This window comes from Camponotus floridanus, unplaced genomic scaffold, assembly GCF_003227725.1.
Source record: "Camponotus floridanus strain SB8 unplaced genomic scaffold, Cflo_v7.5 scaffold22, whole genome shotgun sequence".
Lineage (NCBI taxonomy): Eukaryota > Metazoa > Arthropoda > Insecta > Hymenoptera > Formicidae > Camponotus > Camponotus floridanus.
The window spans coordinates 287,349-351,071 of record NW_020229348.1 but is presented as its reverse complement, the minus strand read 5'-3'; the positions used below and the strand labels follow the sequence as shown (position 1 = coordinate 351,071).

Genomic DNA, 63,723 nt, shown 5'->3' with positions numbered 1-63,723 from the left:
GGCGAGATGCGCGGGGAGGACGGGGAGGAAGCAGGGCTCTCCGGCTGGATGGGCGGGTAATGGTCGGATGGGTGGTCGGTCTGTAGGCTAAAGTCAGATCTCCAAGGTTTCATAGGTGTGTTGGGCACAAACAGTTGCCAGGTAACCAGCCAGGGAGGCGACCGGTCAATACCTCGGCTCTCGCCGCTCGGGCTCACCTCTGCATGAGCTAAAACGTCACCGGCGGCGGAGAGAGAGTTGCTCTCTCCACCTGTCCCACCCTTCTACCCGCGCGCGCCATCAACCTACCCTCCGGGTCGCCCCCGGACGTGCACAGGGAGGCGCGCCACAGCAGCAGCAGCAGCACCAACGTCGCCGCGTCCCCCTCCTCCCCCTCCCGCTATCGACCATCGCGCCGCCACCGTCTGATACTCGATAACGACGGCGGTTTCGTCCGCCGTTTCCACGTTTCCCGATAACTACCGGACCTTAACTATTAACGTAGGGGAAGTTATTCTCTCCCTTCCGTTGTGACCGATAACGTTCGTAGAAACTAATGTAACAAGCCAGCTGACGTTCCGCGAACGTATCATCTGTCTTAAAATTATAATCTTTTTTTAAGAAGATCAACTATATGGAACAGAGCTATTCTCAAAAATTCCCCTTTATCTCATCGGATATAATTCGTTTATAATTTATATGATTCATCTGACTAATGGAGCCAACACATGTATGAAATATTTTGTAAAATATTATATTGTGCAAGAAAAAAAATCAAGTAAATATATGTATATGTCATGTGAAAACATCTGATAGTTTGATAAATGATATTTCAACATGCAAAAAACAACGTTATTATTTTTTCTTCTAAGGGAGAAAGTTTCCGATTGATAGCGCGATGTTTTTCAACATATGGTAGCGTGTTATTAAGAAGATTCGAATATTTAGTTAAATTCAACGTCAATAGAATAATATCAAGGCCATACACAGCATAGATTTTTCATAACATGTAGACGTGGGACTATAAGCGGATTTAGCCACGTGGTGAACATTTGACTAAGGATTCGTAAATATATACAGCGTGTATGCAAATACACATGCCGACGAACATAGATAATTCTATATTAAACTAATGGGGATATTCATGATAATTGATAACCGATGATGCAATGTAAATATCAAATATATATCTCTCTTAAATATATTTCTCTTTAGAGAGGAAAAAGTAATTCACATTTCAAGAAGGAAAATTTATACAAATACATATATTTCCTTCTCGGAAAAAATATGAATCAGCGCAGGACTTGCATAGAATTATTAGGACCTGCATAATTTTATCGAGTTTCAATTTTAAATCAAGCTTTAGTGGATTTCAATGTGTGTCAATTAATAATAAATCGTGTGAAGAAGATTCTATGTTTATGCAAAGTGACAGATTAATAAAAAAGATAAAATAAAAGATAAAATATTTTTCGAAATTAATAACTCAACAGATTCAATATTTTTTAGGTATGACTAAGAGATCGAACAATCAGCGACGATTATTTACTACAATGTGACAGTTTTTGAATATAAAATTCACTGTATACATGTAGAGACGTTCCTATTTATATATGCATTGTGCCTATATATATATCGCATGCATACATAAATTCTTGTCGTAACTTCGGCCGTAAACCTACATGATGACCTACTTCCAAATTTTACGGTTGCCAAACCTTCATTCCATAGCAGACTCATTTTTTTTATCAAAGTATTTTGAAAAATATATTTCCCACGCTAAGTATCTTATATTTAAGTCTCGAAATTTATTTAACAATTCCAGATACAAAGTTATTACGCTACTATTTCAACAGAAAAGTCTCTTTTACTTCATAAAAAGCTTGAAATATATTTATAGGTTTGATCTCAGAGATAAATATATCATGAACGTCAAAAATAGATATCTAATAACGTGTTTGTATCGTACTTCAGTTATCAGCATAAATTTTATTAACGTTCATTTATCGTCATTCGTTGTTTTTCATTGTTCGCTCTAGTCTTTGAATATACTATATATTTTTCACATACGTCAATACATTGCGTGTCCAGCCACCGAGCTAACTCGTTACTTGTCCATTCGCTTCTCGGAATCACAACCACAAGATACCCTGCACATGGAAGCCCTTGGGACATTCAAAGGGGTGTTTTCATTCTCCTCGTGCTTGATATCAAGCGCTAATGATACTTTTATCTGTATTTTTTTTGTTTTTACCTCGGTTTTTACAAATTATATTTGTGTAAGATGGAACAGGATACTGGCTTTACAGAATAAATGTGATAAACTATAGAATAAATGTGATAAACTATAGATATACATAACTCTGTGTAAAATTTTCCCTAAAATAAAAAAATAATATGTACGTACGAATAGTATATCATTTTTTTCTTAAAACATGAAATAATTAAAGCTGCAAAATTAAATTTAGATTTATTTGTATTATTTTCTCTACTTTATTCTATTCTTTATTATCTATAATTATATTCTATTCTGGAGCTTTAAGAATCTCTCGAGAACTTTTGAAATATTAATAGATAAACGAGGATATAGAAGATCCAGAAATAATATACCCGAAAATTTAATAATAAATCCGTTAAAAATAGTTTTAATAAGAAATTTTAATTGCAATCTAATGAGCTGTTCAAATCCTTGTCTGTAATATATTTATAGCGTGCTGCTGTGATACTATCAGTAGAAATTATCTAGGTGATTAAGATAAATTCTTGGAATTTTTAGTATTATATAGAGTTTATAGAGTTTATAGACAGCATTTTATTAAAGATATTTCCAGAAAACGTACCGGAAATCAAAGAAAATGCCTTAGTAAATATTTTCTAAAGGTTTCTAAAATAGCTGCAACTATTTGCTTGCTATGCAGCAGCTATGCTGCTTTCTAAAAAATGAAAGAGTTTCTTCCTTTTTTCTTTAAATGATCTTTTGTGTTTCTTTCAACAATTTCCTTTTGAATAATTCTTTTTATTCCGGATCAATAATCATACCAAAGATTGTTCTTTTTCTTTTCTTCGAATATTATTATTATTATTATTTGTTAATTATAAATATAAAATTCACATGACTTCAATCTAAAATATTTATATATTATAATTTGTAGAAAGACTAATTCTAGAATTAACAAAGCTTTGGACGTTACATGTAAATCTTCGTTGTCTTTGCATATGCACAATCGTAGATAATCGTTTACGACAATCTTTTGTACGAGTGCTAGAGAATTGACATTTACATGCAAATTTATTTGTCAGAGACATTTAAATAATATGGCAGTTAGGCATAAAGAACATCCAAGAAAAAAATTACATTATGATCACTAAAATTTTTTTAGTTATACCAGATTTTTTTTTAAAATCTCCGAAGATTTGTTAATTTTCTACAGCCGATTATACAATATGAAATCACACAATGCTTTATGTTACATAATTTAAATTATGCACTAGAAACGTATTGCCTATTTTGCAAACAAAACAATTAATATGTCCACATAATAATAATGGATTACAAGTGACTTATTAGATAATTATGTACTCGGACGCTGAATACACCTTTCTAATCTCATTGACTATCTTTTAATGGTAAGAGATCGCGGTCGACTGTTGTTACGCGAAGGTAAGGTGATTGTTAAGATGTGGAAAACGCGTCCATCGGAGTAGAAATAATGACAATTTTCTCTGTGACATAATCGAGGAGCCAGCAATTTTGAAAGCGACACTTCTCCCTCAAGCGACACTTCCTCATAGTGAAGACCATTGCAACAGTTGCAGAAAAAGATCAATGTGCTTTAAAATATTTTATAAATAAAATATTTCTTAAAAAATCGCATAAAATCACTCATCTTAAAAACATCTGTTGATATATGTATAATAGTGCATAATTTAATCTTCATATAAAATTTATTAATTGTGTATAAAAATTTAATAACGCATTAATGTAACATGTTAAATATTTATCTTATTAAAATGTGGAAATTTACATTGCTAGTATTAAAGATTTTTGAATTTCGATAACAAGATGAAATGACATGAATTGTATTGTACTTTGCTTTCCATGCCAGAATGTGAATAATAATGTAATTTGAAAAAAAAACAGTACTTAAAACGGAAATAAGAAATTGACTTAATGGGCTAAAGCCAATATGCAAACCTTTTCCGCGATCGTTAGACGCCTTCCGATTCAAAGGACTGATATTTTTGTTAAAGATTGTAATAATTTGCTCTAACGAGCTGATTTTATTGCTCAATCGACTCAAAGATTCTCTTATACAATTATTTAATCCAAGAATTTTTTTATTAAACGATATATTACATATATATATATTTTATTTAAAATAAATATATTATAAATATATTTTATTCAAATAATATGTTTTATTTTTTTAACAGTATATAAATTATGGAAATTGATTTAAAATAAAAAATTTTGTTTTATAAAATCATATAACATGTCAGTTTTATCTTTTGGTGAAATAACAAATATAAACGCACCAATAATGCATTACAGATGCAAGTGCTTTACTTGTCAGAAACTTTATTACTTTACGCGAATCCCCTCGACCACTTTACAACAGTGACTTATGTACCCGCGGGCGAGTCGATTCTTCTCTTTCTGCTCTGTGTACATCCGCACCTCGAGTTCGTTCCTCACCTGCACTCACCTGTCTTCCGCTCACTTTCCTTACCCTACGTGGACAGCGCTCTACTTTTGTTGCGTTTAAACGATGCGACTCGCGCAGTGCCATATATACGCGAGTTTCCATGTCGTTTTCGGTCAGAAATATCGCTCAGATACAGTCCCGTTAAAAGATTCTTTCTAATCAATTCTCCGCGTTCCATACCTTGTATTTCCAATATTTGAATTAAAAGAAAGATACGAGATTTTTGTTTATCAAGATGAAATTATAACAGTGTTGCATAGATGTATATGATATTTCGAGCCTCGGATGCAAAGATTTTTATTGAGAAAATATAATATTGAGAAAATATATCAAAGATCGTATCTAATCTCTTTTCACTCTTTTTCTCTTATTATTCAAACTAAATTTTAATATCGGTTTAATGAATGCACACGTGACTTCGTCGTGGAGATCGTTGAACCCAAGGAGCCGCTGACAGGACAGAGAATCCCCTCCCCCTACGTCACAAAAGAGTGCCGAATATATACAGGGTGCCCAAACAAAGCTATACATGTATCAATAGCGAAGCTGCATTCTTGAAAAAATTTCGCAAACGCGTGAATTCCTTAATGATAATATCAGGACATTTTAAAATCTAAAATATATATATTTTAAATTGTGTCTTAATGAAAAAAATTGTAAAGCATTATGAGAATTTTTGGTGAAATTTTAACGCGGATTTTCACAAAGCCAAAATTTCTTTTAGCTCTTTAAAAATATATATCCACATAATCATCTATATCAAGAATATTTTTAATTTAAATACTCTAAGAGCAGCGTGGAATACATTCTACAGTCCTTGTATTTCCAAGTTTTCATGCCGCTAATGAGGAAAATTGATCAAGATGAAGTTTCTCACGCATCCGGGAGCTTTTCTTGTAAATCTTCCCCCCGCTTCATATTTCTCATTACATCCAACGGCAGTGTGTTAGGCTTGTCGGCATCGCACGCACATAAGTACCTAATATATTCTTTCACGATACCTGTATTCTTGTACGGGTGCCGATATGCGCGATATTCTTATCACACCGAAACTTTTCACTGACAGATACAAAGAGAATAACAAAATAACGGAAACGAAAAATGATTGTTAATCTCCAATATTATATATAATAATTTCAACAACTTTTATATATAATTTGTAATTAAAAATATAATCATCAAAGAGTGAAATATGTAAAAAAAAATAAATAGATAAATAATATAAATAAATTTTAATAATAAAAATAAATAGATAAATAATATAAATAAATTTTAGTTCTTTAAAAGGATCCAAAAATTTTGAAGAATTTCTTAATTATTAAATTAAAGACATTTTCAAAAATTTAGAGTCATCCTGCACCTGAAGCATTAATGCATAGCGATGCTCTTGATCTTGCAAACGTTTCGAGTCGTTTATCTGATACGTCGAATGTCACGTTCGCTTACGAATGAAGTAGCAAAGATTTGACGATTCTGATTTGTCAACTAAATTTCGCGCAATGTGATCTGCTACATTTGCCTTACGGCATTATAATTATAATCCGAGAAGGCTTCCTCGAATTCGTATAGAATGCCACTTGCTTCTTGAGAAATGAATCTCGCGGATAAAATGCTAGCAAAACACAACAACTGAATTTCTTTTGTATTTGTCACATATTTACGTTTTGTTAATCTATTAATGTATAAAACAATTATATTGATATATTTATCAATATAAAAATAAAACTATTCGCGAGAGAGATATTTTTAATAATTGATCGGTAATGCAATTGACTGACTTTCAAATCAAGTGCCCTTTGAAAATAACATAAAATTTTTAATTTAATGCTCCCTTTTATAATTAAAAAAATGAGAATATTAAAAAGAAAAAAAGAAACGTGCATCTATGTATTTACGAGATACATTATATAAAATATTTCTGGGTTTTTGATTACACATTGTACAAGCGATTCTTGTGATATTTATAACTTCATAAAAAATGCTTAGCTTGCCAACACCTGCAATTTCATAACGAGGTTAAAAACAGACTACATAGAAGATGCTACGCATTTTCTTCTGAAACCGGATCCGGATTGTTTGAGCCAACAATGACTGATTTATAATATACATGTTTAAACATTGACAAAGAAATATTCATGAAATGTGTATATAATTTGATTATTTTAATTTAAGAAAAATATATGAAAAAGAGAAAAATGTAATAACAATATAGTAAAAATGTTTAATATTTGTCAATTTCTATCTCTGAATAATATTGTCGAAATAATCTTTAGCTAAATTTTTAAATTATATAAATTAAGCTTAATACATATAACTTCAAAAGAAAGATGGGAAGAGTCCGTTAAATACAAGCTTAATCGCATGGCTGGCTCGGACATAAACCAACGACACTAGTCATGAAATTAACATGCATATATATTCGATCGTTTAGAAGCCCGATGGAAGATCAAGCGAATGCATAATGTGGAGAATGACCCTTGATTTACTGATCTTTCACCTATCCCAGCCAGGTGTAAATTATTCATTAGATTCGTCCGAAATTAATCGATGGATTTAACGTTGACTCTTCCTTTTCTTTGTCGTTCAAGGGATACAAGTTAAAACATAAGTTGTGTGTGTATGCGATAGTGTTATAAGACGCAGGAAGATTTGCATCCCGTGTCACACGTTTTATCGCACAATCGAGGTTACAGCGGATCCTAGAATCCCGACCGACAATTTTTGACAGCGACTTTTGCCGAGGAGACATAGCGTATGCGAATAGTACGCAGATGCGTACGTCGCGTCCAGATGTATCCGTGTGCGTCGTGATACGCGCGCATTACGTGCATACACGCGCACGCCGTGTGTGGGTCCACCTGAGTGAGCAGACGAGTGAGTGAGCACGGAGGAGAAGGTGTCTCACATGGGTGCCTCTGTTCCCTGCAACACGAGTCCCACAGATGGGGGAGACATCCGGGCAGCTGACGTTCAAATGAAACTGACTGACTGACTTCGGCTTAACCGACTCCACATCCTCCTTCGATTAAGGAGAACTACGTCCGGAGAGCCTGGAGAACGCCCAGGACGGGGGGATTTGCGCGCCATCAAATTATTTCGTCGATATATGCTCGAAGCTAGAGCCGCTCTCCGTCTTAAGTATCCTCTAATGTTCGCCGTGGTTGCGTATCGTGGGAAGAAGTATGTCTCGTGATTTTTATTCGCTTCTTTCGTATTCCAAGATTTCTACACTTCGTTCATTTATCAAAGATATATCTCATCTGTGTACTACGAATCGAGATAATGAAATCTTGCTCGCGTCCTAGATGCAAAACCTTATTAATCTTTTCAAGCTTTTGATGATTACGACAATATCAAATCGCATTTTTAATCTGCTCTGAATTTCTTGATTATTTTATTTTACATAATAAGCACGTGTAAAAAAGAGTTGGCTTCTTTATATTGTACCTTTTATCATAAATATTGATAAGTATCAATTATAGAGATTGATATAAATTTTATTTTCATATATATTTGTCTATTTTTTACATGCATATATACTTTTGTAGCAGAGATATTTAATTTTATTTTTCGAGCCAAGCATCTCACATATTTCTTCAAGATCAAGACTCAATCGCCTTCGTGAGCATATGACAATCGAGTTGCTGAGTAATGAAAGATCATCTTGCATCTATATTTTCCCTGACGCTGGAAATCCGAGAGAATGTTTGTAATATGAACGACGCAGCTCCACAGGTTGGCACTTGTGCGCTTGATATCGTTTGCTTAATTAGAGACAAAATATATATCGAATCTAAAATTTGTTTGAGAGATTCCGGGAGTATCAATGCGATTCATTAGGATGGATTTATAATTTAGATTTAGATGGATGGAATTATAATTGAAAATGAATTGTCATTATTAATTTATACATGAGATTTATAGCATCCCTTTGCTATAGCTTTTGCCGTATTGTTTTAAATTTTGTATACCTTTATCTGAACAAAACTTTTATATATATTCAGATATAGAAGCAAAAAGTACATATGTATAATTTCCTCGACGTAAATTAATTGTAAAACTTTATCGAGGAAATCAATAATTTTCTACGATTATATCTCGATCTACCTGGCTACTAAGCTTGTAATCAAAACGTCTTATCGTAATAACACCCTTGTTAAGTGAAGTTTTATTGCCATGTAATAAGTTGCAATTAGTAATACGGCCGGCACGAAAAATTACTCGGGTTGAGCTTTCTCGCGTCGTGAAAACGCGTTAGTATAGGCTTTATCCGCTAAAATTGCGTGGCATATACAGCCGCATGCGAGCACGCAATATCGCGCTTTCAGGAAACCTATTTACCAGAAGGAAGATATCAATGAGACACACACGAGTCGCATTGTGTACCGTCTTAATATCGCGCGCATAATCGTGTAATTCGTGTAAACTGATACGGACGAGTTGAACGACTTGTAACCCAAAGCGCCGATCGAAAGCCGTTCGTCTCATTACGCATCACATTTTGCTTATACAGTATGCCATGAATCGCATTCGCATTCGCGAATAATTGCGTCTCGATTGAATGATGATAAGAACACGAGAATGTCACGTCGCGGAGAATCTGCACGCGAAGTATGCACTCTGTGGAAAGAGCTCCTTCATCTTTTTATCATTATTTGTCTTTTGTATAATTTATATGTAGATCTCTCCTTTTTTTGCTTTTTATTAAATTTTATTTAATTAAATATCTGTCACATATGTATATAAAGCGAAGAATTGCCAATATTGTACCATTTAAGAATATTTCATATTATTTCTATTGACATTAATTTGTATTCAAGTTAATATTGAATATTTTAATTTGATATTTAAGACACACAACTGTTTAATAAAGATTTAATTTTTTAAGAACAAATTAATTTGGCATAAATTTTTTATGATATAGTGTAAAAAGTAATTAAAAAACCGGTCTCCAAATTGTACCTATCGATTTTCAGAATCGTACTTTCCTTAAAAATAATAAATTTACGAATAAAAATAATAAAAAAAATATGAGCGAGAGAGAGAAAGAGAGAGAGAGAAAATCATTTACTACATATATAATATATATTTATACGTCTATTAAGAATAAATAAAGAAATACCCAATATATAAAAATTATGAAATAACATATTTATATTAATATTCATATAATAATCATATCTCATATTTTTTAAACCATATTTTATCAATAATAAATAAAAAGAAAATCTATAAGTAATAATTATTAAATAATATTTTTATAATTAACAATTGGAAAATAATAAATTTTTGTTTTTTTTTTAATACTCGACACAAAAATCTTGTGGTGGTACAATTTAAAAAATATGATTAATTTATTTATAAATGTATATTGATTTTTAATTTTTATAAGATAAATATATACACAAAAAGAATAATAAATATTCTACAATAAACCTACTTTTAGAAAAATACAAAAATATAAAACAAAACTGCATCATTGGAGATTATTATCAGCTAAAATAAATTGACAACAAGTTACATCAATCGTATGATTTTTTAAATATTTACAGCACGCACAAGATAAGATATAATCTGGAAACTTTTATATTTCTCATTACTCATTTATTTAATATTTTTATCATTAGATTTATACTCATTAATTATAAAGAAATTAATAAAATATCAGGATTTAAAACACCAGGAATATCTCTTCAATTTGGAAAGAAATATATAAAAATAAAATCCTAATAGTAATCTTACTTATTCTTATCAACGTTTATCTTCATTTCTAGAAAATGAGCAATCGCAAGTAATTTTGAAAGGTTCTCTCTCGTCCCTATCGAAAGGAACACTCGTCGCTCGAGCAGGATACCGTAGGGCATGACACGGCCAGAGATGGTGAGCGCCATTTGTACGAGGGGAGGACAGAGGAAGTAGAGAAAAAAGAGAGATAGTGTACTCTAGGGACGGGGAGTAGTCCGCCGAAAGAGCGAGAAAGAGAGAGAGAGAGGGCGAGTGAGAGAGATATAGAGCAAGAAGGAAAAGGAGATAGCGAGGGGCCAGGTAGACAGAGGAAGAGCTCTGTGAGACTCGCGTGAGGACGAGCGGGATCGAGAGAGCGAGCGAGAGACAAAAGGGAGGGAACGGATAAGAGGAAGCGTGGGCACTCAGGTGTGACTCTCCCGCGGGTTCTCCTGCGCCTCTCCTTGCCAGCAGCAACAGATACGCGGACCTTGGTCTCTCCCCGCGCGCGCGTCCGGAAGTGCTCTTTATCTCTGTCGGTCTGTCCCCTTCGTACGCCCGTACATATGTGCGTACACGCACGCGCGCACATTCGCTACTCACGTACATCGCAAGCACACGCGCGCGCAGGCACACGTGTAACATGTAACGTAACTCACGAAAAAATCGCCGAACCATTCTTACTCCTTTTATTCTCTCGTGAGATCTTTAACGATCTCTCTCGTTTTAATATCTTCGTAATTATCGATCATCGTTTCAATTTGCTTAATATTTTAATTCACGAGAGAAATCGTTTTTTAAAATTTATAGACAGAAAAACATTAATTTTTACAAATGTTATAATTATTAATTTAGACTTTGGGTATTTAATCGCGAAACGTTGGTCGCATTTTTTTCTGCAGCGTTTTCTTAGCAATATGTTTGGCTTCTTCGTTCTGATTTTTGTTTGTTAGACTAATTGTAAAAGAAAGTAGCATACATATAACAAATCTTTTTATATATTTATTATGAACTTTGTATCTTGGCAATTGGATTTTGATGGAATTAAATATAATTCGCGCGATGTAACAATTTCTATGAATTTGCAAATATAATAAAGATATACATGACTACACCTGCAATGATTTCAAAATATAACAAAGTATTAATTCACTTCTTTGTGTAGTATATGTTTAATTGTTAAATATTAATATTAAATTACTGAATTTATTAGATAATTAGAATATTTTAGTAGAAATTAAAATATTTTATTATATATATATATATATAATTTATTATATATATATATATATATATATATATATATATTAACAATATGACATGAACATTTTTCTATCAGATTTCCACTAATATATTTTAATTAAGCAATTAAAAGAAATGTATGTTATAAAGTTTTTAAATTTCCGTGCTTATATGATTCAGCGTATGTTCCTACTCTATGTTCTATATCCAAAAAATTATGAGTGTACTTTGCGTCTCCTAGTGATATCAGATAAACAACATGCCACCCTTCACTTCGTATCCCGGACTCAACGAAATTTCCTGGTGTATGTACGCGGACAATCGACGCGACGGTTAACAGCGGGTGTGCGTAGCAGGTGGTGCATATATACCAATATATCGAGATATTATGCGATATGCGTAATATATGTCTATATCTAATCGCAAGTGATTTTGTAATATTTAATAAAAGAAATAATAGAAAATATCAATTAATAAACTAATAAAATCAATTAATAAATTAATAAAAAATTTTTTATTTTTATTGAAATTTTAGAATATTAAATTCGCATATTCTTTTGAAAATAAATATTCAGAAAGATTATATTTAATGGATCGTTGAAAAATTATATTTAATATTAATTATATTTAATATTTTTGAATATTCTTTTTGAAAATGTAAATGTAAGCTGACAGATTAAAAAAACATTTTAAGATAAATAATGTATATTTATGCATACATATATATATATATATATATATATATATATATATATAATGTTTAGATATAGAGAGATAATTATGAACAATAAAAAAATTTTGATATTTATAAAAATTCTCGTCGAGTTGTAAAGTTGGAATAAGAAAAGAAAGACAAAGTTGAAGATCTAATGATCATAGGTAAATGTAGGAAAAGTAGGGATAGTATAATCATGATCCAACGAGAGGGAACGTAACGATAATATTTATGCAGTTTTGAGAAACTTCCGCTCGTTTCGTTTCATGTGCAAACAATAAAGTGCGTACATTGAGATTGTATCAATTTTGTTTATGGATCTCCTTTGCAAAGCATATGACGAAAAAAAAAAAACGTATCACGAGAGCGAAATAAATGGTACGGTGAAATAGTCGCTTCTCCGGTCGGTCTTAATCGGATGAAAAGATCAACATGCTGGGGACAAGCTTCTCGGCTTTGCTAGCCTCTAATCATACAATAAGAGTCTAATTTAATTGTTTACAACCATAATTACTGGCGCGTGGAAGAAGTTGAGCATTAATAAAAAAATCTAGCATAGGATCAAATCTAGGCAAGCTTATTCTTTGACTCTTTAACTCTCTTTACGATGTGATATAATTTATGATATACAACTCCGCATATTTATTTTCTCAAATAATTAAAATTATAAAGAATAATATAAAATTCACAAGTTACATTTTTGAAGTATTCATAATCTAGTAGAAATAAAAGAAATAACAGAGGATGTGATTATTACGTTGCTCATCTTCCAATAACGCCGGGCTAACATTTAATTTGACGGAAATTTTCTATAGAATAATGAGACATACGTCAGTTATTCATTCTCCAGTAATCGAGCTTCTAAAAAAAGTCGACATGGGAATCGACGCGCAAAATATCGCGATATATATGTCCATAAGATGAAGATCTCCCTCCCCCCTCTTTCTCTCTCTCTTTCTCTCTCTTCATATATAATATTAAAATAAAGTAAACTGTTAAATCGTTACATTGCTTCTCAGTAAGCCACGATTACATCTCCAGCGTTACCATGACCGGGGAAGCATGAGGGGCGGATCGCGCGCGCAAGAGACGAGGGGACTAAAATAATTACGGGAAACCGAGGTTTAGAGAGCACCGAAGAGGAAAGGAGGAGAGAAGAGACGCGCAAGAAGAACAGAGGAGGGACAGAGGAGAGACGAGAAGAGATGTCGGAGAGAAGCAATGCTAATTCCCGACTCGGAGAGCGAGTCGGGAGCCTCCGAGAGGTTTCTCACCTTCTACGGTTTCCCTCCTCCAGCCGAGGCCGAGGGCCACTCGCCCGTCGTTCGTCGGGGATGACTCTACTTTGCACAACGTCGACTAATCCGTTGAGTTCCACTCAGACGCGATCAATTAATTTTTTAACGTAATTTCATGTATATTAATCGTTTATTTAAAAAATATAACATGCTTAACATTAAATTTGATTTAATAATATCATATTTCTTCATTTTTGTGAAAAAAAGAGAAGAATTATATTTAATTTAAAAACAATATTATAAATAAAAAATGTATGAGATATATAAAATATGAATATATATATATATATATATATATATATATATATATATATTCATCTCTCTTGAATGTGCACGTCAAATCGCGTCAAAATGACTACTTTTGCTATCTGGGAATCTATAAATCTATACAAGTATATTATCGATTAATTACGTATTTAATTTAATATAAATAGAAGCTCGCAAATTTAATATCACTTGTTTTCAAAATTCGCTTAATCAAAAAAATGATTTATATCATTGATTGATTATATAGTTAATATAAGTATTCAAGTGTCACTAACGAATACACATGTATATACACGTGCGTCTATCCATCAAGTGCGTGAATATTCATCAAGATTGCAGAAATCATGTGACACCTAGCGGATATCACATAAAACGTACAAAATACTTAGTTGATAACTAAAAAATATTATCAAAATTTTCCAAATAAATTTTTGCATAATTTCTAAAAATTGATTTTTAAAAAATCTTTCCTTGCTATGCCTACATTATTCATTTTAATTAAAACTTTACACATATGCATATAAAGACATTCTTTAATTTATTTACGATGATATATACATAAACCGACAATAAATAATCTTATCAATAAATTACTTAAAAAAAAGAGAGAGAAAGAGAAAAACATATTTATGATTTAAAAAAATTTTTCTCTCTATATCTAATATAAATCAGTTATGATATAATAAATATCTTTAGTCAAAAAAGAAATTTATATATTATTGATCTCGATAAGTTTATTCCTTTCCGTAAATATTAAAATTTATTATTTTTGAATACTTTCTTCGTTTCAATATGATAAAGCAACTAAATTAATATAAAAGAAAAAGAAGGTTAGAAAAAATGAATAATTAATATATATAAAAGTATGATTATTATCTTTCAGATTGTAGTTTTAATTTTTGTTATATATATACGATAAAAATTTTTAAATTGCAATCTGAGAAGACAATAATCGAGAATCTTTTAATATAATAATCATATAAGAATGTATTTTTTTTCAGATTTGTCATTTAACGAATAGTTACGATCGCAATGCGAGAAATGCTACATTCATCTACCCTGACGAAGCAGAACGACCGTTACATCGTAAAGCTCATCGCACACAGATTTATGTAAGTGCATAAACACTCGGCATACATAAGCGCCTCGCGATTAATGAAACAATCAAAATAAATTCGGCGCAATAATGTATCGAGAGCTTACGTTGAGGGTTTCATAGGACTTGAAGGCGCTTTTATGCTACCTTTTATGCATCCTGTTACATCAATTTGTGACAGTCTTAAATTCTATCGGTCAACTTCTCTTCTGCATCGACGATCAAAGAGAGAAAACCACGCTTGAGCGTCTCTAATATGCCCCATGTTCGCGATCGTTCGGAAAGTTGTTGCGTATTTCTCGATAAAAGCACTTCCCGAACGCTCGAGTGAAATGTACTCATTTAGAACGGATTGCACCAGTCGTCAATTAGCGTTAATCGCGGTTAATTTTCTCTATATGCATGTAATGCGTATAACTAGGTCCATGATCCAGCTTGAGATTAAGAAATAATTAAGTCAGAGAATGATTGAAGTTTGAAAGATAGCAAATTTTAAATCTCTAGATTTTTAATCTTAATTTCAATCTCTTAATTCACTTATTTCTTTCATGCTGCATCTTTATAACATTTTCACATTGTATTTTCGTAAAAAATAAATATTTCGAGATGAAATAAAATTATAATATCTAATGACGTACATAAATAGTTATAATTAATATAATAATTCATCATTGAGAGTGGATAATATAATGATATAATATGATATGATAACACATTATCTGTATATATTTTACAAGATAAAAAGATATCGATATCGAGAGAAAGAGAAAGAAATTTACCTCGAAATAATTATTACTTATTGAAGAGAAATTTATCTCGAAATAATTATTACTTATAATTATTCAAAGACTTCTCGAAATCTCTCGTAATTGCAGCAGATGATTTGACAGATCATAGTTTACAGATGCTGTAAACTATGTTCCATCTGTGATTGACGGAAATTATCGATACCGTAATGTTCGGGTACTAGCCGGAAGTAAGATCCACGTGTATCATGCATCGCAAAATCATCGAAGAGAAGGGGAAAGGAGACAAGGGACAGCTTTATACTTTCCTAGCAAGCGACTCAATAAATTGATCACGTAAAAGAAACGTATATACGCAACGGTTTTTTTTGCATATTCATGCACAGGCATTAGTTTAAACGAATGCATTGACAATCTTTAAGTTGACCTAATTTACGTCAGCATCATATTAAAAAACAAACGATACAATTTTTCCCGATCATTATGAAAAATCTCCATTTATCAAAACTGTAAATTTTATTAAAATAAATATTTTCCTCTCATCTAATTAAAACAATTTAATTAATTTAATTAATTTAAACAATTTAAACAATTTAATTAAATTTAAGAGAAACAGATATTGAGGATATTTTCGAATTATATATCGTAATTTGTAAATTTAATTAAGTCGATTATCGCAGAAAGAATATGAATCATCTTTTCTATGAAAATAAAAATGAGTCAATGAATGACCTCTATTTCATGAATGGTACAGTACAATTGGGCTAACGCCATAAATCCATGTAAAAAATTTTTTAATTAGACTAAAGCAAAATTTATGTAATATAATTTCGATAAAAATCATAATGGAACCTAAGTGTAAAATTTTGTTTTCTGTCTGAAGAAATATCTCTCTCTTTCTTTCTTTTTCTAATTAGCATAAGAGTAATTCTGGACCTATTACACGAAGCATTTTCTTCACTACCGTCGCAATCTCCCTTTCCCTCTGTAAATGAGAAAGCTCAATAAAGTACCGGGTGACGATCACGATCTCACCGCATCTAAAATCACCCGGCGGTCCTCGTGATTGTATTAATTCACTTGACAGAATACAGAATACGGGACGCAGGGTGTATACAGATGCCCGGTGGGTTCGCGCGTGGATGTATTGTCTTCTCGGCTCCTTTCTCGCATTAGCATAAGAATTCAGCGTGTGCCTGATGCGCCTATCAATCGGCCCCCCTCAGTGAATCAAGACTTAAATCTTGCACCATGATCAACCGGCAGTCCGAATGTCGAAACGTCGTCATCATCGATCGAGAAATCTGAAACGCGTTGGCCCAAAAAAACCGACGCTTTAGGCCTAAATAATCCGAATATTTTGGAAGAGAAAACAGCATTGTGTGATACAAAGATGAACTGTCACAGTTTCAAGAGCGCCTATCGATTGATGAAAATATCAATACTGTCGCGATAGGAATTTCTACCAATCACATTAAACGACGTAGAATTTAATATCAGTAAAGAGAATTATAAATAGATCAGAAGAATTTAATTTAATTAAGAATAATAAATTATTATAATATATACTATAGTATAACAAGCATACAAATCAGCTAGAAAACCTATAATTTTACGTATCTTATAAGAGCGTAAATTAAGATACGATTTAACTGAAGATAAAATCTTTCGAAACACAATATGATAATTCAATCCTTTTAAAACGCCCATACAAACCCGTGTATGTGTGCGTAGCATGCTTTTATCTAAATTTGTACGTGCTTAAGAGTCGAGAAGACCGAATCGTTTCGGCGCGAATGCGCGGCGCAAAGTCGAAGTGAGGAACGAAAGGATCGACGATCCAGTGATGGCTCCAGTCCCAAGAACAGAAATTGTTACGTGCTCGCTCCGGCAGCGTGATCCGAATGCTCATGCGAGCGGCGATCGGCCGCGGTCATCCAGAGCCGAGAGGAGAGACTCACGAGAGTCCCGTAGCGTTACTCAAGCGCGGAGAAGCTTTCTTCGATGGACGACACACACACACGCGTACATGTGTGTATAGTACCGTAGCTGCGCGATGGATAAACGGAGAAAAATCCCGATAAAACAATATTATTTTTTATCACAAGCTTATTACAAATTAAATTAATAATAATAAGTGTAAATTAATAATAGAAAAATGATAGACACTTATAAATATATAAAAATAATAGAGGACAAAATAATAGAAAAAAATATACATATATATATATATAAAATAAATAGTAAAAAAAATATCAGAGAAGAAATTAATAATTTATCCTATTCTCATTTTCATATCTTATTTGAACATTTCGTGAAATTATCATGGTACTATTTTTAAAAATATTACTTTCATCGAAACTTATTTCGAAAAAAAAGAAGTGGGCGCAAAAGTGACTAGCCACATGGCTGCGAATGTCAAAAGGCGATTGTCCGTCCATGCGGAAGCAGAGAGCTCACGGCTCTGCATCTATCCCTCGATCGTCTCTCACTCGCAGGACACGTACTCGTCGTGTCCCCGTACACGTCCTCGTGTGTCGTAGGCTGTGCGTGTACGCGGCGCGGTATGTATCACCGTGCGTATAGGTATACGTATTGTCCGCTTAGGCTCGCGATGCCGAAACGGCCGACCGGGATGTCAGACGGGAATCTGCGCGACGGTGGTATCGAGGGCAGCTCTCGCGAGGAATTTAAAGAGCAGATCGATCGTAATCTTCTAGGCACGCCCTAGGTCTTCCCGAAGGCGTCCGCTTTTGGTCGCGATTTCTCAGAATTTTTCCTTGAATTATTTGGAGAAAGCGAAAGAGAGAGTAATAAATAAAATAATATTATGAGATAAAATAAAATTATACATATCATAATCGATAAGATTGGAATGCGATTAAAAAGATTAAAATTGTAATTGATCGTCTTTCAAGAGAGATTCCAATTCAATAAATAATAAATATATTTTATTCGATCATTTTACTCTTTCTAATATATTTATAGAAAGAAGTATTAATATATTCTCTAGAATCAAAATAGATGAAAAGAGATTTCTCAGAAAGATTTCAAGAGATAAATTATTTATTGAAAAATATTATTGATATTCATTATTATATTTTCATTGGATATTTATATATAATTTTTATGGAGCGATATTGATATATAATTTTTTTTTATCATTATTTATATATTTATATATTTAGAGAAATATAATAATACAAGAGCAGAATTTATTATCCCAAAGATAAATCTTCAGTTTTATAATTTTTCTATAATTTTTTAAAGTTTTTCCAAGTCTCTCTATATATCTACTATACAAAACGAAAAAAAAGTTTCAGCAAAAATATTCTTTCGCATATCATAAAATAAAAAATTAAATAAATTATATATCAATCATCAATCATCGCTTTATTCTATTTTCGATTTAATGCTAAAAAAGTTTTTAGTTGACGTAGCAATCATGTGAACAAGATTGAATCTTTCTAATGCGAGTTCGACAAACTATATTTTGATAATAGTTTCGATAAACAATATTTTGATAAATGAATATTTTTCATACGAATGATAAAGCTATCTATCGTAGATGTTATGCGCGCTAAAATTCGGTGTCTCTTGCTTAATGTCAGGTATTTAATGCGTTCTACTCACCAAACAGGTAGATGCTTTTATGAATGCGACTGGCATTGTCTGTGGATGAGACCGCCGAATATGGATGGTAGCCGAAGATGATCGGGAGGGATGAGACTGCTTAGCAAATAAGGACGTGACGTAGCAGTGACTTGACCTATAAGGCAAACGGATTTGCTGTTAATAGTCAATATGCATTAGACAAACAATGAGCGGATCTTCGGGCCGCACACGATGCCATCGCCTCTTCTCTGCAATGACGTTTCAGAGATTTTGTGAGAGAGATGTCACATTTATAATTATAAGAATATTATTAGAAACTATACATACATACATAAAGAATAGTTATATATTTTACTTCGTAAATATTATATATCAAATATATTATATATTAAATATAAATCATATATTGAATCAAAATTATCGACAAATATCGACAAAATATTATTTAAAAAAAAGCGCAATAGATATGATCGAAATATGAAAATGAAGAAAAATATGAAATTTATACATAATTTATATGTAAAAATATGCATATGATTATAAATTTTATTTATTTGATATACAGTTTCCTTTACGTAAACTAAAAAAAAGATAGTATAAAAACTAATAAAAAGATATAATATATTAGATAATCGCATAATATAATAAATAAATTAAGAAGAAAAATATATTTATCTAGAAAGTATAAAAAATAAAAGTATTTAAATCACTCTCTGAAGTTGAATAATCATTGCTCTTGCTCCGTCTTTTATTCGCGCCATTAAGTTTTCAGATAAATTATGGATGACACATGTATATATAATAATATATAACCAATTTTAGCCGATGTTAAGCAGTCAATGAAATAATAATTAAGACAATTTTTGGAAGATTTAACGGAGAAAATTTTAATTGATCATGATTCTCGACTCGGAAGCCTCGAGTTCAGACACAAAAATGAAGGATAGCGATCATAACATAAAAAATTCCAAGGTATATATTAATTTTTCTATTGATTTTCGATTTTAATTAAAGCAAAATCTCTTAATCAGTCTCCTTAATTGAAGTGCGTAAGCCGTTCTTTTTTTCCGAGGCTCTTTATATTTCTATAATTACTCTCTGTTCCTTTCTTCTGGGCTAGAATATATTTTAATTTTTATTATTACTACAAAATATAAAAATTAATTTATGCATCTTTGAAACTTGAACAATTAATTAATTGATCTTGATTATTTTGATGCATCTATATTTTTGTATTTATTCCAGACCAAGACATTATACTTAGGTATAATGTGTTTTGCAACTAACTGTTTAAGCTCGATCGCTTTGGAAGTTGGTTCATACGGCTCATTCCGTTCTTTTTCGAGACCCGCTGTTTTTAATAATTTATTACGTCGAAATTACAGTAACTAAAACTCTCGTTCCATATGATTAAACGACAGAGGGGGAGGGAGATACGATAACGTAGAAAATGACTTTCTATTTAACATAGATTTAAGAATTAAGATAATAGTGACAGACATGCTTGCGGCATTGGTGTCAACAATAATGCTAACGATTGGAGACATATATGGAATCCCGTATCTTTACTTGCCATGGCTTATCAATACTATCGAAGGAATAGCTTTTTATGAAGGACCAGCTCTTTTCGGATTAGCGTATAACGTGTTACCTAATGCAAGCATACCGGCAGGACTGTTTATATTTATAACATTGTTTTTATACGGTAAAAATACTAAAATACATGCACTTTAGATCAAAAAGTTTTATTATAGATATGGCAAAGAATTATTTAATTTAAATAAAATTTAATTCAAATTACAGCAATAATAATTTATAATGTTGAAGTCTTTTTTAAAAGTTGTTGAAGTCTTCTTTAATATCAATACTTTTATTTTTCTGAAAATATAAATTTTACTATACGGGGTGTTTCATAAGTGGGCAAAATTTCAGGAATGGATTCCTCATGCTTAGAGAAGAAAAAAAAGTTAATCAACATAGGTCCGGAAATGATTAGTTTTTGAGTTATTAAGATTTTTGTGATACAAAATTTTGTCTCATTTCTCGTCTTAGAAGTCCTTTTACAAACATCAACAATGTTTTTCAGGTCGCCGAACTTGAAAAATAATGTTGATGCCTGTAAAAGGACTTCTAAGACGAAAAATGAGACAAAATTTTGTATTACAAAAATCTTAATAACTCAAAAACTAATCATTTCCGGATCTATGTTGATTTTTTTTCTTCTCTAAGCATGAGGAATCCATTTCTGAAATTTTGCCCACCACTTATGAAACACCTTGTATAAATATTTTTTTTATACATAACATCATATAGGCAAAAAATTTATATAAAATATCATATATTCTCAAATATTTGCATTTGTTATGATAGCATATATAAAATCTTTTTTTATTATATCATATTGCTAAATTTTAAAAATAATTTATTAATTTACATTTGCGATATACAATTAAGTACAATTAAAGATAACTATAATTGCATTTTATTATTTTTTAGTGGAAGAACTATGTATTTGGAAAGATGTTTTTGTGAACTTTCAACGTAGCTGGACAAATTATAATAAAAATAATAATTTGAATGCAAAATCCGTAGAAATGATGAATAAAGAATTATGCAATGAAAATAAAGGAAATCTAAACGTATCTTCAGAAAAATTGAAAGATCACCAAGAAATCGCAAAAGTTGTAAAAAATAATTTATCGATCAAAAATCGTAGTAAAAGCCTGTTTACAGAAGTGACTGGTTAAATCAATAAATTGAAGTATCATACATCAATATACATGATATATTAATTTCGGTATATATATTTAATTAATTCTAACCTATATATTGAAATAATAATAAGAATTGCTGTAAAGCCTAATTAGAAGTTTTTAGACTACCATATATATTATTATAGAATATTATAATATTATATATGATTATATAGATTTGATGTAGCTAAATTACTCGGCTAAATATATTTATTTGCCTAGACTTAAATTTATATAATAAAAAGCATCAAGCGGGTCCTTAGAGATAGGTAGATAGATAGATAGATAGATAAAGAGAGAGAGAGAGAGAGAGAGAGAGAGAGAGAGAGAGAGAAGAGAGAGAAGAGAAAAAAGAAAAGAGAAGATATAAAATGTAATTTGTTACACATGCAACAAAAGTGTACACAAATTTTTTTATGACGTCACAAATTTCTCACATTTTCTCGACATTTTTTTCCGAAATGATTAAAGCATGCAAGAAATAAGGTAACATCGAACTTTAATAGCGCGCGACGTGAAAAAGTACACGCAACGACCTCTGCTTACTTGCATTGTACTTGCATTGTACTTACTTGTATATGTATATATTATGTATATAGCATATGCATGCGATAAGAATATTTCAAGGGAATAAAACTATTACATACCGGTCAATTGTTGCGATAATCGCTCGTCCAATGATTCGCTCGACGTGTTCCCGATACCCGATTCGCGATAATACGATCAGCGTCAAAACGATCGAGACATCATTTCTCTTAACAATTCGACGAATGCATCCGAGATGGTCAGAGAATCGAATCTCCAAAGAATTCGTTTCGTTCGCAAAGTGACAGGATGCCGAGATGCGTAGAGATGCGCACAAATCTTCATATTGGGTATCCTCATTTTGAGAATCGCTCAATCAAGTATCTCGACGATTCTTCGAAATTGTCCGTTTCTTCCCCGCCGCCGACTTAAGCGCGGAAGCAAACTCAACGACACCGAACGATAATAGGGAAGATCGATCAATCGCGAACGGAGATATTGATTAATGCGTTATAACGAGTCCGATATTGATTTTCAACATTTATTCACACTCGCGATCCATTTTTTTACGCGATTATAAGACGCGATACGATCATACTTCGCCACTCCGAACTCGAGGCTGCGCGAACTGGACGCTCGCGCATGCGCGCGCCGTGTTTTCCTTAACCGCCGTCGATTGACAGTCCGTTTAATCGTCAACCGTGACAATCTGCCAGAAAATAATTGCGTAGGTGTATCGAGTACGAGAACACGATGTCCGTTCGCACGCACGAATCATTTTTAATGCGAATATAAAGTGCGAAAAGAGTTAAAAAGTGTCGTTTCATTTTGAACTGAATAAGTCATGGCGCGTAACAAAGTATTTTGCGCATGCGCGCTTAAATTTTAAGGCCATAGAATAGGAAAAATATATAAAGGTCTATAGATTAGCGTCAAATACACATTATAAAGCTTTTTATGAGAAGATCTGCATCAGGATTGGTCAATATTCAATCTCGATATAGCCTGAATATCAGCCATACTTTCTCATCATTTCGATTATTTTTCCTATGGTATTTCTATAGTGGTTCTTGGTATTCTTCATCAAGTGTATATTTTGTAGGTTATTTTGTTATGTGAAAAATATTTGAAATACTATTTTGAAAAGCATTGAAATCATATTATTTAAATGTATCTTAGTAAATTTGTAAAATATTTAGTGTGTGAATGGTTTTGTAATTTTATAATTTTGTAATATAATGCTGTTCTTATTATGACAGTTGTTGATGTGATAAGATCTTTTACTGATATTGATGTATTACTTTACATAAAAATACTTTAGGTCAGTTAATAATTTTTAAAATATTAATTCCTTATATTTAATAATTAAACATTAAATTTCTTCAAGTTTTAAATAATCCAATCATTATATATTTCTTAATCTTTCTAGCGAAATGTATTCCATTTATTCAGTTGTACCTAACATAATTTAATTATATTTATTTCAGGAGATAGTAATATTCTACTGAAATTTAGTAAATTGCTGAAAAAAAGATGTCAGATGACTCAAGCTTGTATAAACTAGATGGAATTGATGGAAATGAAGCAGGAGGCCTCATTATTCGTAAGAAAACTTCAGATCATACTTTTAAGAAGCCTTCTCTGTTAGGACTCGAGAAGCTTGCGGAACGAAAAAGAAGAGAACAGTCACAGGAACCTACTAAACCTACTAGTTCAAGGTCTGAAAAATCTGAAGGAAAGGACAGGAGATATCGATCTTATGAAGAAGAAACTCCTACTCACACTGGTGGTGTCAACACTGAAGCACAACGGAGATTAGAATCACGGCTCAAGCGTCAAAGATTAAATGTAGATGATAGAGGTTCTAGAAATTCACACAGGAGTCGTGAAAGAGACCGAGATAGGCGAAGAGACAGGGACAGAGAAAGTCGAGGCAGAGATAGTGTGAGGCAAACGCCTCTTAGATTTAAAGATGAACCCCAGACACCCAAATTCCGAACGAAAGATCCCACTTCCAAGAGCAATTGGGACGATGACGAAGATGAAGAACCGCGACGATCGAGCTGGGATCATCCGACACCGAATATTTACAACAGAGATGGCAGGACAGATCGCGACAGCATCAGAAGCGAATTTACTCCTTCTTATAAATATAATTCTTGGAACAAAGATTTTAAGAGTTCTGGTGCCACTCCAATGGTAGATGGAGAGGAAAAGGAATTGTGGGAGGAGGAACAGCAAAGATTGGATAGAGAATGGTACGGGTTGGACGATGGAGAGAACAATGCTTTTGCCAATGTGTCCGAGGAATACACACGAAAGAAGGAAATGGAACTGGAGGCCAGGAGACAGAAACGCCTTTCCGCACAACAACGACAAATAAATAAAGATAATGAATTGTGGGAGCGTAACCGTATGTTAACATCGGGAGTTGTCAGCTCGTTGGAACATGATGACGACCCCGATGACGAGGGTGAAGCGAGAGTTCACTTGCTGGTTCATAATGTAGTCCCGCCATTCCTGGATGGTCGCATCGTATTTACAAAACAACCAGAACCAGTTGTACCTGTGCGCGATCCTACATCTGATATGGCTCTCGTAGCGAGGAAAGGTTCAGCGCTGGTCAAGGCATATCGCGAACAAAAGGAAAGGCGTAGAGCACAAAAAAAGCATTGGGAATTGGCTGGAACACACATTGGCAATATTATGGGTGTACACGATCGGCGTAAGGACGACAAGGAACATGCGGGACAAGAAACAGATTTTAAAGCCGGACAAAAATACGCACGGCATATAGGAGCAGGAGAAGTAACGGGGGAAGCTAGGCATAGATCTATTCAACATCAAAGAAGAAGTCTCCCCGTATTCGCGGTACGCCAAGAGCTGCTGAACGTTATCAGAGAGAATAGCGTTGTCATAATAGTAGGTGAAACAGGTAGCGGTAAGACGACTCAATTGACGCAATATCTTCACGAAGACGGATACAGTCGTTACGGTATAATTGGTTGTACTCAGCCTCGAAGAGTAGCTGCTATGTCTGTTGCGAAAAGAGTGTCTGATGAAATGGCAACTGCTCTAGGTGACAAAGTCGGATATGCAATACGTTTTGAAGATTGTACTTCGAAGGATGTAAGTATAATATATATTTCTTTTAAATTTCTCCAAATTTGTTTCGACCTATAATTAACTAATATTATATAATTGATCTTATTTTTGCAGACAATCATCAAATATATGACTGATGGTATTCTATTGAGAGAAAGTTTGAGAGAAGGGGATTTGGATCGTTACAGTGTTGTCATAATGGACGAAGCTCATGAACGGTCGCTTTCCACTGACGTATTATTCGGTCTTCTCAGAGAGGTATTGCGCGTTCAATTTATTTTTTATCTTGTATTATCCAACTACTTTCTTTCCTTAAACAATCCTTTTAACTTAAATATTTATAGGTGGTTGCTAGACGACACGATCTAAAATTAATTGTAACTTCCGCAACGATGGATTGCAGCAAATTCTCTGCTTTCTTCGGTAACGCGGCAACGTTTCAAATACCTGGACGCACGTTTCCCGTCGAGGTGTTGCATGCGAAGAATCCGGTCGAAGATTATGTAGACGCGGCTGTAAAGCAAGTCATGCAGATTCATTTGCAGCCTAAAAGTGGCGACGTACTAGTCTTCATGCCTGGTCAGGAGGATATTGAAGTCACTTGCGAAGTTTTGAAGGAACGTTTAGCTGAAATCGAATCAGCACCATCTCTCTCTATACTGCCTATCTATTCCCAATTACCGTCGGATCTGCAGGCAAAAATCTTCCAACGGTCTGAAGGTGGTCTTCGCAAGTGCGTCGTGGCAACTAATATAGCAGAAACGTCGCTAACAGTCGACGGAATCGTTTTTGTTGTCGATTCTGGATATTGTAAACTGAAAGTATATAATCCTCGAATAGGTATGGACGCTCTGCAGGTATATCCTGTTTCGAGAGCCAACGCCGATCAACGGCAAGGAAGAGCTGGTCGTACCGGTCCTGGTCAGTGTTACAGATTGTACACACGGAGACAATATTTAGACGAATTATTATTAACTGGTGTTCCTGAGATACAACGTACAAATTTAGCTAATACAGTGCTTCTATTGAAATCATTGGGAGTACAGGATCTATTGGCATTCCATTTTATGGATCCGCCACCACAAGATAATATATTAAACTCGTTATATCAGTTGTGGATTTTGGGCGCACTCGATCATACTGGACGTCTGACCGCCCTTGGCCGGCAAATGGCCGAGTTTCCTTTGGATCCACCTCAATGCCAGATGCTCATAGTCGCCTCGCAACTCAACTGCACTGCCGATATCCTCATTATCGTCTCCATGCTGTCAGTTCCGTCGATTTTTTATCGACCTAAAGGACGCGAAGAAGATTCAGATTCGGCGCGTGAAAAGTTTCAAGTACCAGAATCAGATCACCTAACATATTTGAACGTGTACAATCAATGGAAGGCAAATGGTTATTCAAGTTCCTGGTGTAACGATCATTTCATACATGCAAAGGCGATGCGCAAGGTGCGGGAGGTACGGTCGCAACTCGAAGAAATTCTAAAACAACAAAAAATGGACGTTGTCAGTTGCGGTACCGACTGGGATATCGTGCGAAAATGCATCTGTTCCGCATACTTTCACCAAGCAGCACGTCTGAAGGGTATCGGCGAGTACGTTAATTGTCGTACCGGAATGCCATGTCATCTTCATCCTACCTCCGCGCTATTCGGCATGGGATTCACGCCTGATTACGTCGTATACCACGAACTCGTAATGACTGCCAAGGAATACATGCAATGCGTTACCGCGGTAGATGGTCATTGGCTGGCCGAATTGGGTCCCATGTTCTTTAGTGTGAAAGAGACTGGTAGAAGTGGTCGCGCGAAACGACGGCAAGCGATGCAGCACCTCCACGAGATGGAGCATCAAATGAAGGAGGCTGAAGAGGAGATGAAGGCACGCGCCCAAGAGCAACTCGAACGCGAACAGGCGTCGGTTCGGAAGAAGGAAATATTAACGCCTGGCATTAGAGAACCGGGCACCCCCGCTCCCTATCGCAACACTCCCGGAAGATTAGGATTATAATCAGTTTTCCTATGTATAGTGTATCTCGACGTGTATACTGTTGCAAATATTTCATTATCTGCTAAGAGGAAAATACATGCACATAGTGTATGTATATATGTATATATATATGTATATATATATGTGTATATATATATATATATATATATATATATATATATATATATATATAATAGGCATTTTTTTTCTCTATAACGCAGTTCCGTATAGAAAAACTACTAGTGTACATCTAGTAGTTAAAATTATATGTAATCATATATAATTAAAATCATAAAAAGAGAATGACAATATAATCCAACAATTTATCACTATGACACGCTCTCCCAGCATGTAGCATCAGAGATAAATTTCATGATTAATTTATTGATTATTAGATTTCTATGCTTCTTTTACAGCACAAAAACCATATATTTATAATGTATAATTACATTATAATGATTACTTTCCTATTCAGATATATTTTCTGATTAAATACAGAAATGGATAAATATACATAATTGATAATTAAAAAATTCTTTAAGTAATGATTATTGTACAGACTACTATGTGTTAAATATTGATGTTAAATGTGATATATATATATATATATATATATATATATATATATAATTTTTGTAAATAAAACTATTTTTATCGTAATATCGACAAAATATTGAAAAACTCATAACTATTTTTGTGTAATTTTTGATATGTAATTATTCAATCCGATCAAATAATTAAAAAACATTAATATAGTTTCGATCACGTTAATTATGTGCTAATCAATAAACATAGATTTAAAGGTTTTAAAACAAAATACCCATTCTCTTTTAAGTGAAATAATTATACATATACATATAATATACATAAAATAAATGCAATTGTTTTTAGTCATGCTAGAAATTACGAAAATTAAGTAAAGAATTTATCAATTACAGACTGACTTCTCCAGAATTGTTTGAATCAACAAACTTATTACTTCTAAATAATTTATTCATATGTATAAAAGGAAAAAGTGGAATTTAAAAATGTGGATTTAAAAACAATATATACCATAAATATTATATTAAAAAAAAATTACATAAAATACTTGACTTTAAACCATGAACAAATATAGACTTTCTATAAAATATATAGATAAAATTATTTTATTTTAATGAAAAAATGGCGTATAATTAAAGGTGCATAAGTCTTTAACTTTAAACTTAATCCGTTTTTTAAATGTAAAAATTCTATATACTTTGAAAGAGTGTTAGACTATTTGAGTTATTACATATGCACACACCTATTATTTTGAAGGATTCAAGGAACATCATATGAGCTGATTGAATGGCAGTATCGAAATAATTGTGCAATGCTTTTCACACACAAATAAAAGATTCAGATATTTTAATCAGCATTAAACCATTCATTCATTATTTATAATTGATGGGAGCTAAGAATTATGTACAGAATTCTTGAATCATTTTTTGAAAATTATGAAATAGACGGAGAGATATTGTTCTTTGTACAAATATTGTCAAATAGTTTCAGCTCTTTAAATTACTTAAAAGCCTTAATATAGGCTGAGTACGAGATTTGAGGGATCTGCAACTTTGCCTGAGACTCGCTTGCCCTCGTTTTATAATGCGGTTCATAATAGTGGTACATACATGATCATTCTCATCCAAATCTGTATGTAATTCATATTTTTCAAATTCTGTTAGGACTGCATCTAAATTTTGAACTCTTTCAGAGAGTAATACAGCTACTTCCCTCCAAACCTATAATGCAATAAATAATCATTATAAAAATTGATTATGCTTTATATAGTGAAATTATATATCATCTCAATAATTAACGATTGTCATATTTGCATAAAAATGAGAGATTATCACATTCAATTCCATGTACAAAAAATGTTGCAAGATTATTATATTATTATGCTTTAAAACTTTAAATTAATATTAAAAATTTATTTTCATATAGAAGAAATAATTACCTTAGTCTCGTTAGTTTCATTTATCATGTTCGATTCGATTTTCTTATTGCATTTCTTTTTATTTTTCTTTTGTGAAGCATGTGGTTTCGATTTTACCGCATATACGCTACATATAGCGCTAATGATCGCTAAAGATTCGCTACAAGTTGCGGCTCTGAATAAAAAGTTTTTAAAAGATATTGGCGTATCCCGCTCGGGAATAGGTAATGTTTGTAAGCAAAGAGATGTTTGCAGCATTTGTATACAATCAAAGTCTGGATAAGATGACTGAGAAAGTGAATTTGCAAGGCACGCTATAGTTCTCAACTGCTCAGAATAATGAGCTTCGCGTAATCTTTCTACAGCATCTAGCGGAACCAATATTTTGCATGGTCTATTCCGTTTTCCGTCCGTTTCAAATTTTTGTAATATTTTTGGGATGATTTCTTCATCCAATTCTTTAAGCTCGGTAGATATTTGAGAAAGAAAATTTGAAGAAGATTTTGCACTTGCGGCCAAAATACGTAGTATAGCATTTCTCGCTGCAAGCAGTCTTAACATACATACACGCGTCTCCTCTTGCATTCTTGAATCTTTTTCATTCTGATGAAGTGGCTCCCACCCACGAACAACCTATTTAACGCCATAATTTATAAAATTTATTACTGGTAAAATTTGAATGTCTCTCTCTCTCTCTCTCTCTTACATTTTATTAAATTATATCTCTCTTGTCAAATATATTTACCTCCAAGTCACGATTATCTCGTAGAGATGCCCATCTAATTGTATCAAGATGAGGTTGTATATGCATACTATTCAAAGTAGAAATCAAAGAGGCAGTACTATCACACCAACATAAATCGAGTAACATCTTATCTACAGTTGTCATAGCAAAATGAAATGAATTATCTAATCGTTCTCTCAGTTCAACAAATTCCTGTATTTTTATAAAGCTGCCATATTTATATGCAAACGTTAAATGATCTGCACTCTAAAAAAATAATTCATGAATTAAATTTAAATAGATATATATTCTCGTCCATTTCTTAAATCTATTATACTTGAAAACACATACATCCTTATAGTTTGCTATGAAAAATTTCGCTGTATGATCAAGAGTTGTTGAGGCCAGAGGCAAGTTACCGAGAGGTGCGAGAAGAGGCGCATAGAGATGACCCAGTGAATCTAGTTGAAGGTGCTTTACATCAAGTAATGCGAAAGTATGATCAGCCGCGACCACTAGACCAGCCTCCAAGTAAATACGCACGAGCAAAATTTTGATGTGAAAATTTACAGGACTCGACAGAAGACCGTGTTCCAATAACGACATTGCCCTGTAAATCCATCGTTTCAAAAATGTGCATGTTTTCAAAATATTAGCAATTTCTTATTAATATCATAGATAGCTTTGTTATTATATACAAAAATATATTATTACTTATAAAGAAAAGACGCATCACTAGTATCAACCCATAATTGATGCAACAAATGTGTAGCTAATAGAATATATGGATCCGCCGGACAGAAATCAGTTGGCAATCTATCTTGCATTGGACATAATTCAATGCCTTTTTTATATAAATCGCATAATCGCTTTATTAATTGTTCCTGTTTGTTTCTATCTGCCAAAGGAGGATGATGGAAACCACAAATACGCCGCAATTGCTCTAAATGAATATGCCTTTGCATCTGTCGTACAGTAGTAGGAAACTCATCTGATGTAACGCCAACATCTTTCTCAATCTACAATATTATAAATAATTACATTAAGCAATTTTAAAATATTTTAGTTAATCTTATTGAAATAAATAAGAAATGCAGTTGATGCATCTGATTTTAATATTTCTAATATATCATATATAAATATATTAAAACTTAAAAATTTCTTCACAGATTAATCTGAATCTCCTTACCTTTTCAAATAATTCAAACTTCATCTTGGACGTAAGTAGATTTAAATATAATCGCAAATCACCAACTACACAGCCTTTTTCTCCAAATTGAACAAAATATTGATGCATGAAGTTTACAGCTTGCAAATTGCACTGTACATCTTCACTATCATAGGCGCGTTTTAATAAATCTAAACGAGCCAAATATGGTGCACGAATTCCCTTTTCAGATGTATTAATAATATTGTTAAGAAAATCCAAGCATTCTGTCGGTTGTTGAAATTTTAAGGCCGCCAAAAGATAATTTTGATAAAATGCCCAATTGTCATTGCTACATAATAAACATGACAATTTTACATATAAATATTGAGGGAGAAATCAATATATTATCAAGATATCATGAATATAAAATAGTGTTTAAAAGAAAGAATATTGCCAATTGTACTCACTTTTTTTTAATAAGTTCGCGATATGCATTAGCAGCCTCGGGAAAGCGTTCTAGTTTTAACAGAATTGTAGCTTTCTGTTGTGGTACATATGATAAATGCGAAGCTAAAGGACTAGACAACACATTCAATATTTCTTCATTTTTGTCTTGCAATTCCAAAATCATTAAATAAAGTTGCACTTCTTGTTCCGCTTCCATTTTTCCTTCTCTTACTAATTTTAGGACCTAAAAAACTCAAAACAATTATATTAATCATTTTCACAATATCTATTTATATATAAATAAGTAACTTTTTGTAACAAACATATGCAGTTACAATTACATCAAAAAATAATAATGAACAAACCATTCTTTCTGCCAATGGTAAAATAATTCCTTTTGCTAATTTTTGGTCCGAATGAATGGCTTGCATCACTGTACTCATAACAGCCCAGAAATAATATGGATTCTTAGGTTTCATTTTGTACAAGGTAAGAGCAGTTTGCTGCTGTTTTTTGTAGTCTCCAAGACGAACATATGACATAAAAAGATGCGTCAAAAGTTCCTCGTTATTAGGATCGGCTTTTGCAGCAGCTTCATACACCTCGCTAATTTTGTCAGCTATAAATTCAATAAAAGGAATATTTAAAACAATACGATAACCATATAATTCTCATATATTTTTCAAAAATAAGCAAGTTAAAATCTTACGTTGATGAATCTCTCTATAACAGATCGTCATCGCTTGGAGGGTCGAATCTTCACATGGTATCTCTGACCGCACTTTGTCCATAATAATTTGGCACTCACTCTCCTTACCTAGCCGCAATAGGGCCAGAGCCTTGAGTACCCTGGCGCATTGATTACTCGGGTGTTTCTTAAGTACCTTGTCCGCTTCTTGGAGCGCCTTTTTATTGTTGCCATTATCTAGCCAGTCTGAAACCCAGAGGAACTTCACTGGGTGCTGTTATATAACCTCGTCATCCTTAATTCCGAAGATACGACCAGACAGTTCGACGGGGATGAGCACATCGGATACCAGATCCGATTTCGTTATCGATAAAATTATACGTACCATAAATCGGTCGCAAACGACGTTCGTTCACCGTGTTGTCCACATGGGTTTTAGACGCCATGATACTTTTTATGGTAACATAAAATCAACAAACCGGAGACACGAACAACCCCCGATCTTCTCGATTCATCTTCAACGAGATTAAAGGCGGATTCGAATTATTCAGATATCTTTACACGTCAAATCAGCTTGAACCCGATAGCCGTGCAAACTATCGCGCAAAAATATTTTTATTCCTGCCCCTTAGAAAAGCATGAGTGTGTAAAAAAGACCGGCAGCGCACACTGCAGGTCTGTTCTTTATAGTTGCATCATGTTACATTTTTCGCTCGCAAGTGAGATATATATATATGATTGTTGAAGAGAAAAAGATAACAGACACGCAGACGTGCAGCTACTTTCTATTTGACATTAGTATCAGACTTAGCCCATATCGGGTATCTTAATCGAAATTTGACTCATAACAAGAGAAGATAAAATTTCTCTATTCTGATTGGTCAAATTTCAATCTTAATTGTCAATATATGGACTTATGGATTGACATAAGATTGATCAATGAAAACGCGAAGAAATCTTTTTTTAAATTCTGATTGGTCGTCCCATGCAATCCCTCAATCTGACGTGGAGTTTGTTCTTTTTAGCTGCACTGCTATACTTGTGCAATAAGTTAGAAAGAGACAAACATACTTTCTTTCATTCTAACTAATCGCACTAGTGCAGCTAAAAAGAACAGACCCATGATCTGTCAAACTGGAAATGTGACATAACATTCTATTCTAACCTAACTTAATCCAACCAACTCGAATTTCGCGCGCAAGTTCAGTCTTGTTTATTGCTTAATATACAACGTGTTTCCAGTTCCAAAAGTTAAGCTTGCGAACCCACAATCATGTGGAATGAAAGCTCCACGAATTTTGGAGGCGGATTTCTGGACGAAAGCACGCAAGGAGGAACCGCGAAGAAGTCGCAAGATAGTGACAAAAGTATTGCCCCCGTAATGATAAAACACATCACATCCGCAACAGGAGATGGCCTGCAGATTGCCGGCAAAACTGTAAATACTTTAACATTCGTCGGAGTCATACGTAATATTGAACAGGATACAACAAAAATCTCTTTCAGTATTCAGGATGACACAGGTACATTGTGTAAATTATTTCGATTTTAATGACACACATATATATATATATATATATATATATATATATATATATATATATATATGTATGTGTATAAATTGCAAAAAGTTTTGCTAGATTAATATTTTATAAATTACTCGAATAATAATTCATATACATTAAAAACATTGTACAATTAGAAAACTTTTGAAACACTTGCAATATTTATTTATTTGAATATTCTTAAACTATAATTATAGTTATGTTTGATAAGCTTTGATTTTGATTTGTAATTTATGTTGCAGGTACTGTCACAGCTGTCAAGTGGTTAGAAGCAGATAAGAATCCTCTAGAAAGTATTTGTACGCAAATTAATACATATGTGCGCATTTATGGATTAATACGTAATCAAAATAATCAACAACATGTGCTGATTGTGCGCATGTTTCCTCTTGAAGATTTAAATGAACTGACTTGTCACTTTATGGAAGTCATCTATTTTATATTGAAGGCTAAGAAACCTGCGGAAGAATCCACATTATCTAATTTACCTACAACATTTGATAATACAATGAGTGGTATGTCATCCGAACAAGTAGCGGTTCTCGAAGTTGTTCGATCGGCAAATGATTCAGAATGTGGTATCGAGAAACGTGATATTCTGACACGAGTGCCAAAACATATTATACCTCGCATCAATGAAATATTAGAATTTCTTCTCTGTGAAGGGCATATTTACACAACCAGTTCAGAAGATTTCTTTAAAGCTACCTAAATGGATATTGACAGGAAATCTTATCTAAATTTATATTTAATATAAACTTTAAAAAATTTATATCTAATATAAAATTTCAAATTTACTATAAAAAGTTTACATCCATTAATTTTTTTCTTCAGCTAAGACTATATAACAAATTAGAAATATATTTTTCTTATTTATCAATAACAAATGAATGATATCGAAAAGATAATTTTGTGTTAATTACATATAAATGTATACTACTTAAATTAAAATATTTCAAAATGTTATAAATAATAAAATATTTTTTATACAATATCTCTGGAAGAACATTTCTTTATAGTCGATTAATTCTATATATAGATTACATCATATATACTGGCTGTGTTCCAAAATTCACAGTACTGAAAATCTATAGCTTACGTGACTTGTGCCTGGTTGCACCAACGTTATTTTAGCTTTAAGCAAAACTTAAATATATGTGTCTTTATTTATTTAGAAAGAGAGATAAAGATAGATATATATTTAAGGCCGGTATTCATAGTCCGATCTTATATTTGAAATCTTCTTAAATTCGGGCTTGAAATGCTATGCAGCTATTTGATTGATTGAATGAGGTCTTAAGTCAACCTCGAAGCAGACTTAAGTAATCTTAAATATAAGATCAGACTATGAATACCGGCCTAAAGGCTATAGCACACTCTTTCCATAAGACATGACAGTAAGGTTTCGGGACTAAAAGCGGGCCATAATATCTCTGTCTTCTCTCTGATACGAGTCTCTCATCTTATTGAACTTTATTATTCATGTTGTTTGAAATTTTATTATTGTTTTTAAATATATACAGAGTTGTATGTGTATATTGTCTTCTGTTAATATTTCTTTAAAATAATATAACAAATGTTGCGAGTTGAGATAATTATAATTTCTTCATGTTTTCTCACTCGCAGTTAAATGTTTTTCTGAGTTTTTTCATGTATATCTGTATCATTTACTACTATCAGAGAGAAACCTGAGAGCGGCCACCTCGCTTTAACGGGCATATTGTCCTAATGCGCCGCCTGACAAAGTGGACGTCAACTACATCCATTATAGTCGATAATAATACACATGGTATCTGAGCTATGGTTCATGTCCGAGCTATGGTTCATATCCGAAAAAAAACGACAGCAGAGAGATTCGAACTCGGGTCAGCGCCGTGACAAGCAGTCATCTTACTTGCACTGCTACGCGCTATTATGAAGTATCACTTTATCGAATTGATTATAACCAACACGCCTGACAAAAAAATTTTTTTTACCAAACATTCGGTATACCAATTGCTATGGCAGCTTGAAGTAAGCATGTAATCGTAATTTTCATAATGTGTTGTATTTTTGTTACAGGACATACAAAGTTGGAAAACTTGTCTGCCAAATACCCTTAAAAAATTAGGATTATGTGAAGATCATTTCGTTATTACATCATAACGAAGAACGTGAAAGCGCGACGAGAGAAAGAGGAATGCAAAATCATAAGCTCGTCGCGTGGCAGTCGCGTGGTCTGTCATTGATGAGACAAAGACAGAACGATGAATTATCGATTCTTATCCGACTGTCCATCTCTGAATAGTTCGGACATGAACCCATATCATAGACACAAACCATGTTTCGTTACCGAGCGTAATGGACATAGTTCACGTCCACTTTGTCAGACGGCGCGTCAAGCATCAAGAAATGTGCCCGTCGAAGCTGATGGCCGCTCTCAGGTTTCTCTCTGCTACTATGAATGATACGAATGATGTTATGATAAGTATATACGATACTTTAATACACTTGCGGTATCCGCATATCACTAACGCGGAGTCAAAAGACTTGGAAAAAACAATTCTTAGTGGTGAAAATCGCATTTGCTTACTCTCTTGGCTGCTGACAGAGAAATCATCATCAATCAACGTACATTTAGAAAAGCTGAAGGATGTTGCTTTGGAAGGTATCCTTATTTTTCTCCATGTCGCGATTGTAATTTCATGGTGTATTTATTTCCAATTAAACCTGGAATAATATTTCTATTTATTATTCTTTATTATTCTATAATAAATATTTGTGTATACAATAATATAATAAACACAATATTATCTATAACATAATAAAAATAGTATATATTTTTTTAGATCAGTTGTTCGAATACTACTCTCAGATTGGAATGTGTAATAACAAGAATATATTATTGGTTTGTTTATAAAATAACACATTTTGTTATATATAAGATATTGATTATTATTATTAATATATTAAAGATATTTTTAATTTTATTTTAGGGTAAATGTTCCTTGAAAGAACAGCTACCGTTTTTAAGATTATTATTGGATTTTATGAGAGAAGTACACATGAAACCCCTTGTGAATATAATTGATATAGAAAAAACATTTGTGGATATTACTAAGGTATGTTATATGTAAGATATGTTAATATTGAATGAATATATAATATAAATCTATTTATATATATTGTGGTTATTAATGTGTATACATTTTTTGTTAGCTGTGTATTGATGATATTAATGAAATACCTTCTCTTTCTGTTAAACCAAAAATAAGTTATACTGAAAGTATTAAGTATTTCGAAGAAAATGAAACAGACGTATCGAATAACGATTGCGAAGATATTAAAACTATTTTGGCTGAAGATTCACATGTAGAGGTATGAAAGGAAAAAGAATTATTAACGAAATTAAAAACATATGTTTAAATTATTATTTTGTATAAATATTATAGACTGATGACAAATCAATTAATGATGAACAGAATGCACTGTTTGAGAAGGAAACAGAGAAATTTATAGAAGCATTTCAGACAATTTCATCTTGGCCAGTACAAACTGGGAATTTAAATAAAGATATTTCTGATTCCATTTGTTCAGACATTAAAAGCATATGCTCTGATTTCGACACATTAAAAAAGGTAGGAAAATTTTAGATTTATTGTATAATTCACTGCGTAATGTAATGTTAATCAATGTCAAAGTATACATCTAATCATATTTGTGCAGATACTGCGAGCAAAAGATGAAATATGTAATATGAAAAATTTACCAATGTTACCGAAGACTGCTACACCTTTCAATAAAATTATAGAAGATATACTTGTTCATAATGAAGAACTCGAAAATTGGAATTTGACAAACAATTGATTTTATATTTATACACAATTTTTGCTACAATCGTAAAGTGTAATTAATTGATATCTAATTCAAATATTTGTAATATACAAGATGTAGAAAAATCTATAAATTGTATCACACGTGCATTATTGGAAATGTTTATGTAAGGTACAGGAAGATGTATTGATAATAAGAATAGAATAAAACAATTATCTTTAAATTACACTTTTATATTTGTCAATACATGTTTCTAGTACTTGACAATTTAAGATCTAGGTCTCTCTTTCTTCTCTTTGTAGAGAGCTAATAGAGAAACATTTGCAACCTTCACCACCTTGAATCGTACTCCAGGAATATCACCGACAGCATGACCCTTACGACCGAAACCCGCCACTAAAACTTCGTCATTTTCCTCAATGTTATTGAGACAACCGTCCCTTGGTACAAAAGCTGTGATCTTTTTTCCATTTTTGATCAGCTGTACTCTGACGCACTTACGGATAGCAGAATTTGGCTGTTTGGCTTCTACTCCTCTGTTAAAAAATAAAATACCATTAAGTTACATACTAAATGCAAATTTTACATATAATAGTACAAACTACGTACACTTTTTCTAAAACAATTCCTTTAGCATGGGAGGCACCACCAAAAGGATTAGCCTTCCATCTGGTTCCCAAATGTGCCTTTTTGTAGTCTTTATCGTTCCATCGCTGCTCACGTCTGTGATTCACGTGCTTGCGCGCCGTGCGAAGACCTCTAGGTTTACCTATAATGCAAAGTGAGTAACTTAATGGTTATGTCCTGTGTAGACTATTTTTCTGGATAAAACATTCTATATTGTCAAGTATTGTTTGTAAATAGAAATATTAAAACAGTATGTATAATATAAAAGCATCATTAATATTCATAATAATCGACATTAATATCTCTGATAATATCGGTATACTTGAAAGACACGCTACAAATACCGAATCAAAGAAAAAATATACGATGCATGTATTTATAAATATTAATAACAAAGGAAAAATAGTGAAAAAATATATTAGCGAAGAATTCATCAAAACTGACATTTTTACAATCGTTTCTTCAAAAATATGATAATTTTACAGAAAAATTCTTTTAACATACCCATGCTTGGTGTGCTTTGTAACCGGAAAGAGTCAATCGTCCATGAGCATGGATACAAATGTATGGTGAATCAAACTGCATCATATCCGTTGTACAGAATCCAATAAGAGGATTTGCATTCTAGGGACTCTAGTGAAGAGTAATAGGGACTTTAGCTAAGAGTAACATTGCACCTGATGCCCTAGTCTTGAAATCGTGCCAAAAAATTTCGTATGCGAAAGTGGCGCTGCGCAATCTTTGATTGGTGTATATTTTTAGATCTAAAATCTATTTCGGTCTTACATTTAAGATTATCTTAAGAACTCATTCAATCAATCAAATAACTACAATGCAGCAATTGATTGGTGGAATGAGAGCTTAAGACAATCTTAAATATAAGATTGGACTATGAATTCCGGCCATAGAATAGGCCTAAAATTTTTAAAGTTACTTACGATATTGCAATATTTAATATGTAGTCTGATAGGGCTTTATGTACATCATATGCAAAATTATCTGAATAAGCGCTATGAAATAATATGAAATAATTAATAGTAGTAATATAAAGTAAAAAAATTAATTTTTTAAGATAAGAAAAATATCTCTGACTCGAATACAAAATTTCATTATAATACATTGGCCGGTATTCATAGTCCGATCTTATATTTGAGATCGTCTTAAGTTCGAGCTTGAAATGCTACGCAGCTATTTGATTGGTTGAATGAGGTCTTAAGTCAATCTCGAAGCAGACTTAAGACGATCTTAAATATAAGATCGGACTATGAATACCGGCCATTGTTAGTCCCGATCTACAATAAATAATTTAAGCCCTAAGCCTTAAAAAATTGACCAATCACAGCCGAGTATTCTCTTCATACTTAACTGTGATTGGTCTCTTAAGGCTTAAGGCTTAAATTACCTATTGTAGACCCAGCCTTATCGATTGATTTGTATCTTATGCAAAACACGTTGCGTATAAATATATGTACACTTTATATGATCATAATAATATAAAACATACGCAGTAGACGATTGCGCAAACAATGTTGATATTCTGAAATAAATCTTCCTTTTTTTCTAAATTAGAGTCTGTCCACAGACAGACGTATTCCATGAGTTGATTAATCGTTTCCTATCGGAAAGCTGACCAATCACGTATCCGTATCCAAAAACTACCCAATCATATGTCTGTGTGTAAGGGGCGCCATATTGCCATGGCTCAAATTACGCATGTCATTGCGCACTCAACCCGTCTGTACGGATCTTTACGATGTTTTAACACTTTTGTTTCTTCCCCTCTCTCATCGTCTCAACCACTCACATTACATCCGAAGCTATCTATTGTTCTCTACGTACCTACGTACAACATACCAGCCTGTAGGATCAAATTTCCCTAATAACTGACCAATAAAATTACTCACGCATTGGTAATATTTTAATACTTCGGTCTCGTGCTGATAAATACCATAAATATCCTGCACAGTGCTTTTGGATCTTTTATCATCTCTCTTTTATTGTGTCGGAAGAACTTTAAGGTGTTGATCCTATTCATTATTTTCTGTCAACTTTGTACCAGCTCCATTAAAGTACGGGCTTTAAGATTCTTATTTCAATTTCTATCCAATTTTTTTTTTGTGAATTCACCTGAAATATTCATATAAGTATTTGTAAGTAAGACAACCTATTCGCTATCTCTTTGTTTTCCGGAAATTCAACGCTTCAGCTTCTCTCTTTAAAGTTACTATTTCCAAGAAAGTAGTAAACATGTAAGATTTGTACTCTATTTTCGAGACAACAGATTTTTCACGAATTCATACGCGGGATTGTTATCAAAACGATCTCGGGAATGCCTTTTCGGAAATGAAGAGTTATCGCAAAACGGCAATTACATCATCGCACAAGCCTTGAATAGATTTCACCTGGTGAAATCGCGATGTTACTCGCGTCAGAAATGTGTTTCGTGATAAAAATTGTATATTACTTTTTTAATTTAATATGTTATTATTTAACAGGAGGTCATTCAAGACAGTTTGGGGAGCGTTAGGTTATATCTAGATTGGCGGTAACGAATTCGAACTCGATTTGAATGAAATCATGGATATGGAGATTATCTGTATTTCTTCTGACGACGAGACGAATTCGCAAAAGGTGTAGTAGAACTGTAATAAAATTTTTCTCACTTTCTCTTTATATATATATATATATATATATTTTATATACTCTTTCGATATATACTTTTTATTCTGATTTAATTTAAAATTTATTGCTGTAGGAAAATAAGACGAAATTAGATAATACTTCTGTCACTTGTGGAAAGATAGAAACTTTATCTAGCGATGATGAAAAAGTAGAAGGAAATAATTTAAAACGAAAAATGTTGACAACAGATACAGAAGAAAAAATTCATAACAATATGGAAAAGAAAAAAAAATTGAACATGTCAAAATCAAGTTATGAATGTCAAAATCAAGTTATGGCATTAGTTGAAACTATATTTAAGCCTGACTTATATCACATATCTAATAATTCTGATAAGTCTGATTTATCTAATAAGTCTGTTCCTGTACAACCAAACAAAAATCAAGAAATAATTGAAAAGCCAAAATTGGTTATAAAAGAGAAGAAAAAGATATCGTATGTTGCACATGACGTTTTTCCGCTCTTTATAAGTTTATGCCTTCAAAAAAGTAAGGATAAGGATAGAAAAGATATGGAAAAAATTATTAATAAATTAAAGAGACGTTACGAAGAGTTAGATCCGGAATACACCAGCTCAGAACATTTTGTTTCGTTTTTAAATGAAAAGCGTGCGGCCATTATGAAAAATGATAAAAAACTATATGTATATATAGAAGAAGTGATGAATGAGATGAAAAGAAAATTCAAAAAAAAATCCCATATATTGCCATCTACAGAAACCTATGATGCAGTTCCCTCTACTTCATACGCTGCAAATAATTTATCAGTTAATAATGCAGCAAAATTAGATTATAGCAATGATAATGAAGAAACTGCAAATCCTCGGACAAAAGATAAAATTAAATTAATATTACAAGCCATGACAAATTGTGAAAGAATAATTAAAAAATTGGAAGAAGCAGAAGTTGATTTCGATAAAGAGGACAATAGTACTTATATGAAAGTTGAAAGATATAAACAAAGGATGGTAGAATTATATAACAAATATTGCGAATTAACGGGAGAAAATACTGATGCGGGGCGCGTATATTTGCGGCCCAAGCATATAAGCTCAACTCGTATTGTTGTTGTTGATCAAGCAATAACAAATTTCATTAATTCCAAAATTGCCCGACGAAATAAGATAAAGAAGACAGGAGCTCTTACAAATGATGTAATATTCCCTGATTATAGAGATATCTTGGAATGTGTTAGTAGATGTAACGATAAAAGAAATTTAGGCTTAGATAGAAAACAACAAAAACAATTGGGTAAGATATATATATTACTTTTAGTATTTACTAACTTTTGTATGTGTGTGGGGAGGGGGGGTGTATCATATAATTTAATGTTATATTTTAAATATTTTATTTGTTATATTTAAATATATTTAATTGTTATATTTATATGTTTATTATTTTGATATATATCTTGCAGCAAGAAAAGCTTTCCTAGAATTAGGAGAACTTTTACAACGCACAAGACGTAACGATTATTGGGATACATTTTCTTTGTATCTTGAAAACGCGGGAGAAGATCCAGCTATAAAAGATAAAGACTTAGCAAATAAATTAATCGATAATCGCACCGAAGGTGAAAAAAGATTAGCTGCCGTATTTGACAAATATACAATGAAACAATATGAAGTAAAGGAGCAAAATGATATTGAAACTTCGGAGGAAGAAGAAGATGAAGAAGGTGAAAGTGTTGTGGATGATAAGATAAAGGATGATATATCTGTGGCTAGTTTAAGTGAAGAGGACAGTGATAATGAGGAGAATATAAATGAAAAAATTAACAAAGTTAAGACAGAGAACAAAGATAACACAGAGAACAAAGTTAACCAAAATAACAGATTGCTTGTAAAAAATGGTATGAGTAATATAAATACAATAAATATATATCGGAAAACGGATAAAGTTATATCAAATAAAACTCTACTAGATACATCGCAACAGAAATACAATGAAAAGGATAAAATAAAAACTCCGATAAAAGAGAATAACATGGTGATATCTGAGAATAAAAATCAAGCAACTGAGAAAATTGTAAATAAAGTATGCAATAATAATATTGTGGCAAAAAATGTGGATGTAAATGCAGAAACACCAGCGGATTCCTTACCAACATGTTCTACAGTAGACTGCACAAGTAATAGGATTGAAGGTTTGTGAATTTAAGTTTTCACACAAAAAATGAGAGAAATCGTAGACATATATTTTACGTGTATGTTGTAGAAGATCTACCTGAGGTGGTAACAGAAGACATGTCCAAAGTAATACCTGGTCCTGTACTACCTGTAATAGAAACGGTAACAGAGGATGTAGCGGATGTAATGCCTGGTGCTGTAGCAGAAATACCGGAACCAATAATGGAAGATATCACAGAGGTGACGATTGCAGGTGAAACAGAGGTAATAACAGATGATGCGACAGATGTAATTGTAACCGAGAATCAACGGGAAGAAGAAAAGAAGCCTCTATTGCGAGTACGATCCTTTGCAAAACCTCCTACAACTTGGGAGGTGGATAGTCGACAGAAAATAGTTAAGATCGCTGAAGAAAATGCATCAAAAGCACCAAATCAACTCAAAGATGTAGTTGATCTGACCAATGATGCAATCAATAAACCATTACCAATTATTAAGACATTGCCTCTTACCAAGTGTACTATACAACTTGGAAACAAGATACTTCCTCTGGTGAAAAGTCAAAGATTGCTTATACCGTCAAATAGGAATATAATCAGTGTTAAAAATATTACAAATAATTATCTAAAGGTAAATACGAAAAGTGAACAAACACCTAAGCGCGATATTTGTGTTCAGTTGCCATCTGCTCAAACAGACACTACTCGACAAAATCAACCACAAAAACCTATCATCACGAGAAACGAGGTGCCCTTTAGAGGAAACGAAACGATATTACGAATTATTCAACAAGGTAAGCCGATTATTGTATCCAAAAACTCGACAGTGCAGTCTGTTTCCAACCAAATAAATGTGCATTTCTCGAAGATAAAACCAAAATGACTAAATGAACCTATAATAAGGGCTATCTTTTTAGATCATTGTTACACGAAAACTAATATAAGCTAATAAATATTTGGGTGTTAATTATTTCTACTATACAAATCAATTATTTCTATTATGTAAATTATGTGATTTATAAGTGAAATATATTGATACATTAATATAATTCTTAATAAATTTTATTAGAAAATTCAAAATGTATTTTAATTAGTATATAACGTTGTATTTTAATTAGTATATTGAACATAACGTCTTATAAGAAATATTGTAGCGTATTCTAACATAAAATGTTTTAGCTTTATATTCTTCAAATAGTCATATCAGGTTGAAGACATTTTATTATTAATTTAGCGAGATGATAATTTGGATCCAAAAGTTTCTCCACTATATCAAAATGATCAATGTTGTTTCGAAGTAACAAATATTCCACATTATCCACTATAGGAATAATTTTCTGAAACAGTAATATAATCTTAATTTTTATGATTTTTTCTTATGATATTTGGTGCACATTAATATTTAATTTAATACCTTGGCATATTCGCGTGATTCGTTTATAAATACAGGAGAATCACATTCCCCTACAGTCACGATAACTTTCAAGCCATTGATATGACAATCTTTCGCTTCATTAAGAGTAAGCAAACTCCAGTTTTTAATTTCCTTTCTAAAATGTCAAGAAAGTGTAATGTATACGATGTTGTATTAAATATTTTATAGATACATAAAAAATGTTTACTCAGTGAGCTGAAGAGCTATCCCAAAACTGATGTCAACTAGAGGTTTTATGTTATAAATGCCACCTATTAGAACGATTTCCTTTAATAGTGCAAAATATCCTTCCTGCGTCATGCGATTGATCCAATCGTCATCATGCAACAAAGTTGCAGCCAAATGCGCCCCAGCACTATGTCCAGCAATACATATGCGTCTGTAAGCATTATTTAAACATATAGTTGAAATTTATTTTTTACAAGAGTACGTATAAATCTGATATACAAATATAATGAAAGATTGAGAGTAACATACTTGGAGCCCGAATCGGCTGCATATTTTAATATTTGTTCGACTGCCGATTTTATCTGCGCTACTATATCTTCAAGTTTAACTAAAATAGAAGAAAATACAATCATACTATTTTAATATAAATAATCTTTCAATAAAATTTATATCTAATATATATTTATATAATATAATAATAATTTGCGAATCTGTAATACTTTCATATATTTTTTGTATCTAAATTTCTTAAGTTTCAGAAATAGAAAACGTCAATAAAATTTAATGTATTTTTAATGTAATTTTTTACCATTCGGACACAGATCGTATTCAATTGTGATTACTTTGATTTTGTTTTCAACAAACAAGGGTACCGCGAATCCACATAAATCCTTGCTGAATTCCTGCCAATATCCACCATGGATAAAGACAAATATTGGTGCATCTAAGATACACAACTATCTTTTAGTATCTATGTTTTTAATAATTAATAAATAAGATTATATTGTGATTGAATGTGAATGTAAAATATCGTTATTAAAAAGTAACAAATTTAACAGCTTACAAAGGCATTAGACGAAAATATTAACATTTCCATTAATAACAGTTTACTTTAATAGTCGCATACTATTTTATTTCAAATTGAATTTAATTGAATTAATTGAAACGTTATTAGTATATATATAAACATTTATCATTGAAAGGATATAAAACTTGTAGGTCATATAACAAAATTATTTCAACATAACATATATATATCTTCAGATATTGACAAACAAAAAATCTATTTCCAATAAATAAGATGGAATTTCTTAGATCGGAATAGAGTGTTTTTCTTGCCAATTGCCAATTTACATTTATCTATAAATAAATGATATATAATTTATAAATTATTCATTCACAAACCTTCAATACGCAAACCTGATAAATGCTTATATAATTCACGCTTTTATAACAAGTAATAACAATTTAATTGAATTCATCAGTTTGAAATAAAGTAATATGTGATTGTCAGAGTAAATTATTAACTTAATATATAAATAATATATAAATATATAAATTTTCCTTTATCCTTATTTAGCCTTTTAATTTATATCCGAGTCTATACTTTCTATAATTTATCTTATTTATTTTTTTTATTCACTTGTATTTCAAGTAATGTCATGTGTCTTATTATAGAATTGTTACGTACCTTCAGGTAAATCGGTGCCGTATATATCGTATTTTGTACGCTCCGTGGTGTCATATGGCACATTTAGTTCGCATTTTATAGTTTTCTGAACCTTTCCCGTAACTGTAATAATAAATAAACGAGTTCCTTTAGTAATAAAATGGTATCGGACAAATTTCCACACACAGTGAAATCAGGAAAACTTTAACAAAATTCACGCCAAATTTATCGCAATGTGATTACTTTATAAGCTAGCAGCAAAAGAGCTTGATATAAAACTGCTATATTACTTTTTGCGCAAAATGTAAAGAATTGCTGACGCAACTCTTCGGATCCATATCGTTTACTCCATTCGCTCGGGGTATACAATCGTTCGCGTTCCTAAAAGAAAAAAAAGACAAATATTATGCTACATCATTTCGGTGCTTTTCAGCAAGAATCGTGTGAATCAATCTTGACAAGACTACTTACAGACGTAGCCATCCTCGATCAACAGTCTGCTGACTCTTCAGAAATATTGCGGATTGTTATTCACAGCGAGGCTCGTTAGAAACTGCTTCAGGGATACCTCTCCAAGCACTTTCTTGGCTTTGCGTGTCACTGTAAATATTTCGCTCTCAAGTACACTCCATCGCGTAAGTAAAGAAGTGTTATAATTAAACTGCAGTATAGATATATTAGTTTCTATGTGTATCAGTTATCATATCAGCTAATTGGTTTTTTTTTTTTTACGAGAAACTTATCGTGGAATGTAAGTTGAAGCTTATATTCGCGAAATATATAAAGATCCCTGCAAAATTATTTTTTTTTTAATGGAGTGGACGGTTTTTTATCAATATTTTATAACATAAAAAAATTATAAATTATATAAATTACGAAATTTGTTAACATATATAGATATCAGAGGAAACAGATTTATCATTATATGTATTTTTACATATTTTAAAATATTATTTAGTTTTTTTTTGTTTAGATAATTGTATCATTTTTTTGAGCTATGTAACTTTTAGTGGAATCAACAAAGTCACGACATGAAAAATTATTACTAATTATTATTTTTCTCGAGTAATTAATAGATTTTTAAAAAAATAAAAAAAACAAAAATAACTAATGTAACTATGTATTTTTTATATGATTAGATTTTTAACAAAAATAAATAATTATATTTTCCATAGATGTATTTTTTTTAGGAATTTACATGAGAGACCATGGTGAAGACTAAAATTTATTTTATATAAATAGGACGTACATGTGTGTATGTACGTATTGGACATACCTTTGTCAATCAGTAAATTATAATTTAACCGATAAATGTATATCCCCTCTCTTGTAAAATGAAGAAAATATAAATGATCTTTATATATATTTATATATTTATAAAACATACACACACACACACACACACACACACACACACACACATATATATATATATATATATATATATATATATATATATTTAAATATCTACATATATATTAATTAAAAAAAATAATTGGTCAATTTTTTTAGAAATTTACAATATTTTCAAGCGGTTATTTTTATTATTCAATCGCGTTTTAAGATTATTCCATTATGTACATTAATTTTGCCTTTATAAAATTTCAAATTACTTTAGCGAAAGAATCCTTTGTATAAGTCAAGTCACAAAGTACATTTTCATTTGCAATGGAACTGTATTAATTACAATTAACCATGAAAAGATATACCTTGTAATTCAATGTTAAATGCATCCGCTTGTCGTTGATTGCAAAAGCCTCAATTACGTCAGAATCATATGATTGAAGTCCTATACATCGAATCTCGTTTTTTTACATAGTATATGTACATACATTATGCGATATATCATAGCCTTGCTCTGTTACCAATGTTTGCCCTTAGTATTACGAGTAAATAGACATAAGAACTTTGCAAATGGTACGCATATGTTTGACACACGCAGGTGTATTTTAATGTACATTTAAGTCAACATTTTAAATTAATTTCTTTGATATAATAGAATGTGGATTATGATTCATGAAACAATTCTTGTAAGATAGGAATTTTATAGCACAATGAAACAAGCTCTAAAACTTCAATTTTTGTAAAAGTATAAGTTTTATTTTTTTCTTACATATTATTTAAATTATTACTTTTATTATTATATTATACTGTACTGTACTTTATATTATTATATACTTGGTGTATCTTTCTTTCTCATATATTATGTATCATATACTATTATTATTATTCGTATAGTATCAATGACTAAGTAATTATTCGTATATTGAGATTTGTCTGTCGACGCTATACTATTATATAATACGCAGCGAAAGTAATGAATGAGAGAGCGAGACGTACTTTATTGTAGTTAGCAGAATGCTAATAAATTTTCCTAAATATATACGTTATTCTCTCGTTTATCGGATCGTCGTATGAAGACGCGTACACGTCTCATTGTGCAAAGGTAACGAGAGGAGACTACAGGAGAGAGACCACCGGATTGCGGAGGTGGAAAACCAGAAAAACCGGCCCTCTCTTCTTTCTTTCTCTCTCTTCCTCTCTTATCCTTCTCTCCGTCTTACCCTCGTTCCCCTCGACCGAGAGAAAGATAGAGTGGAGCTACAGGTACCCGTGCCAGCTGATGTATCGAGAATCGTGCCGCGTCGACGCCTACCCGCAGACCGCAGGTAAGAGAAACCCATCGTGTACGGTCAAAAATTCTTGAGCTGATTCATAGCAACGCTCTCACCTGACCAGTTCGTATCGCATTGTCAAAATTCCATTCGAAATTTGTCGACCTGAAATGACCATTATTATTTTTAAGGTATATGACTCATTCAGATGTTTAAAAGCTGAAAACGTAATTAACAAGATGTATATATTACAAGGGAAATTGCAACAAAAGAGTAAATTTTAACGAACATGTTTTGCGTATAAAATATAAAGTTGTACATTACAGACATTATTTTTTCTTGTGTAAATATAAAATTTGGAGCAAATGAATATTGCTGAAAATCTATAATTTCTCAAGTTGATGTTATTAAAAAGCACTTTACGATATATCGAGTCTCGAGATAAAAATATCCTATAAAACTGTGTTAACGTAACAAAGGTAGCGTGGGATAATGTAATTAACAAGAGTTCGTGATGACTTCATCTGGTCGAGGTAGCTTCTTTCTCAAGACGAATACAACTCCTGAGACTTGAAATACCAAGAGGATCACCGACCTCGAATTTTGAAAGGGTACAACAACCGGAATTGTTGATTATTATTAGATTATTATAAAATCAGATGTAGGTAATTCTTTCTTCAATGTTCTCTGTGAGGAGAACTTAATTACAGGAAATGGAATTGTCAAAGAAAGTACATGTCATATATATAATGTTAATAATTAAAAATTAAAAATTGCAATCAAATATTTAGTTTTTTCAATATACTTAACGAGAGAATTAAATGAAAAATTACAACATTTAACAAAGCACATTAAATCTAAAAACATGATATATTCTCTTCTATTTTTTAATCTTTTAAAAAAATTTTAAGATAAGAATTTTTGAGATCGTTTGGAAAAATTTGTTAATAAAAAATGTGGCTTTCTATCTCTGAGATGTAATTATGTTCCTTTTATCTATTTCTGAATTAACGAAATATCAAAAGTTCAAAAATATAGTTCTCATTAATTAACGTAGACATTAAGACACATTGCATATCAAAATAACAGCTGGATTTTTTAGAATTAATCTTTCTTGGCTCTACTATTGTTTCTCATACAGAGAAAATCAACGACGATGGGTTAATTTATTTGACATCAATGAATATTCTCGTCGGCAATTAGTGCTAAATATGACATCAAATAAGTATCTTTTACACATATTGCGTCTGTGATAGCGACAAAAAGTATACGTGATAAAATGACATATAAGACAAAAACAGACACAGTATTAGACAGAATAATTTTGCTATAAATAATAATAATATTAACACATATATAAAGTTATATCAATTGTTTAAATCATATGTCAAAAATATGAAATCAGTTAAAAAATTAATTACGTGTGATATAAAAAGGTGTGATATAGAAGGTATAAAATAGTCAAACTATTTTAATTCTAAATTTTGCGAATATGTTAAGTTTGAAAAATATCGGTAAGTATGTATTGAAATATCACACTAGTTTTTCATGAAATATTTCCTTTCTTTTTCTTTTTTATTTATAAATAAATTATTTTCTAAATATTCTAAGATATTTATAATAATTAGTGACTAGAATAAGCGAATAGATAGAAGTATTTTATTTCTTTCATGATTAAAAGATATTTTACTCTTTTAGTATATTTATAAAAATCTTTGTTTCCTAGATATTAATAAAAATTATTAATTTTAATTAATTTACTTTGTATATATTCAAATTTAGAAAAAAAATAATTATACGATCCTGCCAGGATTCGAACCTGGAATCTTCTGATCCGTAGTCAGACGCGTTATCCGTTGCGCCACAGGACCGTCCTTGAGTATACGTTTTTTGTAATGATTCAAATATTTCATATTCATCATTTCAATAATTATATAAAACGATATTTTTTGTTTTCAGTTTGCCAAATTTAATGAATTCAGATTATCCAGCACATATTTTCTCGGATTGTGCTCGTATTGAAGTTCGTTTATACGTTCTATGTAAAATTACAATTGTCTCTTCTAATGATATGATAATGTATATTTATTAAATCTTTCAAGAAATAGTAATAGCCTCTTTTTAATCGCAGTTTTTATTCTGAAAACTTACTTGAGATATAAATATAATTTTCTAAATTACATTAGAATGAAAGAGATAAAAATAATACTTGAATTAATATTATTTCAAAAATACGCGCGCAAAAACTAAATGTCATGTATCTAAGTCACAGGCACGTGTAAAATTACGTGTGTAGCGATTTATTGCGTATAGTACTGTGATAATGTGTACATACATTATATAATATCGAGCTTAGAAGATTGTAATCCTAATACATATTATGGTTTTTATCTCTTCAGTCTTGTTTCTTATAATCAATAAATTCGTATAATCAATAAATGCCGTATATCAACAAGAAACAGTTATTATTCTTTCGAGATTGTACGATACGAAATATGATTTATGATGATCTTATCTATATTTTTCACTGATCAAGTGATATCATTATTTTATCGTTATATTCTTGAGTTGCAATCACATAAAACTGTGTGTGCGAATCAGTTAACATTATATTGTATACAAAGAAAAAATATAGAAACTTACCTCAGAAGCTGTACGACTTTAATAAGACGTGTTAGATTATATAAGAAATGATAAATCACAACACATCTCTAATAAAGACAATCACACACACATTTTCAATAAATTCCACCTTTTTCAGATACATTTTTCCGCTCTTTTAAATAAAACGTAATAGATTTATCATCATCAGTAATCAAAACCAGTGCTAATCAAGTAAAAAAAAATTTTTTTAAATATATATATGTATATTATATAATAAATAATATATTAATAAATTGAATAAATTATATATTATTAATAATATATAATATATATTATTAATAATATATAATATATATTATTAATAATTATATATTAATAATATATTAAAAATATACTTATAAATTATATAATAAAAAATATATATATATTTTGTGTTTATTTATTTTATTTTTTATATAGATCACTTATGCAATTAAAGCAATTAAAAACGTTTGCATAGAAAACATTCGCAATTTCCGATCCCAAATAAAATATATATTTTTTTCGGCATATACTATAGAGTATAGAGATAAATAAAGCGATTATTTATCGCGTGCAAAAAAAAGGAACCGACTGGCCGAACTCAACCGGTTTTGAGTCCTTGCATTTTGCGACCCCTTCTTAAAGAGCGCTACCACACATAGGATTAAAGATCCTCTTTTCCGCGATGCAGCTCGCTGATTCATCTAACCCGTGTTCGCCTGTCTAAGTCCTACCTGAGCGGAAGATAACGAGATGGCCCGGACGCGCTGTTCTACGAGATGACTCAAACAGCTGGCTATATCGCTCCGACTAATGCTTTCCCAACGAAATACAATAGCGCTGCTTAGCAGATAGCGTTATCGCGCTGACGTTACTCGTGGACTCGACGATATACGAACACGATGTCTCGCGCAGAAGTATCCTTATCTTCGATAGGGAGCTTAGTCTAAGCGGTAAACTGTGATATATGTATTATATATAGATTTAGTGAGAATAATTAATCAGTAGAGGCAGAGGCTTCATTACAGTGGCTCTATTTTTAGCGCACGCGCGTCCAATGGTCATGAATGATTTACGATTCGATGCACGGGATGAATGGAATTAGCAATTATGTAACAATTATTATTACATCTTTATATAAATGCGTGTTTCCTTGCATATTATTAGAAATATCCTGCTATATTATATTTATTAATTGCTAATGAGCCGAGGGCTTGCAATTAAAAATTATTTAAATATATATTTAATATATATTAAATATATATTAAATATATATTTAATATATATTAAATATATATTAAATATATATTTATATGTATATTAATTTTATTATAAATATAATTAATTTATATGTATATTTTATTATTTACATATAAATGTAATTAATTTATATCTATATAAATTAAATATATTAAATATAATTAAATATATATAATAATTATATTTAAATACATCGATAAATGATATAAATATTTGCGCGCAAAATATTTTCTTTTCTCCATGATTCTTCGAAAATTTTGCGATACAAGTAAATATACCAAAGTTAATTAACATAATAATCAAGAGTTGAATATTATAATCCAATGTCCCTAATATATAAACTGCCTCTATGCCTATAGTATATGCTGGTTTCTTCCTGACAATGGAAAAGGTCTCTTCTTGAAGGCGACCTTTGCTCTTTGTATCGAGAAAAAAAGAGAAAAGGAAACAAAAAACGAAAGTAGAGGGAGGCCTGCCAAATTCCTCGGCCTGGATGCTACCGTTGCTTTTCTTGATGTAACATGTTTATCGTGAATAGTGTGCAACGTTATTATTATCGCGCACGCTACAGCTGTATATTCTACATCGCGTTGTAAGATCCCCGTACATTTTTCTTGGGATAAATGTCAAACGGCGTGAGAGAGTTTCGCGTTTAGGATAGGAGAGATATTATCATCGATTGTCATGCGAAAAGCGTTTTGTCACGCGGTGCTGCGCGCGTTAAATAAAAAGAGGCAGCGCAATTTTTCGCCCATTTTCATTCATGGATTACGTCAGATTCCGAAACGTAACAATCGTATGCCACTGACCTACGAAGGAAATGTTAAAGCGACTTATCGCGTAACAAGATATCACGCGATATACTTGCAAACACGTATCCCTGTTTATTTTTCTTATCCTTTTCTATCATTCCATTCGGAACATATTACATGAATTTAAAGGTCTAAATTTGATTATATTTTAGATATTTTAATAAAACGTTTCTCTATATTTTTTAAGATACTTTACGCGAGAAAGAATCTCTACAATACATGCGAATATATGCGAAATGTAAATGAGAGAGTGAGGAGATACTCGAAAATTAACTTGTTTAAGAAACCAGTGTAAATTTGATTATAGATTTAGATGAATTTTAGATATTTTAATAAAACGTTTCTTTATATTTTTTAAGATACTTTATGCGAGAAAGAATCTCTAAAATGTATGCGAAATGTAAATGAGAGAGTGAGGAGATACTCGAAAATTAACTTGCTTAAGAAATCAGTGTAAATTTGATTATATTTTAGATGGATTTTAGATATTTTAATAAGACGTTTCTCTATATTTTTGCGAGAAAGAATCTCTAAAATATACGCGTGTAATGTAAACAAGAGAGTGAGGAGATACTCGAAAATTAACTTGTTTAAGAAACTAGTCTAAATTTGATTATATTTTAGATGAATTTTCGATATTTTAATAAAGCTTTTCTCTATATATATCTTTTAAGATACTTTATGCGAGAAAGAATCTCTAAAATACATGCGAAATGTAAATGAGAGGGTGAGGAGAGAGAGAAGATATTCGAAAATTAACTTGTTTAAGAAACCAGTTTGGCTATTTATCATTATATGAATATATCATGTCCCCTTCTCGCTATAAATCTAAACAAAAAATCAGTTATTCATAATTAATATTCATCGATGGCGCGATCCCCCTCTCTCTTTACTAACAGCTAAAACATCAGCTCAACTTGAATTGGAGAGGCGGCGAGATGAGAAAACAATCTTTGACAAATTATACACGGTTCTCTATCTGAAACAAAGACTCGGAAAAGCGAGCGAGGCATTTGAAACGATTAGCGCTAATCGACAGCGTGCAAAACGGAGCAAAGTGCTTGAAGAATCCCATGCTTCCGCAGCCTCAGTAGCCAGTCGCCATGGTAACAACCATGCCAAGAGTCGTGCGGTCGTCGCGGCGAGGCCGAGGATCCCCGAAGTTCGCCGAGCGCGGGCCGAGAGCGACCGAGCGAGCGCCGAGCGTCGACGAGATCCGTCGCCAGGTGGAGGGACGAGGACGGACGTATAGCGCGGTCCGAGGTAGTCGGTGTGGCGTAGGTGGGGGTAGAGTCTCCTTGCCGCGCGCCGCAGAGGCAACGGACAGTTGTTGGTGCCCGACCGGCCTGTGTGAGCCAGAGAACGGGAGAGAGAGACGGAGAATCGTGCGAGCGAAACGGGACGAGGGAAAAGAGATAGAGGGAGCAAAGGGAGCAGCTCGTGGAACGCCGTGTCCTCGCGTGCTCGTGTCGCGTCTCTCGTCTCGAGCGCGGCCATTACGACGGAGCCGCTCGGTGACGCTTGCAACGTCGCGCGTAGGGACGGTAGCGTGATAGGCTGTTGGTCGCGCGCGTGAACGCGGAGCCGAACGTCGTCGCGCGTAACACACGGGCAGAGCGCACGTGTGCGAGTCCGAGCGAATTGACGCCGCCGCTGTCGCCAGCGCAGGGGCTGTCGGAGGGGTGGTTGACGAGCGCGAAACGAGGGAGCGCGGAAGCTGCCGAGCGCGCACGACGTTGTCGCGTCGCATCGTGCGAGGGACCAAATCGAGTTTGCGACTTCGAACCGTACGGTGGGCGACCGGACGCACGACGAGTCTGGTACGCGGTGCGCGTGTGCGTGTGTGCCTACACGTGGTATACGGGGAATCGAAGAAATCTAGATAGCGAAGGAAAGAAGCAACAACAGTCGCCACCATGTTTGACGTGTTCGGTTCCGTCAAGGGGCTGCTGAAGCTCGACTCGGTGTGCATCGACAACAATGTGTTCCGGTTGCACTACAAGGCCACCGTCATCGGACTCATCATCTTCTCCCTGCTGGTGACCTCCCGGCAATACATCGGCGACCCGATCGACTGCATCGTGGACGAGATACCGCTCCACGTGATGGATACTTACTGCTGGATCTACTCGACCTTCACGATCCCGGATCGAACCGGCATCGTCGGCAAGGACCTGGTGCAGCCGGGAGTCGCCGCCCATGTCGAGGGCGAGGACGAGGTAAAATATCACAAGTATTACCAGTGGGTCTGCTTCACCCTCTTCTTCCAAGCGATCCTCTTCTACATCCCGCGCTACCTGTGGAAGACATGGGAGGGCGGTAGGATCAAGATGCTGGTGCTGGATCTTAATTGCCCGGTGGTGAGCGAGGATTGCAAGAGCGACCGGCGCAAGCTGCTGGTCGAATACTTCACCTCGAATCTGCACTCGCAGAACTTCTACGCGTATCGCTTCTTCCTGTGCGAGCTGCTGAATCTCGTCAACGTCATCGGCCAGATCTTCTTCATAGACTTCTTCCTGGACGGCGAGTTCACCACTTACGGCTCCGAGGTCCTCAGGTTCACCGAGCTGGAGCCCGAGCAGCGCATGGATCCCATGTCCCGGGTGTTCCCGAAGGTGACCAAGTGCACATTCCACAAATATGGTGCGTCCGGCACGGTGCAGAAGTTCGATGGTCTTTGCGTGCTGCCGCTCAACATCGTCAACGAGAAGATCTACGTGTTCCTCTGGTTCTGGTTCATCATCTTGGCGGCCCTGAGCGGCCTCAGTCTCTTCTATCGCGTGGCTGTCCTACTCGGCCCCAAGCTCCGGATGGTGCTGTTGCGAGCTCGCTCGCGTCTGTCACCGCAGGACCAGGTGAAAACCATCAGCGACAAGTGCCAGATAGGCGATTGGTTCGTTCTCTATCAGCTCGGCAAGAACATCGATCCCCTGGTCTACAAGCAGCTCATCGCCGACCTCGCCATCAAGCTCCAGGGGAAGGAGAACGTGTAACGATCGCACGGAACGATCGGGAAGGACCTCTTCGAGGTCCTTCGACGAGTCCTTCGAAGGATTCCTCGTCTCCTCTATCAGAGTGACGCCATGCTCGACGGTGAGAGGAAGCGAACGGTAGGACCGAGTCTCCGGACTAGAGACAAGAATGACGAAGAGCCGTTTGTCGCGGATGCAAAAGTACTGGGAAGACGAGGATCGGAGGAATTAGCGTCTTGGGCCGAATTGCACCGGTGCTCCGGTCAATAATTTCCTATCTCTTCTTGTAGTATATTTTATAAAAAGAAAAAAGAAGAAGAGAATCTCGGGGACTAATCGGACTTTGGTTCTACTTTTCCTTAGATTTTCGATTCGATCAAGCATATCTTGAATTAGTACGATCGACATTAATTAATAAATCAGATTAATAATCGATTCACGTAGGCTCCTGCAAAACTCACACGTCGGTAAAGAAGCGAGAGTTTAGTCAATTCAAAGTTAATCGCTTAACAAATTGGGGTTAATAAAGTTTATTGCTTTCTCGCGTAGGTAATTAATAACTAGTTTTATTATTAAGAGTAGAGCTTAAGTCGCTTTCTTTGCCCACGTTTTCAATTCTTCCTCCGAGATGAGACAAAGAGGAGGAACAGTTTAGTATCGTCGGTGCAATTTGGCCTCGGTAGTTAGTTTTTTTTTTCTTTTTTTTTCTTCTCTCTTAGACCAACATTTTTTATATCTCGCCGTTCCTCTCTTTCGCGCGAGTACACGCTTCCATTCTCCAGGTAGGTTTACGGTCGAGACAAAGCGTGCCGTTCGCCGCCCGCCCCCTCGCCTCTCCTCCTCGTCTTCGCGTCGAAGCTCTCCTCGAATCCTTTCACATCGCCGAGAGTTTCCCATCGATTTTACATCCGCCTATTCCACTTATTTCTACGTTTGTCCGCTTCCTTCATTTTATTTCGTTACACCCTCTTGGATTTTCTCGGGCAAGATTTTGACCTCCAATGGTCGAACTCTTGCCGTCTAATGCTTATTGATTTAATTTTTCGTGTTTTTTCTTTTCGTATTATATACGTAATAATGATGGAAGCGTCGAAAAAACTTTTGGAATTCTTATAATACGTGTTATTTTTTTTTTCAATCGAAACATTTTACTTTTGCAGAGAATGTGATTGCAAAAAATAAATCATTCTTTATTTTTATGAAATTTAAACGTCCGACGCACTTGCGTAAAACGTTTCTTTTCGCGAATATTCTTACGAAGCAGATGATCAGTCTTGCCATCATATAAGGAACTCGTTATTTAAACAATCGCGCGGTTCAGCTTTTCAGCAGTTTAATTTACATTTCTACAATTTAATTTACATTTCTACAATTTAATTTACATTTCTACAATTTAATTTACATTTCTACAATTTAATTTACATTTCTGTAATTCCAATAAGTAATCAAAATTAATTAAGAATATTATTTCGTTATCCTTTTATTTTTTCCTCGTCAAAATTAGTGAGCTAAATGGAAAAAAAATTTAATAGAAGCAGCTTTGTTGCTCCGCGCGAGTTGCCTTCTTTCACACGTGTTCTTTGCGGCAAAGTGTACATAAAGTTTGCGGATAAAGCCCCTCGTAACACCAACGTCCTATGGTCATGTGTGTGCACGCGGTGAATAAAAATCCTCGCGTCTTCCACGAAGCGCCTCACCGCCTTCCTCGCTTGCATTCCTACGAGTCGCAAAAGCGAACGTCTTGTTCGTGACGATACGACCTGCCTTGTAAGAATAATACGAGCGGAACGAGAAAATCTAAGAGGGAAACGCAAGGCCGTCACAGAGGAGATTAATCTTACATCTTAGAAAAAGATCCTTATTGTTCTTTTTTTTTTTCAAAATATTTTGGGCTTTATATCGCGTAGACAAAAGGCTGTCCTTTGACAAAAAACGAGAGGAGAGAAAAAAAAGCACCTGTGAAAGAGCTTAAAAGAGCGCGAGGTCTTCCCGGCACCTCGGAAACCTTCGTTCGTTAGACTTGGATCGTGTGATAAAGCGGGGGACGGCGTGTCATCTCTTGGTTCTATTCTCTCGCTTTCACCTTCCTTGCTGCTTGTTTTTGGTCTCCCTGTTGAAAACTGAATCTCGAACTCGACAGAGAGATAAGATTGACCAACGACAAATACCTGATGCACCTAACATGGATCGCGTGTATCAGACAGAGAGAGATTTCCGCTTTTGTTATCTTGCGAAGAGCCTGCGTCAAGTTTACCTGTCGGAAAAAGATCAGTAAAAGATTCAACATTCTTTGTTATGCGAACTCTCTCTCGATTTAGAATTACGTAGGTCTTTCGATCGCTCTTTCACGCAAGAGAATCATACGCGCCGCCCCCCGCCAAACCCTATCTTTTGATTTCTTTACGCTACTCTTACGCACTTTGATCTTTCTTATATTTTAAAAGTATCGTATAGAAATACATATGTATATTGTAGGTATAGTAGAGAGAGAAAAAAAAATTGTACATGTATATGAGCATAGAGAGAACAAGAAAATGAGAGAGGAGGGAGGAGAGGGAATGAGAGGGAAAAAATCGTGTGTATGTGTGCGTGTATGAGTGTAGATATTAACGCGCGTCTTCCGTCTTCATCATTCCACGCCTTAAAAGACATACGCACAATTCGAACTAATTATAATTGTATCTGCGTCAGTGCTTTCCGTTTTTTATACAATGTAAAATTAATGTATCGAGGGACCAAGTGTTGTAATATTACATAAGAGATATTCATCGTCAATTCTCTTTTGATACAAATTTATGATGTAAACAACAAGTATCGAGGGACCAAGCAGGAACGCTATATACAAGCATTCCTCAAATTTAGTACTTTTTTTGTCTTTTTTATATTATAAGACTGTGCTATCACATGAGAATCGACGATTATAGTAATATTGTAATATGAAGGCGATGCTCTAATAACACAATATTGTCACGTAAATATCTCTAGGCGTAGAAAAAAACATTCATAAATTATAAATAATTTACGAATATAAATTCACGAATGATAAGACGAGTTGTTGTTGATCTAGTTAAATCGGCATCATGTTTAAAATGATTGGAACACTTCGTACATAGAAATGAATGAAGAACGCTATTTTTTAACGTTCGTATATTTTATACAGCTTTTATACGCGCAATGTATTCGATACTGTTTTAATATCCCGTTGACACGTATGCGTGTGCGTCGCATGGAATACCTAATATCGTATTCCGATCCGAGTACGTTGCGTCGCTAGTATGATTCGAAAATACGAAATAGAAGCCGAAATAGTTTTTATGATACCGTTATCGGCGATACTTTTCTTCTTCGTAAGAAACATTGTGAATTTGCGGGGCAAGTTGACAGCCCCCTAACTCAGGCGATTTTCAAAGTTTTATCAAAAGCAATATCGAGATAACACGATTATAAAAGACTTATAACGTTTACGATACGGTACTAATGTTTGAGAATTGTACGATGTTAAAAGCTCGCGATTTATTTACTATAGAAAACCGATACGATCGGCTTAACACAATTCGTGTCTCCTTATCTTAATCTTGTATAGACACGCTTGTATATGTAAAATGACATCACAATCCCTCGTATCTTTTTATTAGAGAATAAAACAAAAACTTAATAAAGATTTCTTTAAAATAAATAAATAAATAAATTTACAAATGCACAATTTCAAACACAAGGATTCCGAAGATCTTCTATTTTCTAGAAAAAACCGTCAATCTGATATTAGCGTATCAGCGTGAAATTTACAGTATACATTTACATAATACAGATATTCCGATATCTTTCTCATGTAAAATTCTCAGGTAAAATACCTGAGTCTCGATTCGAACGCGTTAAACGTGTATGAAGCAAATGAATGGATAGTTGTAACGTTAGCGGAATTTTATTAGAGGAAGAAAAAAAGGCGCGTGACACGATTTACATATATATATATATATATATATATATATATATATATATATATGTAATTATATATATATATATATATATATATATATATATATATATATATAATTCGCTTCTTCGCCATCTAAAACATTCCCTCTTTGAGAGAGATCTATGCTCAAAGTAAGACTGCCAGGTAATCGAAACATTTCGCTCGTCGCCGTGATTTTGTATCACTTTTAGATATACGCGAGATATAGAGTTATTATTATGAATACAACGCCGTTATCCGCTATTATATTATCGCGTTACTTTGCTCGATTTGTTAATTTTTCGAACAACGATTGATCAAAGAACGCACTAAGATCTTTTGCATAATATTATTATATATTATAATATTATTATATATTTTTCTCTTTTGTCGGGATGGGCGTTCTCTTCTTCGTTTCGCTTGATTTCTGTTGTTTTTTACGGCAATAATTGTCCTGATCAATGTATGCATTTTTCATTCCTTCAAAAAATTATTTCTATTATTCAATTTATGAACTTTGCGAAAAATGATCGCGTGATGTGAGTTACGACTAATAATAAGTGCCTGGTTAATGTTAGATATAAGAGACATTCCTTTCAATAATTAATTGACATTCCAATAAAGTCTGCGGTGTTTTCGAAATAATCCACTTCTTATACAAATCTATTTTCGCTCCGCGAAATTTATTTACACAAATTAAAGATCTCAATTTAACAGATATTTTAAATTCTAAAAATATTACATTTAATAATTAATTAATTTATAATAAATTAATTATTAATTATTAAATGAAAAAAAATGGAAAAAGATTGTATAGTGTGAAAACTAAATTGAAATTTAAATATACAATGTTGAAATAAACAATGTTTGTTAATCAAGTGCGTGTGAAACTGCAATTGCACACAACCAAGCAAGCACAGGTACCTCCGGGATTAATCGAGAAATACAAAATGTATCGCGACTAGATAATTATATGCCGTATAATTCATCACCAAAAGTGCCTACATCCTGCCAAGCGTAGATCAGAACTCTCGCTTTATTTCGCTCGCGATTTTACGATACGGCGCTTCCAGCGGTAGGTGCAACGTGACATATCGATGACATGCACGCACTCTGTCCAATTTCCACATGTATCTGGAAGAAAGAGAGAGAAAAAAGAAGAAAGGATCGCCTCCAAGCACGTGTTATCGCGCCTACTGCACAATAATAAGACAAGAAAAAAAAGATATATATAAAAATATATATAGTATATTATATAGTAAAAATATATAGGAGAGAGAGAAGAGTGTCTCTTTGTGGAAAGAGATACACGAAGTATATATATTATATATGAATATAGTATAGTTTATACATATCTTCAAACGTGTCGACTTGCAGCGCACACAATAATCTAGATAGATATAAGCGAGATTGACGCATCGCCTTTTTTTAGGATATCTTTTCCTTTTCTGTCGTTATTAAATATTTACAAGAATCAATTAAATAAAAATAGGAGAGATAATATCTATATACTATCTGCGATATGATGATATGAGGGCTTAAGGAAACGGTAGTCATACATCGTGTATCATGTATTTCTTATTCGTGATCGAGGGGTACAATTCCAGTTCTCTACTTTCGATGCAGAGGCGAGAAAAAAAAAATCATATTGCATGCCAGTCGCTGTCGTTCGACGAAAAAAAAGAGAACGGTACGTGCGTCATTTTCATGCGTGTGTGCGTGGAATCTGATTTCGAAATTATCACCCCTCTCCCCCCTCCCGGGGAGGCTCCAATCGCCGCGACTAAGAATGACTTTTTAAGGCCGAGAACGAGGAGCGCATACCCGACATACTCGAAGGACGAGGGTCAATGTATGTACATCGTCGCGTAGGAAATTACGTATTCTTATATATATATGTGTATCTTTTTACTTACTGCATATATCATTGTCTTCGCTCTTCGAGCCGCGCGTGATATTCATAATGTGCGGATTCAGAAAACACACTGCCCTCCTAAGGAATGAATGTTATATATACATAGATATATTTTAATACGAAATGTTTTCTTGTGAAGTAAAACTCTAATAAATATCAACGATTATAGCAACGTAATCCATTTGTTCTGACATTTCTCGGTGACCCCGTTTCCCTCTTCTAATAGTGCGCGCGAATTTACTAGGTCAACGGTAAGTAAGGACGTGGGTGTAGGAGGAAATCTTGTCGAAGAATCCACTAATCGATTTCATTAGCAGATAGGACGCATTAGGGATATACATGTTTCTTTAATTGTAAACAACTTTCCAAATTTTCCTACTTTGATGAGTGGATTTTCTGCGGATTAACTGTGTTACACTTAATTTGAGGAAATGTAGAGAAAATTCATTATTTATTATAAGCTTTTTTTTTAACATTTAAGACTAAAATATGGATAAATAGAAGTAAGTTTAAGATTAATTCTTATTCGAATCGCATAAACATTTTATTTTTATTTTTATTATATCTTTAAAATTGTATGACACGCGACAAAAATAAAATAAAATTCAAAATAACAGAAATGACTTTTTTATCTCGAATTTACACCATCATATAAAATGTGCATAGTGCAAATATACACATATTATGAGCGTTCGCGTCTCTTTTAAATTCGACATTAGTGCAATCTCGAGCAAACGATCTAGTGACGATCAGCTGACGAGAACAATAATTAAGATGCAAACGACTTAGTCGTAAAGATCATAATCGAGCATCTGAAAGCTACGTATTTTCCGATTGGCTGTCCCTGAGATTAGAAACGACATGTCGGGACCTAAAATAGGGTCGTAAAGCGGCGACCCTGCGTCGCGATTTCTGCCCACCTACACAGCTGCCGATTTCACTACGCGTCACGAACGCATAAGCGGCGG

At 33.1% G+C, this 63,723-nt stretch overlaps 8 protein-coding genes and 1 non-coding gene across 14 annotated transcripts; 5 read left to right on the top strand and 4 right to left on the bottom strand.

The window, feature by feature from the left end:
• The first annotated feature begins 23,734 nt into the window (after positions 1 to 23,734).
• LOC105258656 (pre-mRNA-splicing factor ATP-dependent RNA helicase PRP16) lies at positions 23,735 to 27,862 on the top strand. 2 transcript variants are annotated; one of them, XM_011270075.2, is made up of 4 exons: positions 23,735 to 23,764; positions 24,154 to 25,795; positions 25,886 to 26,029; positions 26,116 to 27,862. In XM_011270075.2, exons 2-4 carry the CDS (start codon positions 24,200 to 24,202, stop codon positions 27,784 to 27,786), a joined length of 3,411 nt encoding a protein of 1,136 aa, XP_011268377.1. In that variant the 5' UTR covers positions 23,735 to 23,764; positions 24,154 to 24,199; the 3' UTR covers positions 27,787 to 27,862. The 2 variants fall into 2 exon arrangements, with proteins under 2 accessions (XP_011268377.1, XP_011268376.1); XM_011270074.2 differs by lacking the exon at positions 23,735 to 23,764 and adding an exon at positions 23,887 to 23,987.
• A 1,269-nt stretch (positions 27,863 to 29,131) lies between these two features.
• LOC105253554 (N-alpha-acetyltransferase 25, NatB auxiliary subunit) lies at positions 29,132 to 33,420 on the bottom strand. The gene is made up of 10 exons (XM_011261666.3): positions 33,120 to 33,420; positions 32,756 to 32,980; positions 32,412 to 32,665; positions 32,067 to 32,290; positions 31,639 to 31,948; positions 31,164 to 31,468; positions 30,801 to 31,059; positions 30,471 to 30,716; positions 29,747 to 30,358; positions 29,132 to 29,528 (listed from the first exon to the last, which is right to left on the bottom strand). The coding sequence occupies exons 1-10, from the start codon at positions 33,178 to 33,180 to the stop codon at positions 29,295 to 29,297; spliced, it is 2,730 nt and encodes a 909-aa protein (XP_011259968.1). The 5' UTR covers positions 33,181 to 33,420; the 3' UTR covers positions 29,132 to 29,294.
• Positions 33,421 to 33,870: 450 nt separating this feature from the next.
• On the top strand, positions 33,871 to 35,056 carry LOC105253564 (replication protein A 32 kDa subunit). The gene is made up of 2 exons (XM_011261678.3): positions 33,871 to 34,257; positions 34,542 to 35,056. Exons 1-2 carry the CDS (start codon positions 34,008 to 34,010, stop codon positions 35,009 to 35,011), a joined length of 720 nt encoding a protein of 239 aa, XP_011259980.1. The 5' UTR covers positions 33,871 to 34,007; the 3' UTR covers positions 35,012 to 35,056.
• A 1,059-nt stretch (positions 35,057 to 36,115) lies between these two features.
• Positions 36,116 to 38,335, top strand: LOC105253583. The gene is made up of 7 exons (XM_011261697.3): positions 36,116 to 36,285; positions 36,361 to 36,946; positions 37,128 to 37,186; positions 37,275 to 37,400; positions 37,498 to 37,656; positions 37,731 to 37,916; positions 38,005 to 38,335. Exons 2-7 carry the CDS (start codon positions 36,640 to 36,642, stop codon positions 38,143 to 38,145), a joined length of 978 nt encoding a protein of 325 aa, XP_011259999.1. The 5' UTR covers positions 36,116 to 36,285; positions 36,361 to 36,639; the 3' UTR covers positions 38,146 to 38,335.
• On the bottom strand, positions 38,312 to 39,416 carry LOC105253574 (40S ribosomal protein S23). Its single transcript, XM_011261689.2, has 3 exons — positions 39,244 to 39,416; positions 38,722 to 38,881; positions 38,312 to 38,648 (listed from the first exon to the last, which is right to left on the bottom strand). Exons 1-3 carry the CDS (start codon positions 39,245 to 39,247, stop codon positions 38,381 to 38,383), a joined length of 432 nt encoding a protein of 143 aa, XP_011259991.1. The 5' UTR covers positions 39,248 to 39,416; the 3' UTR covers positions 38,312 to 38,380.
• Positions 39,417 to 40,663: 1,247 nt separating this feature from the next.
• On the top strand, positions 40,664 to 44,529 carry LOC105253594. Of its 3 annotated transcripts, none has more exons than XM_011261709.3 (5): positions 40,664 to 40,808; positions 41,235 to 41,370; positions 41,495 to 42,671; positions 42,838 to 43,566; positions 43,638 to 44,529. In XM_011261709.3, exons 2-5 carry the CDS (start codon positions 41,317 to 41,319, stop codon positions 44,429 to 44,431), a joined length of 2,754 nt encoding a protein of 917 aa, XP_011260011.1. In that variant the 5' UTR covers positions 40,664 to 40,808; positions 41,235 to 41,316; the 3' UTR covers positions 44,432 to 44,529. The 3 variants fall into 3 exon arrangements, with proteins under 3 accessions (XP_011260011.1, XP_011260027.1, XP_011260019.1); XM_011261725.3 differs by having other exon boundaries at positions 40,676 to 40,757; XM_011261717.3 differs by lacking the exon at positions 40,664 to 40,808 and adding an exon at positions 40,902 to 40,988.
• A 145-nt stretch (positions 44,530 to 44,674) lies between these two features.
• On the bottom strand, positions 44,675 to 52,686 carry LOC105253611 (kynurenine formamidase). 3 transcript variants are annotated; one of them, XM_025408617.1, is made up of 10 exons: positions 52,576 to 52,686; positions 49,166 to 49,381; positions 47,073 to 47,201; positions 46,892 to 46,982; positions 46,623 to 46,724; positions 45,741 to 45,875; positions 45,461 to 45,539; positions 45,171 to 45,362; positions 44,963 to 45,098; positions 44,675 to 44,885 (listed from the first exon to the last, which is right to left on the bottom strand). In XM_025408617.1, exons 3-10 carry the CDS (start codon positions 47,082 to 47,084, stop codon positions 44,739 to 44,741), a joined length of 894 nt encoding a protein of 297 aa, XP_025264402.1. In that variant the 5' UTR covers positions 47,085 to 47,201; positions 49,166 to 49,381; positions 52,576 to 52,686; the 3' UTR covers positions 44,675 to 44,738. The 3 variants fall into 3 exon arrangements, with proteins under 3 accessions (XP_025264402.1, XP_011260041.1, XP_011260050.1); XM_011261739.2 differs by lacking the exon at positions 49,166 to 49,381 and having other exon boundaries at positions 52,576 to 52,668; XM_011261748.3 differs by lacking the exons at positions 49,166 to 49,381; positions 52,576 to 52,686 and adding an exon at positions 48,311 to 48,565.
• Trnar-acg lies at positions 51,015 to 51,087 on the bottom strand. Its single transcript has one exon. It is a non-coding gene; the product is annotated as a tRNA-Arg (tRNA).
• A 2,550-nt stretch (positions 52,687 to 55,236) lies between the features above and the next one.
• Positions 55,237 to 59,539, top strand: LOC105253620 (innexin inx2). The gene has a single exon (XM_011261761.3). It carries the CDS (start codon positions 55,830 to 55,832, stop codon positions 56,904 to 56,906), a length of 1,077 nt encoding a protein of 358 aa, XP_011260063.1. The 5' UTR covers positions 55,237 to 55,829; the 3' UTR covers positions 56,907 to 59,539.
• Positions 59,540 to 63,723: the final 4,184 nt, after the last annotated feature.

Coding starts and splice junctions, on each gene's coding strand:
- LOC105253620 (XM_011261761.3), top strand. CDS start 55,830: ATGTTTGACGTGTTCGGTTCCGTCAAGGGGCTGCTGAAGCTCGACTCG.
- LOC105253564 (XM_011261678.3), top strand. CDS start 34,008: ATGTGGAATGAAAGCTCCACGAATTTTGGAGGCGGATTTCTGGACGAA. Junction 34,258..34,541: donor CAGTATTCAGGATGACACAG/GTACATTGTGTA, acceptor TTTATGTTGCAG/GTACTGTCACAGCTGTCAAG.
- LOC105258656 (XM_011270075.2), top strand. CDS start 24,200: ATGTCAGATGACTCAAGCTTGTATAAACTAGATGGAATTGATGGAAAT. Junction 25,796..25,885: donor AAGATTGTACTTCGAAGGAT/GTAAGTATAATA, acceptor TTATTTTTGCAG/ACAATCATCAAATATATGAC. Junction 26,030..26,115: donor TATTCGGTCTTCTCAGAGAG/GTATTGCGCGTT, acceptor AAATATTTATAG/GTGGTTGCTAGACGACACGA.
- LOC105253554 (XM_011261666.3), bottom strand. CDS start 33,180: ATGGCGTCTAAAACCCATGTGGACAACACGGTGAACGAACGTCGTTTG. Junction 32,666..32,755: donor TTATAGAGAGATTCATCAAC/GTAAGATTTTAA, acceptor TTGAATTTATAG/CTGACAAAATTAGCGAGGTG. Junction 31,949..32,066: donor CGCGAACTTATTAAAAAAAA/GTGAGTACAATT, acceptor TTTATTATGTAG/CAATGACAATTGGGCATTTT.
- LOC105253574 (XM_011261689.2), bottom strand. Junction 38,649..38,721: donor GGAATTGTTTTAGAAAAAGT/GTACGTAGTTTG, acceptor ATTTTTTAACAG/AGGAGTAGAAGCCAAACAGC.
- LOC105253611 (XM_025408617.1), bottom strand. Junction 45,540..45,740: donor ATACGATCTGTGTCCGAATG/GTAAAAAATTAC, acceptor CTTCTATTTTAG/TTAAACTTGAAGATATAGTA. Junction 45,363..45,460: donor GCAGCCGATTCGGGCTCCAA/GTATGTTACTCT, acceptor TAATGCTTACAG/ACGCATATGTATTGCTGGAC.
- LOC105253594 (XM_011261709.3), top strand. CDS start 41,317: ATGGATATGGAGATTATCTGTATTTCTTCTGACGACGAGACGAATTCG. Junction 41,371..41,494: donor ACGAGACGAATTCGCAAAAG/GTGTAGTAGAAC, acceptor TTATTGCTGTAG/GAAAATAAGACGAAATTAGA. Junction 42,672..42,837: donor AAAACAACAAAAACAATTGG/GTAAGATATATA, acceptor TATATCTTGCAG/CAAGAAAAGCTTTCCTAGAA.
- LOC105253583 (XM_011261697.3), top strand. CDS start 36,640: ATGGACATAGTTCACGTCCACTTTGTCAGACGGCGCGTCAAGCATCAA. Junction 37,401..37,497: donor CATTTGTGGATATTACTAAG/GTATGTTATATG, acceptor ATTTTTTGTTAG/CTGTGTATTGATGATATTAA. Junction 37,917..38,004: donor ATTTCGACACATTAAAAAAG/GTAGGAAAATTT, acceptor ATATTTGTGCAG/ATACTGCGAGCAAAAGATGA.